The sequence below is a fragment of the Rattus norvegicus genome, chromosome 1 (genome assembly GCF_021556685.1).
Source record: "Rattus norvegicus strain SHRSP/BbbUtx chromosome 1, alternate assembly SHRSP_T2T, whole genome shotgun sequence".
In the NCBI taxonomy this organism is placed as follows: domain Eukaryota; kingdom Metazoa; phylum Chordata; class Mammalia; order Rodentia; family Muridae; genus Rattus; species Rattus norvegicus.
The window spans coordinates 58,992,505-59,047,133 of NC_141534.1; the positions used below are offsets into that span (position 1 = coordinate 58,992,505).

General features: G+C 43.3%; 2 long non-coding RNA genes across 2 annotated transcripts; one reads left to right on the forward strand and one right to left on the reverse strand.

The window, feature by feature from the left end:
- Positions 1-13,951: 13,951 nt before the first annotated feature.
- LOC148007027 (uncharacterized) lies at positions 13,952-22,085 on the forward strand. The gene is made up of 3 exons (XR_015646107.1): positions 13,952-14,571; positions 17,095-20,024; positions 21,098-22,085. It is a non-coding gene; the product is annotated as an uncharacterized LOC148007027 (long non-coding RNA).
- A 6,042-nt stretch (positions 22,086-28,127) lies between these two features.
- LOC134482832 (uncharacterized) lies at positions 28,128-43,439 on the reverse strand. Its single transcript, XR_015646109.1, has 3 exons — positions 43,341-43,439; positions 41,298-41,420; positions 28,128-32,030 (listed from the first exon to the last, which is right to left on the reverse strand). It is a non-coding gene; the product is annotated as an uncharacterized LOC134482832 (long non-coding RNA).
- Between the last annotated feature and the right edge of the window lie 11,190 nt (positions 43,440-54,629).

The window sequence follows — 54,629 nt, forward strand, 5'->3', positions numbered from 1 at the left end:
CTTCCCAACTCCATCATTACATTTCACCCAAACCCTGAGATTTGGACACTGTCCTGCTCCCCGTGCTAAAGCACAGTAGTCATGAGGGTGAGGGGACACAACATCCCACTGACCCTTCAGCCTGCTGGAACGGATCAGTGTATCCTGTGCCATGATAATAAAACATACCTTCCTTCCATCAGTACTGAGTGGCCACTTACATTTGAAACGTGAATGACCAGAAGACCTTTAAGGCAATGGGCTTATCAGTGAGTAGTTTGGGGAGTCCAGGCCTTAGGAAAACATTTCCCAACAGTAGTGTACGCTATTCAATGTGCTCTTGCAACACTTATTCACATCTGACCTCACTGTCCAGGGATGGCCAAGTCTACTTCACTACAGGTCTCACAAACACACATGCAGTGTTTTCAGATGCTTGCAGGTTCTTGAGTGCATCTGTCTTCCCATGCACTAGGGACAGCAGGTACCTGCTCTTCTTTGGGAGGTATCAAAGGCTTCTTTTTATGCTATCAAAGGCTCCCTATGTGCTGCAGACACAAGGAGAATGCACGTCCTGGGCCAGACAAGTGTGCAAATCCTTCATCAGCTCTCTGGGACATTCTATTCTCTTACAGAGGAAAAAACAAAGACACGCTTTCAAATAGGAAACTCGATAAACGTAAAAAATACTAATGGTTGTATTTCAACAATTGATCGTACAGCTCTTATTAAAAAGAATTTTTGGGTTTCAAACGCTTCCGTTTTATTTAAAATTGTGATTATTTCCCTGATGCACAGATTTCTATGGAACAGAAAGTTCTTCTGAAACCATATTAGAGATTCTGAAAAAGAAAATGTGTTGAAATCATAAAGTCACCTTTCACACAAAATAAGCAAACAGGCCTTTCTCCCATAGCTCAACTGAGGAGTGAGGATGCAAAATTCAGGAATTAAAATTAAATAAATCTGTTACGCTGAGAAGGAGATGCAGACTCAACTGACACAAGTTTTCTTATAGCACTTAAGTCACAGGGGGCACAGCAACACGCTTCTTCCTTTCCTGACAGTGTTTATAAATCTCTTTACTAAATTTACAACTTCTGAGATAGCTGTGTTTGACCGCCACACATGAGCTCCCATTCGTCTCGGACGTCTTTGCTCCTGCTTGCAAGAATGCTGTGTAATGCTGTGAGAGCTCTACAGCCTTTGGAAACACTGAAGTATTAGATAACTCTAATAGAACTGTCACCTTTGCTTTCCACTAATGATTAGTATTCTGGTGATTTGAATTGATAAAAATAAAATCCCTAGCATCAAATCTGAAACCTTTCTCTAGAATTTTGGAAATTAAATTATGAATTAGATATTCAATCTCAAACATTTACATTGGATCAGGAGGCTCACATTTTAGATGAATGATGTGTTGTGCGCCTTACATTAACAACTCCTTGCAGCCAACTCATGCAAATTAAAGAACGTACAGGCAACATTTCACCTGCCCTAAGAGACCTGTCTCCTGTATACAGGGTCCCCAATGACACAGGAATGCCCTAGGCTGAGAGGCCTGTCTCCTGCAGAAAAGAGCAATTCTCAAATTCATCTAGAATGACAAAAAACACAGGATAGGGAAAATATTCTCAACAATAAAAGAAATTCTGGGAGAATCAGCATTCCAGAGACACAGTAGTGCTCTGAAATTTTCGGCGATCACTGTCTGGTAGGAAAATGGAGGTTTTAGAAAGAACAGAAAGATAATGTCTAGGCCTACTGCCCTTGGAATGACAATGGAAAAGGTAGGGTAGAGGAAACACCCTGTCATCTTTAAAGCCCTTCATTCTGCCTTCTGGGTCCAAGATTGCCAATGCTAACAAGAACGGGTAACTTCACCTTTGTCAGATCTCTAAGAACTAGGCAGGATTTTTCTTGGTAAAGTAAGACAAAATTTCTTGGATGTGGAACATCTCTCAATTGCAACCATTTCAGAAAAAGAAATTAAACATCACTTAGAAGGACATTTGTTCCTTCCTCTTCAGGCCCACCCCACAAATCGACTGCCAAGGTCAGACCTGCTTGAGTACAGGTGACCTCTCTCTTCTCACTTAGTGTTCAGTTCATTCTCAAGCTCTGTTACTTTACGAGAAGCTTCCACTTTGTCAGACACATCATGACTTTTTGAGAAGATGTGTGGACGCTCTTTAAAAATCAGGTTTTCATGATCTCCAGAACTGCCAGATAAGTGTGCATCTTGGCTGGACAAGAGGAGAACACAAAAGATTATGCATAAAAATACAACTAACTAGCCTAACTAAATTTTCATCTAAATTTTAATGTTTCAGTGAGAGCTGTTCATTTTTGCACATTATTTCAGTTATTCTATGTATTGTGGCTCAAACAAACTATACCTACTCTACGGTCTGAGCAGAACTTTAAAATCCAATCTTTGCTCATCAACTAAATGTCAGTTCAAAGAAAAGGGCAGGATTTGTGGCATAACCCTATAAGCAACCTGGCCAAAAAGGTATGAGTACAACTTAAAATATATCAAAAGAGTAATAAACCAAGAAAGAATTCCATGCAGAAAAGGGGCAAAATAAACTCTTGACTTTGACTTTCAAAAATAAATATGTGCAGTACTGATGGCTCAGTGATCAACTGAAGATTACATAAATGCTAGGAAGAACAGGGAGCCAGCTTAGCCATTGAGAGACTCTCTTTCTTTGAGCAAGGGAGAGTAATTAGAGGATAATTTCTGTCAACATCAGGGCAAGCCTCCACATGCACCTATATACACAGATGTATATGGTGGTACAACATACCCACACTTATAAGGAAGAAAGAAAATAACAAACCAAGGGTGCTCAATTTCATTAAGCATCAGAATTTAAATGTTTTGGCCATGTAAACAAGCTTAACTATGGGGGTAGTTTAAAAGTACACCATTTCCACAAACTTTCCCCCATATAATATTGAGAACCAGAACAACCCTGATTACTGTAATTCAGTGTTACAAGGGCAGAGGACATATAAACTGAATATATATATATATATATATATATATATGTTTATATATATTTGTTCATACACATTTATACTTACGTAAATATGTAACCATATACAACCAACAGCCAATACCAAACAAAATGTAGAGAAAATTGAAGCAATCCCAATAAAATCAGGAACAAGGCAAGCCTGCCCACTCTGCCCCTTTCTATACAATATATTACGAGAATTTATAGACAGAGCAATTAGATAACAAAAAGAGAGCAAAGGGATAGAAATTGGGAAGGAGGAAGTTAAGATATCACTATTTGTGGATGAAATGATAGTATAAACATGTGACCAGAAAAAACTGTACCAGAACTCCTCCAGCTGATAAACAACTTAAGCAAAGTAGCTGGATAGAAAATTCACTCTACCAAATCAGCAGTATTCCCCTACTCAAAGAAATAATGGGCTGAGAAAAATTAGGGAAACAGCACCCTTCACATTAGACACATATACTATGAAATACGTCAGCGTGACTCTAACCAAGCAAGTGAAAGATCTGTACAACAGGGACAAGTCTCAGATGAAAGAAATTGGAGAAGACCGCAGAAGATGGAAAGATCTTTCATGCTCTTGGATCAGCAGGATAAACATAGTAAAATGGCCATCTTACCAAAGGCAGTCTATAGATTCAATGCAATCCCCATCAAAATTCCAACTCAATTCATCATAGAATTAGAGCAATTCTCAAATTCATGTAGAATGACAAAAAACACAGGATAGGGAAAATATTCTCAACCATAAAAGAAATCTGGGAGAATCAGCATGCCTGACTTCAACCTGTACTACAGAGAAATGATTTTAAAAAACGCAGTTATTTATACAGGGACAGGAATGTAGATCATGGTAATACAATGTACAACCCAGAAAATAACCCTACACACAGATGGGCAATTAATCTGTGACAAAGAAGCCAAATCCATCCAGCATAACAAAACAGCATTTTCAACCAAAGGTGTTGGTTGAACTGTCGGTGAGCATGAAAAGAGTGCAAATTTACCTATTCTCCACGCCTTGTACAATGTTCAATTCCAAGTTGATGAAGAACCTCCATACAAAACCAGATACACTGAATATACCATGGGGAAGAGACTCAAACACATTGGCACAGGGGAAATATCTTGATTAGAATGCCAATGGCTTATGTTCTAAAATCACCATTCGACAAATGGGACCTCATAAAATTGAAAAGTATCTGTAAGGCAAAGGTCTTAGTCATTAGGAGAAAATGGCAATCCCGAGATTGGAAAAAGGTCTCTATTGATCCTACATTTGATAGAGAGCTAATATAAAAAATAGACAAAAATTCAGAAGTTAGTCTCCAAAAATCCAAAAACAATATTTTTCAAATGGTGTACAGAGCTAAACAAAGAATTCTCAACTAAGGAGCCTTGAAAGGATGAGAGGCACTTAAAGAAGTGTTCAACATCCTTCCTCATCAGGGATGTGTAAGTCAAAATGACCCTCACAATCCACAGCACACCAATGACTAAGATCAAAACCACAGGCGACAGGAGATGCTGGCAAAGATGTGGAGAAAGAGCAACACTCCTCTACTGCTGGTAGAACTGCAAGCTGGTAAAATCACTTTAGAAATCAATGCAGTGCTTCCTCGGAAAATTAAAAATAGTTCTACATGAACAACTAGCTATAACACTACTAGACATAAATCCTCAAAGATGCTCCAACATATAACAAGGCCCCATGCTCCCTTATGTTTATATAAATCTTATTTATAATATCCACACGTTGTAACTAAGCCACATGTACCTCAATGGAAGAATGGATATAGAAATTGAGATGCATTTGCACATTAGAGTATACCAAGTTATTATAAACAATGACTTCACAAAATTTCAGGGAAATGAATAGATCTAGAATCTATCAACTTGAGAGAGGTAACCCAGACACAAAAGAACACACAAGCTGTGTACAAACTGATAAGTTGTTATTACCCCCAAAAGCTCAATATGCCACAATAAAGCTCACAAACCATATGGAGCTTAAGAAGAAGGAAGACCAAAGTGTGGATGTTCATTCACACATAGTCAGGGAACAAAATAATCACAGGAGGTAGAAAAGGTAGGGACCTGGGAGCAAGAGAGAAGGGGAAGATAAATAAATATGCAGAGTTGTGGGGAGGACAGGATCAGGTGATAGAAAAGACATGAGAGAATTAGAGTTTCAGGAAATTGATTAAAAGTATGTAGCAGTGGGGAATGATGAACAGGGTGTAGCCACTACAAAGTCCCAGATGTTAGGGAAGTGAGAGTCCCCCAGGATGCAAACGGTTGACTTTATCTGAAGTATGCAACAAGGGGGACCTACAACCTGTATAGACACCTCCACTAGATAGACACAGCCCCAAATCGGCGATGGGGCCACAGAATCATCTCAAAATTTTTACCTAGATATGTTCAAGTCCAAAGTAAAGACAGCAATAAAAAATGGAACAGACACTAAAGGAAAGGCCATACAGAAACTACTCCACCTAGGATTCCATCCCATGAGCAGATACCAAACTGAGACACTGTTACTGATGTCAAGATGTGCTTACTGACAGAAGCCTGCTATTGCTATTCCCTGAGAGGTTGTACCAGCACTTGACCCATACAGCTGTAGATACAGCCAACAATCAGACTGTGCCTGGGGACCCCACTGGAAGAGCTAGGTGAAGGACTGAAGGACCTGAGGGAATTCAGCCCCATAAGAAAAACATTATCAGTTTACTGGACACCCAGGGCTCTGAAGAACAAAGCAAAAACTAAAGAATACACATGGAGGGAACCATGGCTCCAGATACATGGCTTTCACTGACATCAATGGGAGAGGAGGCCCCTGGTCCTGTGGAGGTTTGATGTGCCAGCATAGGTGGTTGTTAGAGTGGTCAGGCGGGAGTAGGGGAGAGAGAGGAGGAGCTCCCTCATAGACGCCAAGCTGAGGGGCATGGGGAGGATGGAATGGCTGATTGCGGAGGGGCAACAAGGAAGGGGGATATCATTTGAAATTAAATGAATAAATTGATTAATTATATGCATTGGAAGGGAAGAAGATATCATATTGGCATTTGTGATTATATCATAGTATGTACAAAAGCCCCCAAAAATTCTATCACAGAACTCCTACATTTGATAAATACCTTCAGTAAAGTGGGTGGATACAACATTAACTAAAAAAAATCAGTACCATTCTTTTAAACAAACAATAAAGGGGCTGACAAATAAATTAGGGAAACATTGCTCTTTTACAATAGCAACAAATAATATAAATGTATTAGTGTAACTCTAAGAAAGTGAAAGATCTGTATGACAAAAATTTTAAATCTATGAAAAAAGCAATTGAAAGATATCAGAAAGTGAATGCAATACCCATTAAAATTACCAAAACAAGTCTTTACAGACCTTAACAGTGAAATTCTCAACTTCAAGTGAAAGATTTAATAAACCCAGGATAGCTAAAACATTCCTGAACAAGAACAGAATTTCGGGAGGAATCACCATCTCTCATTTACTGCTGTCCTACAGAGCTATAGCAATAAAACTACAGTATTGGTATAGGAACAGGCAGGCAGATCAATAAAATGAAATCCAAGACCCTGAAATAAACCCACACAAGTATGGATGCTTATTGTCAATAAAGTGGGCAAAATCATATGACAAAAAAATAAGAAAGCATCTTGAACAGGTGGTGATGGTCTAATTGGATATAGGCATAGGGAAGAATGCAATGAGCCTTATCTATAAACCTGTGCAAAACACATGTCCAAGTGGATCAAAGACCTCAAAATAAAACCTTATACATCAAAACTGATACAAGAAAAAGTGAGAAATAGGCTTGAGCACATTGGTACAGGAGACAACTTCCTGAGCAGAACACCAATGGCGCTCAGATATTGAGATCAACAATTAAAAAAAATGAAACTTGATGAAACTGAAAAGCTTATGTAAGTAAAACAAAACACTTAATAGAAATGTCTGCATACAGGTTGGAAGAGGATCTTCACCAACCCTATAGTGCATAAAAGGCTAATATTAAAATTACATAAATAACAAGTGAAACTACAAGAGAGCAAATATCCTAATCTAATAATGTGGTGCAGAGATAAATTCATCAGCAGAACTTTGAAGGGCCAAGAGCCACTTAAAGAACTGGTCACCATCCGTGGTCACCAGGTATATCCAAATCAAAAGCACCCTGGGATTCCAAATTATGTGCATCAGTATGGATAAAATAAAAATCTAAAGTGACATCCAGCACATGCTGATGAGGATGTGCAATAGTGGGAACACTCCTCCATTGCTGTTTGGATTGAAAACTTGTACATCCATTTTCGAAATCATATTGGCAGTTTCTCAGAAAACTGGGGATCAGTTTTCATCTGGACTTAGCAAAACAACCCTGGGACATATAATCAAATGGTGACCCACCATCCCACAAGGATGCTTGATGAACTATGTTAATAGTGGTTTTATCTGTAATGTCCAAGAACTGAAAACAACCTGTATGTCCACCTACTGAAGAATGGATACAGGAAATATTGTATATCTACACAATGGAATACTCGTCAGCTATTAAGAATAAATACATTATGAATTTTGTAGGCAAATGGATGAACTTGAGAATGTTATCCTGAGTGAGGTAACCCAGAACCACAGAAAAATGTATGTCATTTATAAGTGGACATTAACCATAAAGTGCAGGATAACAGGTTGATAGGCATGAAGGAAGAAGGAGGGCCTGAGTGAGGAGGTGTGAATCTCATAAGAAGGAGAAACAAAATAGTCTAAGAAGGATGATGGAACAGGGTAAGAGAAGAGGCAGGAAAGGAGATGGAAATGCTGATCAGGTCTAGGGAGAGGGGTTTGGAAGAGGGCTAGGAGTGAGATTACAAATTGTCTGGGCAGGAGTGTCCAGGGATCTCTGGTGACTTGCTGGATGCCTGGTAAGTGAGAGGATGGGGGAGTCTATGGGGGTGACTCTAGCTTAGATTCCTACCGGAGCAGAAGATGGAAATGGCCACCTCCTGTAGCAAGAAAGAACTTCTAGAAGAGGAAGAGGACATCAATGCACTCACAACACCTTCAACTCAAAATCTGTTTTGCCAATAAGTGTGCAGGGATAAAGATATAGCAGATATTGAGGGAACAACCAAACAATGACTGCCCCAAAGTGAGATCCATCTCATGTGACAGAGACAACCTCTGACAGTACTTATGTTACTCTGATTTACTTGCAGACAGAAAAGTAGCACACCTGTCTCTGGAGAGGCTTCACTCAGCAGCTGAAAGCCACAGTCAGTCCTCAGATGGAGCTTTGGGAAGTCTTGTGGAAGAGTGGGGGAGAGTGGTGAGCAGACTAGAGGGGTTAAAAACACTACAAGAAGTCCCCTATAGTCAGATACCTTGGAACATGGAATATGCTAGAGCCTGGGCAACCAACCCAGGGCCAGGTGTAGCTATCTGCAGTTGGTCTCCATGTGGGTCATTTGACAAGTAGATCCAGGACTGTCTCAGTCTCTCTTGCCTGCCATGGGAACCCTTCCCCATACCTGGGCAGCCTGATTGTAAATCTGTGGGACAGGGGGTGCCTCATACTGTTGGGAGTAGATGCCCCAGGGCGGGGTGGTACCTAGGGAGTCTGCCCTTCTACAAAGAGAAGGGAGAGCATTATGGTGAGAAGGATTTTAAGGTGGCACTGGGAAAGGAGGAGGGAGAGTGGCTGGGATCAGGATGTAACCTAAATAAAGAATACAGTACTGGAATTAAGAAAGTTAGACTGGAAATTGGAAAGATTGCTCAGTGTTAAGAGAACTGATTGCTCTTCCAGAAGTCCTGAGTTCAAATGCCAGCAACCACATTGTGGCTCACAAATATCTCTGATGAGATTTGATGCCCTCTCTGGTATTTCTAAAGACAGCGACATTGTATATATGTATACAGACACACACACACATACACACACACACACACACACACACACACACATATCAAATGAATGAATAAATAAATAAATAAATAAATAAACAAACGTAGGAATTACCTGGTCTTAGATTCAGAGCAGGGAATAAAGTGCAATGAGATTATATTCAAACCCATGTCATGTACTGCCTGGATCTTTCAGATCTGCAGGAACCATCACAAGGAAGAACAAGAGAGGCTGGAAAAGGGGTCTGATCCCTGCAGCTCCTCAGTGTCCACTAGCACAGCACTTGCCCTTGGGAGATGATGTCATTCATTCTTCCCGATGCTGCATCAATCAAAATTACATGCTCTGTGGATGAACCTGTAAAAGAGGACAGTTGCTTTTGGGCCAATATGGAGGCTCCTTGCCCCTCAGCAAGCTCACTGCTGCCTTTTGAGGTCTCTGGAGGGTGAGCAAAGTGAAGACACACAGAGTAGCCTCAGGTTGAGTCAGCCAGGCCCAGGGGGCTCAGTGGTATCTCTCAGATTCCCAGGCCCTCCCTGAGATTGAACACTCTACACAGTGTAAGAGGATTAGGGGATAACCAGGAAATGCAGTTGCTCAGGTGTCTGGCTCTGTAGGAGGGAAATAAATCACAGTGGGAAGCTTCAGGACAGTCAGGTGACCTGAGCCCTCCACAGAGTCTAAGTCCAGACTCACAGACATTCATTCTATCCGCAAGTCTCCTAAACACAGGCATTGACTGATCTGCAGTACAGAGTATTGTACGATACAGTGTCCCTTAGAGATAGGACAAACTTTCCAGTTAGTCCTCTTCTGTGTCACACTGAGACTGGGTCTGTAGCACAGTGGATGCTGATGGGGACAGGCCACAACTGGCATTCTATCCCAGCTCATGCAATAAACAAAGAAATAAACAAACAAACAAACAATCCATCTCACTACTTGCAATCCTCATTGTCATCACAAGGGAGCGCCGCTGTGACCTTCTTCTTACACATAAAAGAGACTTGTCTCAGGGAAATGGATGGATGGATGGATGGATGGATGGATGGATGGATGGATGGATGGATGGATGGATGGATGGTTGGATAGATGGGTGAATAGATAGATAGATAGATAGATAGATAGATAGATGGATGGATGGATGGATGGATGGATGGATGGATGGATGGATGGTTGGATAGATGGGTGAATAGATAGATAGATAGATAGATAGATAGATAGATAGATAGATAGATAGATAGATAGATAGATAGATAGATAGATAGATGGATGGATGGATGGATGGATGGTTGGGTGGGTGGGTGTGTGGATGGATGGATGGATGGGTGGGTGGGTGGGTGGGTGGGTGGGTGGATGGATGGATGGATGGATGGATGGTTGGATAGAAGGGTGAATAGAGAGATAGATAGATAGATAGATAGATAGATAGATAGATAGATAGATAGATAGATAGATAGATAAGTAATTTGACTTAATCAGTTTCTTCCAGTCCTATTTTTCTGAGCAAAACATCATGGACGTGGCTGGTGCAATTCCTTGTTGTTCATTTCTGCTTTCTTTGGCTGTTCATTCAAGGCAGCCCTCTTAGAATCTGCTCATCTCAATAAAGGCCCCTCTGTGGAATGTACAGCTTCTCAGTTAGGAGCTAAGGGATTCTTGGAAGGAGCCCCCAAAATCCCCTTTGGGGCAGTTTCCAGTGTTCTCTACTTCAGACAGCAGCTGCATGAAGCAAACACACACCTGTCTGAACATTCCAGCTTGGGTGCACATCACAGTGCACCTGCCCCAGGGTCCCTGTCAGTTGCACATGCCACAGGGCCACTACCATGAGGTCCCCACCCTAGGGCTCCTGTCCCATTGCATCTCCCCCAGGGTCCCTGCTCCACTGCACCTGCAACAGGTTCACTGCACTGTTGCACCTGCCCAGAGTTCCCACTCAGTTTTACTGTCCCAAAATCCCTGGCCAACTGCACCAGCCTCAGGGATCCAGTCCCATTGTTCCCACCCTGGAGCAGCTTCCTGAAAGTGCCAACTAACTGTCCCGAGGTGGCATATTTGAAAATCTAACTCAAAGATCTCGCCAGTCAGAACCCATTTTCTTTGCTGGCACCAAGTAGATATTAGCAGGGCTTCATCACCTTCCCTTTCTCAATCCCTTCTCACAGTTGGCCATGTGGAAGCAAAGAAACTGGCAGCAGAACTTGGGATAGTCACCCAGGGTATCAGCACTCCTAGAATTTTCATGAGATGGACTGCTCTGACATGTGATAAAGGGGTGGCAGGTAGGCTTTGACATTGAAGAAGCCCAGGCTGCTGCCTCTGCTCACATGGGTGCCAGCACCTTAGCCTGACTCTAGATGTCCTATACTCTGAGAGGAGGAAGGAGATCTTCCTACATAGAGGCTGTCCTCTGAATCTGTGCTGGCCAAGGTCAAGCCAGAGTGTTTGAACATGCCAGTTCCAGCCCCTGAGGGTTCTCTGACTGCCTGGTGTTTTGCTGTGCTTTACGTCTGGCAAGGTGAAGATGTGGTCCATACTAGGAATATCTTTGAAGGCAGCTGCCCTGGGTTTCCATGCTAACATATAACTATGGACTGGCATGGACCTAAATACCAACAACAGTGCCAGGAATGTGAATTCCATAAAGAAGAGCAAATGGGGCCTTGATGCCATCTTGTGCAGATCTGACAGGAGTCAGTACACACAATTCCCCGTACATCCAACGTCCAGTGGGAAAATCCTCTGTCAAGGGCAGGTGATGCCTCATGAGAGTGAACTGTCAGGGTAGGACAAGACACTTGGGACTACTGTCCTGAAATCACCAGTCTCAGATGAATGGGCTTTGAAAAGTTTTCAGAACACAGAATAGGGATGTGTAAGCAAGTGCAGGTAATCCTTGGGAAACACATAGTTCCTGAGGAGGTTCTGAGAGCTGTTGGATCCACTCCTGGGGAAGACTGTATTGTTTCAGGGAGTACAAAGCAGAAGCCTGCTGATGCTATTCACAGTATTGCAATGGAGCAGTAACAATTCCCTTAGGAGCAGGATATCCTAGCACTCTCAGATCAAGCAGACAGCCTACAGCCTCTTAGCCTCATAGTTCCAAGAGAATGCCGCTCATGTGTGAAGCTTCTAAAGTCTGGAAGCTGGGGAAGGGAAGATGGACATTGTCTCAGTTAGGGGTTTACTGCTGTAAAGAGACATAACACAACCCATGGAGCTCTTATGAGGACAACATTAATGAACACAGGATAGCAGGTTCAGAGACTCAGTCCAGTATCATCAAGCTGGGAGCATGGCAGCAATCAGGCAGGCATGGTGCCAGAGAGAGTGAGAGTTCAACATTTTTATCTGAAGGCTGCTTGGGGGAGATTGGCTTGCATGTGGATAGGAACAGGTTCTTAAAGCCCATGACCAATGTCACACACCTACTTAACAAGAACATGCCTCCTAATAGTGCCAAGCCCTGAGCTAAGCTTATACAAACCATCACAGACATCTTCAAGGAGGGTGGTACTGTTTTATCAGAGAGAAGTCTCAGCTCCCATTAATATGCTGAGGTCAACCCTAGATAGGGCATAGAGCAATCCACACATCATGGGATTCAACGGGGCGTTTTATGAAAGAGCTTTTTCCCAGGAGCACACCTGTGTGTCAAGGCCTCCCTTCCAGCTAGGCCTTTGGAATCTCCAGTGTCTCTTCCTTTGCAGAAGTAAAACATAATAAAAATTCACACTTCACAATACAGTGAATAGCAGGTGTAAATAGAACCGATTAGTACCAGAGTATGTGGATTGATGTTATATGAAATGTGTGTGGATGCAGTGCAGTGTCCTCTTCCATGTACCTACATACTGAGCAACTACCCTGTACAATTTCTCTCTAGACAGAACCATCTGCAATTCACTCACTGAGGGACTTATGCCCTGGAGTGGCAGCTACAGGTAGGACTTGTGCAGCCATGTCACGAAGCGAAGAGACAGAGATGCATGGGTTAAATGGAGAGAAGCAGATTGGAATGGTGGAGAGGTTAACCTGCCAACAACTCCAAACCCCCAGCAGGATGACAATTGTGAACAGCGAGCCGTTTCCCAGCCAGCCTCACTCTCCATAGACAGACTTCTTCCAGTCCTTCCATTTTTCCAAGGAAGAAAAGTTCAAAAAGGAGGGACAGGGAAAGAAAAACTGCTCTACTCCCAGGAGCCAAGAACAAACCCCGTGGCACCTCCCTGTCTGAGCCCATAACCAGCCACAGCCCAGTCCTGGGATCATCTCTAGAGGCACAGGACCCAGGCAGATGAGTCCTTGAATCACAAAGGGCTCCTCTACAGCATTCTATGGGTGTCAGTCCAGAGTCCCTGAGCCTGAGGTGCTCTGCACAGCTATTCAGAGAAGCCTTCTCTTGATCTCTGTACAAAGATCTCTGTGTTGGATGTCAGAGGAGAGTGTCCACCCAGCATGGGTTGGGGCTCTGGCCCTCTAATCTGTTGGTCCATGTTAAGTTCTCCACAGAGAAAGCTTATGAGCTTTGCTGATGCATCCAATAGGTGTTTTGGGGATTCAAACTCAAGTCTCTGCCTAGTCCTGCAGCTTTGTCTCAGGTGTTTGATGATAACCTAGAGCCTTTCTGAGGACTTATGAGAACAGTGTCCTCTTGGTGGGTCAGTTTAGAAACAGCTTTGTCTTTAAAAAAAGAAAACTATACCATCAGTTTGAGGCTGATCCTTCAGAATTCAAAGAAAACGTGACACCCTGAGTGTAGACATGAGGACATTAAAGCAGGAGGCAGAGTAAACATTCAAAACAGAGAACTATGGACAGCTAAGCATCTTACAGGGTTTTATTTCTAACAGCCTAAAGTCTTTCCATAGCCCATAGAAGCCACAGTCTCAGAGTCCTTCCCAACATGTCATGACAGTTCCTACTGTGACCTCATGAGGAGCGATTGTGAGGCGGCCCAGCAAACAGATATTAAGGTGTTGCCAGGCCTGGAATTCTTTGAGTGCTTTGAGAGGAGGTGTGGAGTGGAGCCCTCTGCGACTTGGTTGTATCTAGTGAGCTGTGTGTGGTTGTATCGGAGTTTACTGTACTGTGTATATGTTTATGTATCAGTGTGTGTAAGAGAGTGTGTGTTGACAGATTTGCCTGTGTGTGAGTGTGTGTACACTTTTGCCTGTGTGTTTGTCAGTATATGTAGGAGTGGGTGAGTTTACAGGTTTGTATGTGTGTATGTGTTTGTATGTGTGTACTTCTTCTTGTGCGTGAGTGTGTGTCCCTGTGTGTGTGTGTGTCTGATGTGTGTTTTTCCACGTTTGCTTGTGTGTAAGTATGTGTGTTTTGTGTGAATCTGGGTGTTTGTAAGAGTTTGTGTGAGTATAAGTTCACTTCTGCGTATTTCTGGGTGAGTGCCTCTGTGTGTGCCTGTGGTGTGTGTGTGTGTGTGTGTGTGTGTGTGTGTGTTTGTGTGTGTGTGTGTGTGTCTGTGTGCCTGTGTGTGTCTGGTTGTGTCTGTATGTGCACGTGCCCATCTCCTTTTGCCCCTTGTATCTATATTACCTGCACCTCAGTGCAAGAGAATGTAGAGGCAGGCCAGAAGTCACCCCGGCTGCTGTTCCTGAGGTAGGTCCTCAACCTTATTTTCAAGACAGGCTCTCTCACTGACCTGCAGCTGCCCAAGTATCTGGGCTGGCTGACCAGTCGCTCCCAGGCATTTGGTATGCCAACCCCATAATATCAGTTTAAAGGCCTATGTAGATGACTGGCTGCCTATTTCTTGATTGATTTTGGATGACTTCAAGAGAAAGAATTAGGTCACATATTGGCAAAGGCACTGGCTGTTTCCTTATTATGGTTTTGATTTTTATTTATGCTTTCTTTCTTTCTTTCTCTCTTCCTTCCTTTCTTTCTTTCTTTCTTTCTTTCTTTCTTCCTTTCTCTCTTTCTTTCTTTCTTTCTTTCTTCCTTCCTTCCTTTCTTTCTTTCTTTCCTTTTTTCTTTCTTTCTTTCTTTCTTTATTATGCATTGCTGGATTCATTTTGTTGGTGGATTTTATGTTTTCACAGGGTATATTATTGCTTTGATTATATACATTTCTGCAGTCAGATTATTCACTCTATCTCCATTTTCTTTTTTTTTTTTTCGGAGCTGGGGACCGAACCCAGGGCCTTGCGCTCGCTAGGCAAGCGCTCTACCGCTGAGCTAAATCCCCAACCCTCTATCTCCATTTTCAATGTCCTGCGGTTACCTTCCTGAGAGTACCTACTAACTTTTCCTAGGTGGCATTTTTCAAAATCTAATTCAAAGATCTTGCCAGTCAGAACCCATTGTCTTTGGTAACACCAAGTAGATATTTGCAGGGCTTCCTCAACTACACTTAATCAATCCCTTCTCTCAGTTGTCCATGTGGAAGCAAAGAAACTAGCAGCAGAACATGGATTATTCATCCAGGATATCAGCAGCCCTAGAATTCTCATGAGATGGGCTGCTGTGACTGTGATACAGGGGTGGCAGGGAGACTTTGACACTGAACAAGCCCAGAGTGCTGCCTCTGCTCACATTGTGCCAGCACCTTAGCCTAACTCTAGATGTCCTAAACTCTGAGAGGAGGAAGGAGATCTTCCTACAGAGAAGCTGTTCTCTGAATCTGTGCTAAGGCCAAGGTCAATTCAGAGTGTTTGAACATGCCAGTTCCAGCCCCTGAGGGTTCTCTGCCTGCCTGGTGTTTTGTTGTGCTTTATGTCTGGCACAGTGAAGATGTGGTCCATACTAGGAATATCTTTGTAGACAACTGCCCTGGGTTCCCATGCTAAAATTCAATTAGGGACTGACAGGGACCTAAATACCAACAAGACAGTGCCAGGACCATGAGTTCCAAAATCAAGAGCAAATGGGGCCTTGATGCCATCTAGTGCAGATCTGACAAGAGTCAGCACACACAATTCTCCTTCACATCCAATGCCCCTTGGGAAAATCCTGTGTCAAGGGCAGGTGATGCCTCATGAGAATGAACTGTCAGGGTAGGACAAGACACTTGGGACTACTGTCCTGAACTCACCAGTCTCAGATGAATGGGCTTTGAAAAGTTTTCAGAACACAGGATAGGGGTGTGTAAGCAAGTGCAGGTAATCCTTGGGAAACACATAGTTCCTGAGGAGGTTCTGAGAGCTGTTGGATCCACTCCTGGAGAAGGCAGCATTGTGTTCAGGGGGGTAACAAAGCAGGAGCCTGCTGATGCTATTCACACTATTGCATGGGAACAGTAACAATGCCCTTAGGAGCAGGATATCCTAGCACTCTCAGATCAAGCAGACAGCCTAGAGCCTATTAGGCCCATATCCCAAGAGAATGCCACTCATGTGTGAAGCTTCTATAGCCAGGAAGCTGAAGCAGGGAACATCGACATTGTCTCAGTTAGGGGTTTACTGTTGAGAAGAGACACACCATGACCAATGCAGTTCTTATGAGGACACCATTAATGAACACAGGATTTCAGGTTCAGAGACTCAGTCCAGTATCATCAAGCTGGGAGCATGGCAGCATCCAGGCAGTCATGGTGCCAGAGTAAGTGAGATGTCTACATGTTCATGTGAAGGCTGCTTGGGGAAGATTGGCTTGCATGTGGATAGGAAAAGGGTCTTAAAGCCCATGACCAATGTGACACACCTACTTTAACAAGACCACGCCTCCTAATATTGCCACTCCCTGAGCTAAGCATATACAAACCATCGTAGACATCTTGTAGGAGGGTGGTACTGTTCTATCAGAGAGTAGCCTCAGCTCCAGTTAATATATTGAGGTCAACCCTGGATAGGGCACAGAGCCCTCCATACATCCTGGGACTCAGGGAGGCATCCTATGAAAGAGCTTTTTCCTAGAAGGACACATGGGTGTTAAGGCCTCCCTTCCAGCCATGCCGTAGGGAGTCTCCAATGCTAAACTCTGTCTCTTTGCAGAAGTGAAACAATAAAAATTCACCCTTCACAGTACAGTGAATAGCAAAAATGGTGAAAGGTGTAAATAGAACCAATTAGTACCTGAGCATGAGGATTGGTTTTATATGAAATGTGGGTAGGTGCAGTGCAGTATCCTCCTCCATGTCCATACATGTTCAGTAACTACCCTGTTCGATGCTGCGTTCCACAGAACCATCTGGAATCCATTCACTGAGGGACTCCATCCCTGGACTGGAAGCTACAGGTGGGACTTATGTATCGAGGTCTCCCAGCCCAGGGACAGGGATGCATGGATAAAGTGGAGAGAAGCAGACTGGATTGGTGCAGAGGTTATCCTGCCAACAACCCCAAGCCCCAAGCAGCATGACAATGTAGAACAGCAAGCAGTTTCCCAGCCAGCCTCACTCCCCATAGACAGACTTCTTCCAGTCCCTCCTTATGTCATGGGAAAGGAAAGCAAAAAAAAGCAGGAGCAGGGAAAGAAAAATTGCTCTACTCCCAGTAGCCAAGGACCAGTCCCTCCCACCCTCCTATCTGAGCCCATAACCAGCTACAGCCCAGTCCTGGGCTCATATCTAGAGGCACATGGACCCAGGCAGATGAGCCCTTGAATACAATCGGCTCCTCTACAGCATTCTATGTGTGTCAGTCCTGAGTCTGTGATCTGAGGTGCTCTGCACAGCTATTCAGAGAAGCCTTCTATTGATCTCTGTCAAAGATCTCTCTGTTGGATGTCAGAGGAGAGTGTCCACCCAGTATCAGTCCTGGGACTGTGGCCCTCTAATGTGTTAGCCCATGTGAACCTCCCCACAGAGCCCCACCTGTCCTTGTGCAACTCCTCCTTGATCGCCTTTTATAGGAAGATATTTAGAGTCCCTTGCAGAAGGCAGGGAAAATGGCACACAGCTGAGGGTGGTAGACAAAGCTGGGAAGACATCAAATATTGAGTTGGTGTGAGGCTCCCTAAGCCATGCTTGGGCAGGTCTGTGCCAGCGATCCCATAAGACACTTTGATTCTCACCATGTACACAGCAGGAACCAATTGCCATGTCTACCTTCTGCCCAGAGCAAAGGGAGATTGGAACTTGGATTCCAACCCTAGCCCATTCCTGTAATACATGACCTTGTAACCCTTGCTCCCTTTGGGGCTCAACAGTCCCCCTCAAATGTAGACAACAATGTCTAGATGGTGTTCACAGCTTTTCTTGCCTGAAACTGTGCTGTGGTTGATACTACAAACCAGTAAGTAGGGACTTGAACTTGAGATCACTGACTCAGGCTAGGGAGGACTCCAGAGCACCTGAGCTCAGCTGCAAAGGCAGAAGCTGAACCAGAGTGAGCAGAGGTGGCACATTTTGCTGTTTCTTTCCTTTTCTGCAATCAGTCCTTTCAATGAACACTACAGATGAGGATCTTTCCTCCCAGGCTTAGTGTCTGCAGTTATGAGGGTCCTCTCCAGGGGATTCAAAACCCCAGAAGAGTCTTCAGAAGAAAAGGGCTACACACTGCACTGCCCCCAGCACTCTGAAAAACAGAGACCCTTTCTGTGCTTGGGCCAGTCAGTGCTCAATAGTTAGCTTCTGGCTGCACTGGCTGCTCACAAATAACACAGCTGCCTGGGTCCTGTGGCCTGGCTGTCACAGACTGTGATTGAGAATTTATTTCAACGGTGTCAGCATAGCCACTCTGTTCCTTCTGGTCCCAGGTTGCACAGAGCTCCTTGTCCTCATACACGCCTGTTCCATCATTGGACCTTAATATTTGAAGTGAGCCCTACACTCAGGATGGACTTGGTTTTCTATACATCATGCCAACCGCTGTGTGAGAGGAAGTGTCTGCATGTATATGGATACCCCCTTATGTGCCTAGGTGTCCATGTATACCACTACCCCATGTCCTGTCAGAGGCCATCCTCTGGACAGGTCCTCATGCCTGCATGTCAGACCACCTGTCTTCAAGCCCCAACCCCTCCCCACTCCATGGATGCAGAGCTTGTGGGCTTTGCTGATGCATCCAACATTGATGGGGGTTTTGGGGATTCAAACTCAAGTCCTCACCCGTGGGAGGCAAGTGCTCTGCCTATCCCTGCAGCTTTGTCTCAGGTGTTTGATGATATCCTAGAGCCTTTCTGAGGGCTTATGAGAACAGTGTCCTCTGGATGGTCAGTTTAGAAACACAGCTTTGTCGTTTTTTATTTTTATAACACTGTACCATCAGTTTGAGGCTAATCATTCAGAATTCAAAGAAAAGGTGACACAGCGAGCATAGACATGAGGACTTTAAAGCAGGAGGCACAGCAAACATTCAAAACAGAGAACTAAGGAGAGTAAACATCTTACAGGCTTTGATTTCTAAAAGCCTAAAATCTCTCCATAGCCCACAGAAGCCAGAGCCTTGAAGCCCTTCCCAACCATGTCATGACAGGTCCTATTGTGACCTCATGAGGAGCGACTGTGAGGAGGTCCAGCCAACAGACGTTAAGCTGTTGCCAGGCCTGGACCTCTTTGAGTGCTTTGAGAGGAGGTGTGGAGTGGAGCCCTCTGCGACTTGGTTGTATCTAGTGAGCTGTGTGTGGTTGTATCGGATTTTACTGTACTGTGCATATGTGTATGTATCAGTGTGTGTAGGATGATGTGTGTTGACAGATTTGCTTGTGTGTGAGTGTGTGTACACTTTCGCCTGTGTGTTTTTCAGTATATGTAGGAGTGTGTGAGTTTACAGGTTTGTGTGTATGTGTTTGTATGTGTGTACCTCTTCGTGTGTGTGTGTGTGTGTCCCTGTGTGTGTGTGTGTGTGTGTGTGTCTGTGATGTGCGTTTTTCCAGGTTTGCTTGTGTGTAAGTATGTGTGTGCCTGTTCCTATGTGATTGTGTTTTGTGTGAATCTGGGTGTTTGTAAGAGTTTGTCTGTGTGAGTGTAAGTACACTTTTGTGTATTTCTGTGTGTGCCTGTGTGTGCTTCTGTGTGTGCCTGTGTGTGTGCCTGTGTGCCTGTGTGTGTGTGTGTGTGTGTGTGTGTGTGTGTGTGTGTTGTGTGTGCACACGTCCCCATCCCGTTTTACCTGCACCTCAATGCAAGAGAGTGTAGAGGCCAGAAGTCAGCCCGGGCTCCTGTTCCTGAGGTAGGTCATCAACCTCATTTTCAAGACAGGCTCTCTCACTGGCCTACAGCTGCCCAAGTACCTGTGTTGGCGGAGCAGTGGCTCCCAGGATTTTGACATGCCAACCCCATAATATCAGATTAAAGGCCTATGTAGACGGCTGGCTGCTTATTTATGGATTGATTCTTTTTTCTATTTGTTTAAGAGATAGAATTAGGCCATATATTCGCAAGACCACTGGCTATTTCCTTATTGTGGTTTTGATTTTTAGTTATGCTTTATTTATTTATTTATTTATTTATTTATTTATTTATTTATTATGGATTTCTGGATTCTGTTTGGTGGTGGTTTTTATGTTCTCACATGGTATATTATTGCTTTGATTATATACATTTCTGCAGTCGGATGATTCACTCTATCTCGACTTTCAATGTCCTGCGGTTTCATCCTTTTACATTATTCCTGTTTCTGTATTTATTGAGTACAAGCAATCATTGGCTTAGACTTGATACAAATTTGCCCTTTGTGACACTTTGACTTTTCGGCCTCGGTTTTAGGTTTACTATTCACTGGTATTTAACTGCCTTATTCCTTGTGGTTGGTTAATTTTGATTTTCAATATTTTGCTCTGGAGAGTTGTGGATTTTTGTGGATCTCTAGGTCCTGAAATTCAATGGAGTTTCCCCTTAAGTGTTGGCTTTTTATATTTGTTTGTTTTCTCTTACACTAATTCTTTTTCCTCTCATTTCTTTCATCATACCTTTTTCTTCAAACAACATCCATTCACAGTATTGACCATCTTTGGCCGCCCAATCCTATTGTAATATGACGATTTTTATTTTCATCATTGCATTTAGTATGTGTGTGCTCTTGGCTTTCTCTTTTGGGGTTGGTTATTTGGGTGGCTTTTACTTATGATTCTTCATATTTTCCCCCTTTTCATAATTTTACTCTATTTTTCTAGTCTAGTCTTTTCTTGTTTTTATTTTTTTCTTTTTGTTTCCTTTGTTTCTTTTAGGGACCGCATGTGTAATTTTAGTTCCTGAATTGCTCCATCTTTTTCATTACCTGATTCCATTTTTTGTTATTTTTAGGTAGCATTAGTACTGATAAAATGCCTACAGAGACTGAGGAGGAGTTACCACCTCCTAGCCCCGATCCCAGTATCTCTGAGGAGTGAACCTTTCATTCCCAATATAAAGTATTGAAGACTATTGGAAAAGGAAGCCATGCGAAGGTCCTCCTGGCCCACCGCCGGCTCACAGGAACCCGAGTGGCGGTCAAAGTTCTCCGAAAGGACAAGCAGTGGTTCTGGCCAGCCATGACAGAAGCAAACATAATGAGAAAGATCAACCACCCCAACATTGTTTCTCTCTTACAAGTCATTGAAAATAAAACGAGAATATACCTCATAATGGAGCTGGTGGAAGGCCAAGAACTCTACCAGTACATCAGAGAGTCAGGGCACATAGAGGAGGATGAGGCCCGGCAAATATTTGAACAGATATTGTCAGCAGTGAGCTACTGCCATGGAAAGGGGATTGTTCACCGAGACCTCAAACTGGACAATATAATGATTGATAAAAACAGAAAGGTCAAAGTCATCGACTTTGGGCTTAGCACCGAAACACAACCTGGACAAATGCTAAACCAGCAGTGCGGTGCATACTCTTTTGGTTCCCTGGAACTCTTCCTTGGACTTCTGTATGACGGGATGAAGAATGACATGTGGAAAATAGGAGTGGTCTTGTACTATATGGTAGTGGGAAAGCTCCCATTTGATTCAGTGATCTCCCAAATATTACAAAAACAACTTGTTGCAGGGGTGTATCCTGCCCCCTGTGGGGTTTCAGAAGAACTGTAGAACCTCCTTAGTCAATTTCTAACAGTAAATCCAATGTATAGACCAACAGCCAGCGAGGTGATGAAACATGCCTGGTTCAAAGAACACGGGAAGGGGTTCACAGGTCGTTATGAAGAACTGCTTGCCCTCAGGCCAGACCCTGAAATTTTGGCCGCAATGAAATGTGAGGGATTTCAAGCCTCTGTAATAAAATACTCTCTAATGAAAAGAAAATATAATGAGGAAATGGCAACTTATTGCTTTCTACAACAGCAGGCTCTCCAGGGTGATGGCTGCACAGCCCAGGCACAGCAGGTGAGTCCCATTGCAGCCCCATTCCCTAGCCTTGATCCTGCTGCTGCTTTTAGATTAGAACAAAAGAGGAGTGGAAGCCTGCCAGTCCTTGGGACCTTGCGGGTGTCATCCTCCCATGGTCAAGTATCTCACTATGGCCAGAAGGCTCATCCAAAAGGAGGAAGAAGGTCCACTGTGGCTGGTTGTCTCAGGCCACTACCGATGACACCTACACACAACCACTATCACAAATGTGCCGTGAGTGTCCCATGCATTCAAACAACAAGCATCTTCAGTGAGAAGAGTAGCAATAAGGAAATCAAAGAAGACAACCCACTCTCCCACAGAGCCCCGTTAGAGGATAAGCCCATCCCCAGCAGGGTCCGGCACAGAGGTTTTAAGGGGTGGACCAGGAATATAGCAAATGCTCTGATAAAGCTGTGTTGCTGCTTGCCAAGGAGAAAGAAACCTCGCCTGGGGCAGAACAGCATCTCCCCCCAGAAATGAGCCACAGGGAGAGTCCAGAGAACATGCAGCAAGCATAGCCCAGGTACCTTTGTGCTTTGTCCTTTTCAGTTTGCTCTATGCTGGTCCTTCCTCTGTCTCTGGTTTCCATTTTCCCCACAATTCTTACCTTGTATCTTCTCTAAGTTCTTTATGAGGTTTACCCAACACCAAGCCTTCTCCGTCTTCTTGATTTCTCCTCTTCCCAGCAGGGACCCAATAGGATTGATGAGTTCCCCACTCTACAGAGTTTTCTTGTTGACCCATCCCTTCAGATGGACTCCAGCTCCCCCTTAAGCCAATAGCTCCCACAGGGTGAGGACTAGAGGTTTATGGGCTCATGGACTCCTCCATGGGCTACTGATCTTTTCACATGTGGTCATCAATCACAAGTGCCTCAGAACAGAGTCTTATGTTTTCAAATGTAACATCCCATTTCATTAAGCCTCAAAACTAATTAACAAGGTTTGTCATTGAATAAGTATCAACAACCTAGTTTGCTGGTTATTGTTGATGGTCAGAATCATGCATAGTTTTTTGCATGCTGATTTTTTCGTTCCTAAGACCTAGTGATATATATATATATATATATATATATATATATATGTATATATATATATATATATATGTATATATATATATGTATATATATGTGTGTGTGTGTGTGTGTGTGTGTGTGTGTGTGTATGTAACCTTTATAAATGATTTCTTTCAAAAATCTTAACAGAAGTAGAAGAGAAGATGTAATAAAATAATAAGGCAATCAAAGCTCCAAATGGTAATCTAAGTATTCTACCTCATAAGATTTTTGCTTAGAATAATTTTTTTCTTTCAAAGTGCCATCTTGAAATTGTCATGTCCTGAGTATAAAAAGGAGGTGATTTCAGACACATGGCCAAGGAAAAGACACCAGCAGAAGCTACAGCACCAACAGGAGTAACAGCAATAGCACCAGCAGCATTAGCAGTAGCAGAAGGAGAAGGAAGAGGAGGAGAAAAAGCTGGAGGAGGAGGAGAAGGAGGAGGAGGAGGAGGAGGAGAAAAATCTGGAGGAGGAGGAGGAAGAATAGGAGGAGGAGAAAGAGGATGGTGGTGATGATGATGATGATGATGATGATGGTGGTGATGATGGTGATGATGATGGTGATGATGATGATGATGATGATTTTGCCTCCCTGTTGTGGGAGAATTGCTGAATGACTTCTTATGGAGACAGACACCATGCTGAGCAATGTTTATGAAGTGAATTATCAGAATAATATTAACCATTCATAGAACACATGTCAATACTCCTGAGGGGGATCACCCCTGGAAGATAGAGTTAGATGGCAGTGCAAGCTGTGTGGAATGCTCTTAATGAGGACAACCTTCTCAAAGAGGATGATGTAATAAGTCTGAAGAAGCGTTTTGTGGGAGTCAGGGTCCCATCTACCTCTGTCAGGGCGCACAGAGCTCCTGTCCTTGCAGCCTGCCAGGGAGGTGACCAGGATTATTGGCTTCCCTGTTCCCCACAGGGTCCTGGATTGCTTGGTTCCCCCTCAGTCATGGTCCTTCCTGTGCCTCATGGGGTCCGCACCTTCTATGGGCTGAATTTAATCAGTGATTCACTGGATCTGGATCTGAACCCAAACCACAGGGAAGCCCTGGGCACTGAGGACAATAAGAGCAGCAGACAACATCTCCTCCACTGCTTCTGACTCTGCTCCACAAGCCAAGGCAGCTCCCACACAGCAGGCATCCAGCCTAACTCCCAGCAGGGAGAGTGTGAGATGTCTGTGGATGAGCCCACAGGGACTACAGGATTCTGTGGGGAGACATCTGGTAGCTTCTGGTGCAGCTGCAGCAGCCAGGACACATGGAACTGCAGTGGAGGTGAGCTATAGGACCAGGTAGCAAAGAGTCTGATCTGGCCAATGCTGATTTGAATCCCTGGGTGCAGGCAGGAACGGTCAGTCAGGACTACACTGAAGGCCAGTCAAGGGCATGCAAGGTGTCACTAACACTGTGTGTGACCACATTCTCGAAGTCTTGTCCAGAAAAAAACAAGTGGTCTTGAGCACTGAGGTTCAGTCCCGACTCATGGGGTACAGGATAGCAGATTGACCTGAGTATGAAATTGCATGAATATGCCCTCTGGCTGCTCCCTGGGCTCAGGATAGATGGGCCCTGAGAAGGCACCATTCATGGGTCTGCAGGAGTAGGGGAGAGCTTGGCACTCATGAGGCATTCCTAACCCTTAGTTGAGCCACTCTGGGGAGGAGATGGCATCATTTGTGATATGGACTTATGTGGGACACTATGCTTTGATGTATGGCACAGACAGCTCCTGTCCTCCTTGCTGACAGTTCAGACCCACAGCTGGCCTCATCTCAGACAGTCCCATGAGGAGTGGTGTTTGGTTCCTGCTTCACAGTTAGGGCAGGAAAACACCTAGGATACGATGGGCCACTGCAGTGAGTACAGGCCATGTGCCTGTCTTGTCCTTACTTGTTTTTTCCTCCTCTTCCCCTTTTTCCTCCTCTTCATCTTCCTCCTCCTCTTCTTCCTCCTCCTCTTCTTCCTCCTCTTCCTCCTCCTCCTCTTTGTCCACCTAATTTCAGGAGCCACCCAGAGACCTTCACAGGAGTGTAGTTCATGCTAATCAGAATGCAGGGCTGGATATCAAATTCTGGGTAAGGTCTCCATCCAGTCCTGTTTACTCCTCCACACACACTGCCTACCTGAGATTTCCAAATTGAATGTCCTCCTCACAGCTTCTTGGTAGTTGAGCCCAATAGTGGATGTATTGTTGTGAGTCATATCTGCACCTCCTCCTAACATGTTAGAGTAGATGAAGTCTGTCTGTCTGGGAGGGGCAGTACCTCCTCATCTAGGCCTTCTTGTGTGCATCTTGTCCTCGGCCAGAACATATAGAGTTGGGACAACCATTCAGGATGTCAGCTGATGCAGTGCCTCACACAGAGGTGCTGGCAGAACTCAGGGTTCTATTCCCTGGACATTGTGACACGAAACAGACTGGGAACAGTGGGAAGAGGAGGGTCTACAAGGCTAGCTCAGGCAAGAACCCATAAAGATCATATTTCATCTTTCGTACAAAATCTGGTGAACTAGCCCTGTACGAGGCACATATTACTTTCCATTAGAAAACCTTTGGGAACAAAAACGCTAGTGTAAAGTGGGGTCTGTGCCAACTGTGGGTGCCTGGCATCGGTCAGGTCTGGTGTCAGGATAGACCCATCCACAGACATACACAGGCACACACACACACACATCATTTCAGTCAAGTACACACACACACACACACACACACACACACACACACAAACACTCACACACACAGACACACACACACAACCACCTGCTATCTTGGGATGTGTCCCAGCTGCCTCAACTTAGTTTCTTCCCACCACATATGTCCCTAAATTATGTGAGCCAAGGGTGGTCACTCTCCTTGCTGGGTTCCCTATTCCTCAAGTTCAGGTGAGGTCACTCTGCTCCTCCTGATCCTTTCCTGGTCTAGAGCTTGTCACCTGACCCTGTGGTTCATAAGTGGTCCCAAGGAAGAAAGTAATCCATGTCTCCATGTTTACGTGGTTGCCCATACTGCTGATTCCTGGCAGGAGTCAAGTGTGGATGGGTACTTGACAGCGTCTTGGTCCTTAGTTTGTCAGTGTCTCCATCACCACAGCATTCCTGTGAGACCAAAGCACTCCAGACACAGAGTGGGATATGCTGAGTGGCATGGCAGAGTATGCCCCTGAAGAGCAGGCAGGCCCAGCATGGCCACAGTACAGCCTTGGATGTGCCTGTCTGCCTTTCCCAACAGAGCATGGCCTGTTGTAACAGGTGCTTGTCATTATCTTGGGGAACACAGCAGTGAGAACCCTGCTGGGGCTTCTGGTATTCAGGGAGCAGGCAGGGGCCTTGTGCTCACTTGTCCCTCACTAGTCCCCTTGGCCCAGGGATTGTGGTTTTCAGGACTCCCAGAAGCAGCAGAGGACAGCACAAGTCATCCTTAGTGTGTGCAGCAAATACAGGTGCATGGAGGTCAGGACCTGTGCCCTGTGTCCTCAGAGATAAGAATGAGCCAAGAGCATTGGCTGAACCTGAGAAGCCACTTGGGTCTCATAATGATTCTATTTATGTCCTTCCTCTGGGCCTGTGGAGACATTGTGGGGAACTATGCCAAGTTTCTTTGGATGCCAGGCTGTGCAGAACTGCAGACTGGTCACAATCCATAGGGAATGGACAGGAAAATTACAGGCCACGCTCTGCGATGCTTCTGAGAAAAAGTGTGCAATGGGGTCAAGGTGTGGTCATAAGGAGGAGCCCATGCAGATCCCAGAGTCTCCTTCCAATATTCATCTGTGGGCTGGGTAAAGAAAGCCAGCACAAAATCACTGTAAGTTTATATGACTACCTTTTAAAAGAAACATCAAAGAAAACATGTGTAAATCATGAAAATGGCATCTGTGTGTGCGTAGACAGCTGTTTGCATGGAGAGTGTGTACCCACACTCCAAGCAGGGACTACAGGCATGGGGAGTGTCTGTCTACATTTGGAGCAGAGCATACATGCTACCAAACACACAATAAAAGCCATCATGCACAAGCCCTGGGTCTATAAGACACTGAAAGTCTCTCACTCCTCAGTGGGGTCTGATGTCCAATACCTTAGAGACATCTGCAGACTGTGCTGTCAGAACATGAAGAGCCATGAGAGTCTCCCCCGGGAAATCTGTAGTCTTGCTGGAAATGCAAGAGGAAAGCCCAGCCTCTAGGTCAATGTGTAGCATAGTTCATACAAGTATCACTGACACACAAAGATTTTGAAGACAACATGGCAGGGCCTGGCAGAGCTGTAACTTGGCCAAAGGTGGAGTGGCTGGGACAAAAGAACAATCATGGCTGTGGTAGCTCCCTAAAGCCTGGATTTCTTCCCCCTCTATTATGGGGTCTCTGAGGAAGCAAACTGATGGACTCCCAGAGCATCCTGTTGATTAGCTTGCTGTTCAGATGTGGGATGTGGTCACAGTGCTCTGACAAGGCCACAAGAGCATCCATGGGAGTGAAAACTAGCCTAGGTGTGTCCTACTGTGCCCAGGGATCTGCACTCTGGCTTATGGTGTGGAGGCCCAGGGTGCAACGGGGTCAAGGTATGGCATAAGGAGGAGCCCACGCAGCATAGCATGTGAGTCCTTGAACTCACTGCATTTAGGTCCTGGGGTGAGTCTCATGTTGTCAAACTCTGCATGACTCAGGTGGCTGACATCCACATAGAAGCAGGGGCAGGGGGTTGGGAGAGCATGGGAAGGGGATAACGTTTGAAATGTGCATACATAAATTATCCAAGAAAAATAAAACTCATAAAAACTTCACTCTGTGCTCTGGGTTTACCTGAGCCATAACGATCTGAAACTGAAACCAAAGCCAACTCATTCATTCTCTCTCCCTCATTCTTTCTAAGATGAAGAGCTTCAAAGGATGCATCTATAATTCTTATATTTAATAACTGCTCTTGGTATAATAGGGTGATCTTATATATACATTTTTGACTAGCCTAAAAATGCAAACACGAGCAAGCAATCAGAACAAAACGGAGCCCAGGGACTCACTATATATTTGAGGCTGATCTGGAATTCACTACACAGGCGAGGGGACCGGAAACTAACAATAATCTGCCTCTTTCTGCATTCTTAGAGCTGGCATTAAATGCACATGCCACCACAAATAGCTTTATATGAACATTTTCACAAGCTTTTACATATATTGTGTCTAGAAAAACATTTTATTTACTTAGTATCTAGGGGGGAAACTGACCTTATTTATTTTCTCAACACCTGAATTGTAATTTGTAAATAACAAAGTAACCTTTTTTAGAAGAATTTTTAAAAAGTACTACAACATTGGAGAGCTGGCATTAGTGAATGCCCTGAGACAATGGAGATCCTGCAGGAGTTGGTTTGCTTGGACAGTGAAGGTGCTACAAAAGTGGAAGTCTTGCGTCAGTGGAGGGGCTTGGAAAAAATGGATGTGCTGCCACACTACTGGTCCAGCAACAGTGAATATCATGAGACAGTGCATTTGCAGTGACAGTGGAGCTCCAGCAACTGTGGAATTTGTGTGCCAGTAGAGGTCCTGCAAATTCTAGCTGCTGAGAGTGTCTATGTCCTGCAACCTTGTTGGTCCTGCAACAGTTGAGGTACAGCAACAGTGTAAGTCCAGCTACAGTGGATATCCTGTTATAGTAGAGGTCCTTTAAATTGGCCTTGGTGAGACAGTGGACGTCCTGTGATAGTGGAGGTCCTATGACACTGGAGGGGCTGGAACACTGGAGGTCATGCCAAAATTGCAGTTCTTGTAATGGTTGTGGTGTTGTGACAGTGGAAATCTAGCGACAGTGGACATTCTGTAGGACAGTAGAGGTCCTACAATATAAAAGTCCTTGGACAGTGGAGGTACTGACGCACTGGAGGTCCTGTGAGAATGGAGGTTCTTATAACAGCTGTGACACTGGAAGTACAGCAAATGTAAATGTCCTCTGATAGGAGAGCTCCAACAAACTAAAGTTGCTGAGAGACAGGAGGTCTTCCAACAGCAGTGGTCCTAAGACAGTAGAGATCCTGTAACAGTGGAGAGGCTGAGACCCTGGAGGTCCTTTGACAGTGGACTACTTTGTAACAATAGACGTGCTATGACAAGGGGATTGTACAATAGTAGAGGTCCTTGTTATAGTTGAGGTACTCCAACAGTGGAAGTTTAGGGACAGTGACTTCCAGTGCCCGTAAAGGTCTTGCAATTTGGAGGGTCTGAGACAGAGGAGTTGCCTGACCACAGACGCCCTACCACAATATTGGTCCTTTGACTGTGGAGGTCTTGGGATAGTTCAGGTGCTGGGACAGAGGAAGTTCTGCTACAGGGGTTATCAAAGTGCATGCAAAGAAGAAGCAATGGTGCCAGCCAAACATGACCATGGCAAATATAATGAAGTTTTTCATCCACCCCAACATCATCTTGCTTCTCCAATTGAGTCTGAGACAATTCTAATAACTTATTGTGAAACTGGTTGAAATTTTACAGCTTTACAAATACATCTGAAAGTCTTTCCACCGAGAGGAGGAAGGAGCCAAGGAAATATTTAGGCAAATATTAGCAGGCTTTATCTATGGCTATGGGCACTGTATAAGTTCACAGTGACCTGAAACCAGATTATATTTTGTTAAAGAAGAACAGAAAAGTCAAAAGCAACGACTTTGGCCTTCAACTCAAGACAAATCTGGGCAAATGCTGAACTGGCAGCATGGTGCTTACCCTATTGGTGCACCTGATCTCTTCCTAGGACAACTTTATGGTGGTGCAAAAAAAAAACCAACATATGGATCTTAGGAGTAGGCTTATATTTCACTGTTGTATTTGACTCTGTTGACATACAACAGTTCAGAAGACAGGTTGTAGCAGGTGTGTACCCTGCTCACTGTGGGTTGTCAGAAGAGACAGCTTAGCCTATTACTGAAAGTAAATCCAAACTATGGGCTGACAGTCACAGAGGTGATGATGTACCCCTGGTCAATGAAAACTGGAAGAGGTTCACAAATCCTTATGAAGAAGTGATCCCTCTCATGCCAGATTCTCCAAAAGAGGAAGAAACGTAATATATTGAGGTTTGAGGTAAAATATTATAGATTCATTGCATCAAAAAGGTATAAACAGAACATGGCATCCTATTGCTTAATGTAACATCAAGTTATACACAGGAATTGCTGCACAACACAGGCTCAGCAGCTTTGTCCAGTTACGGTCCCCTTCTCTACCCTTGCTGATTTCCCTCTAGGACTAAATAGGAATAGAAGTGAACACAACATAGACACATTGTTCTCCTCATCTTCCAATGGCCTAGTGTATCCCTATGATCATAAGGCTAGTCAAAGAGGAAGCAAAGAGCCATTGGCCATGCCCTTCTTCTTTTCAGGACACTACCGACAACACCCACAGCGAACAAAGCATACATACACACCAGAAGTGTCCTGTGTCTTCACTCGCCAATAAGCCACATTTGGAAGAGCTGTAGCAACGAGAAAACAGAGGACAACCTACTTTCCAGCTGTCCTTCAGCAGAGAGCAGGACATTCCCCATCTGGGGATTTCCCAGAGGCATTAAAGGATGAACCAATTCCAATGGGGAAATTCACTGATGAAGTTGTGTTGCTGCTTTCCTTCAAGAATGAAACCTTACAAGGGGGTGGAGGAAGAGTTTTCTCCCAGAAATGAGGCCAAGGGAGATTTTCCAGAGAACATGCAGATGGCAAAACCCAAGTGCCTTTGTACTTTGTCCTTCCCAGTTTGCTCTGTGCTCATTCTTCCTCTGGCTCTGTTTTCCAGTTCCCCATAATTCTTACCTTCTTATATCTTCTAAGTATTTTATGATACTTCCCCCAACCCAAGCCTTCTCCCTCCTCTGGATTTCTTCTCTTCCCAGCAAGGACTCAATATGACGGCTGTGTAGCCCACTCTAGAACGTGGTGCAGCTGAATGCATCCATTCACCTGAAGTTTATCACACTCTAAAAACACCAGCTTCCACAAAGTGAGGTGGAGAGTGGTATGAGCTCATGAAGTCTTCCATAGTTTACTGGTCCAAGCACACACGGCATTTATCACAAGAGCTATAGAACAAATTTTTATGCTTTCAAAAGTAGCATCACATTTCATTCAGCCTCAAATATAAACAGCAATGACTTTGAAAAATTGAAATTACAGTTGCTGCAACAGTGCAGATCCTGTCAAGAGGTAGGTCCTGCGACAGTGGAGGCACTGAAATAGCGCCGGTTCTGTGACAGTGAAGGTCCTTTGAAAATCGATGCACTGAGATCAAGGAGGTCAATCTACCTACAGGGGAGCTGCTGCACAATTGAAGGTTCTGCTACTGTGGAGGTCCTGCAAAATTGGAATTGATGATACAGGGGTATTCCTGTCACTGTAGAGATCCTGTGGCAGTGAAGTTGCAGAATCATGGGAGATCTTGCTTCAGTTGATGTCCTGAAACACTTTAGTTGCTAGGGGTGGTGCTACGACAGTGGAATTCCTGGGATAGTGGAGGTTATAGGACAGTGGGTGTCCTGAGACAGTTGTAGTGCTCCGACAGTGGAAGTCCTGTGACAGTGGAGGTCCCGCAATAGTAGTGTTGCTTGGACAGTCCAGTTCTTGGACAAAGGAGGTCCTGTGACACTTGAGATGCTGAGACTCTTGAGCTCCTGAACAGTAGAAGTGCTGTGATAGTTGAAGTGCTGAGACACTTATGGTCCTGTAACAGTGTAGTTGACACACAGACAGTGGACTTCCTGAGGTAGTGGTGGTGCTTAAACAGTGGATGTCCTGTGACAGAGGAGGTCCTGCAATAGAGGAAGAACAATATATGCTGGCTGATGACCCATAGCTTCTAGAAAATAGACCACCAACCAATATATATCAGAGGATGGCATTATTTGAAACCAATGGGATGGAAGACCCTTGGTCCTGTGGAGATGTGATGCTCGAACATAGGAGGAGGCTGGAGTGGTGGGTTTCGAAAAGTTGGGTGAGTTTTGTAGCAGCATCATAGTGGCAAAATGGAGGGAGGAGGGAGAAGATGTAGGAGTGGGCATTTGTGGATTGGCACCTAGAACGTGGGACATCATTTGAGATTTTAAAAACAGTGGAAATGATAAGGTTTACATTGTCTGACCCAAACCTAAGGGATACTACATTAGGAACACAAAAACCCACAGGTGCTCACCAACAATCAGATAAAATTTGGCCTTTGGCGGTCTACTCCAAAGAAACTCTTCCAAGAACACTGTTTAGTTTTTTCAAACAAAGTTTAAAACTCTTAAGTGTACTCTCAAATCTGCCTTAATTCGCATAAATCGGTCAAAACTGTTGGCTTTGTAAATACTTCTATCTTGTCCCAATAGTCACATGCTGGTCATACCAACAACAAGATACTTGTCAAGGTGGGGGTCAATCAACATGGGATCCTTGTTCCAACTGGGCATGCAGACCTTGAGCTCACCTTCAGTTTGTCACACACACACACACACACACACACACACACACAAACATGCACACACACAGAGAGAAAGAGAGAGACAGACAGACAGACAGACAGACAGACACAGATTCATAAACACATGCACACACACACACACAGAGACACACACACCCATGAGAGAGTGAGAGATCGAAAGTTAGGTAGAGAGAGAAAGAGAGAGAGGGGGGAGAGAGAGAGAGAAGAGAGAGAGAGAGAGTTCTTATCATCTACTTTCTAATGCATATTGTGTGCTCTTGGAGCTGAGCACAGAGACATGCACATGTAAACCAGTCATGTACACCTAGGAACATTTTCTGATCAGTATTTTCTCTTCTTTATGCAGTTCTTAAATTATCTTTAAGAGAAAGTAGCGCATTGACCTACCATGAAATCTTGGACCTAAAGGTACATTTTAATACAAAGCTTATATATGACTTACAGATGACTCCAGTAGGAAATACATTAAGTTCAGAATCATTCAATCAGAAACCCTTAATGTATATACACCATTCTCACTGCCTTCACTTAACCTCATGTTTGGACCACTGTTCCTAGCTGGAGACTCCTGTTTATCTCCCAGAATAAAAGGGAGGCTCCATGCTCAAGTGGAACAGGAGATTCAAGGTGGGACTGTTGGGTGACATTACAGTGAACACCAGGGACTGCCCCACAGAGGCAGGTAGTGGCCCTTTCTTTCCTCCTGGGGAAGCAGTATCTACATTGTCCTGAGCAGAGAAGGATCCTCTCATTCTAGCAGATATTCTGGATGATACAGGAATGTGAATAGATTATGAGATCACTTTACCACATTTCTTTCTGAGGCAGAGACCCTTGAGACCCTTGGCTCAGGAGTAACAGTTCCAGATAGCAAGGTGAGGTCAGTGAGGGCCCTGTGTTCACCTATGAATAGTAATTTATGTTAATCACCGAATCTTTAAAACTTACAGCATGTGGGAGAAAAGTCTCCCAGGAGTCTCAGCTAAAACTAATCAGTGAGTTTTTAAGAAAAAGCACAAGTAGGAATTTTAAATTCATGTGATTGCTACAAACAAAGCAAGACACTGTCACTAGATCACCTTTGTGTAAGGGCCCTGACGACATACACAACTTAAGATGTGAAGTGCTCAGCTAGCACGCTTCGTGGCATGAACCCAAGACACAGTTTCTCTGTGTCTCATCCCCTCAAGCATGGTCCACAAACAATGGCAACAAACCTTCTCTTCCTCAGAGTTCAAAGTTACCTTTACTGTTAGTGATAGTTTCCACAGTTAACTAACCTCTACTGGATAGACAGGTTTGACTAACCTTCTCTGAGCTTCTCCCAACCATGTACAGATGGGACATCCCTCTGCACATGAGGCCTGTTCCTCTCAGGCCTGCTGTTCTCCTTCCCAGATTAGAAACTGGATACTTTCAAGCCTACATTCTTTAGTCATCTATCAGATGATGATGTAGAGCACCCAGCTCCTCCTGTACCATATCTGCCTAGATGCTGCCATGCTCCCACCTTGATGATAATGAAGCAAACTGCTGAACTTGTAAGCCAAACCAAAAGCAGTGTTCTTATAAGATTTGCATTGGTCATGGTGTCTGTTAATAGCAGGAAAACACTAAGTAAGTCACTTTCTACCTCAGATTACAAGGTCAATTGAGTGATGTCATCACCTGAGGAGACATGGCCTTATATTAAGGTTCTAATCTCCTAAGTAATTGCAGGCTCTCTTCTGGCCTAGGCATTGGCTATAATATTAATCTTCCCAGTGTCCTTTTCTCTGTAAACTATACATTTTGCATTTCAATTTGCCCCATTTGCTCTTTTTCATTGAAGTCCTATAACCTCAGTATAACAGAGGCCATACTGGGCTCTCTTCAAATTTTCATCGAAGAAATTTGTTTATTACTTTTTAATTCAGCCTCAGGTAGGTTTTTACGAAGTGGTCGGAAAGAAGCCACATTTTGTAAAACCATCATACAAATTATCCCAGACCAGTTACAAATATTATTGCCTTCTGAATCCCCTTGTCCTGGGCTTCCACATTCTGGATAGGTCTTGGCACTCCTGACTCCCAAGCTCCTGCCAGTATACCCCATTAAACTCTTCTTAGAGCACTGGGCCACTTCTAGATCAAAGTTCTGAATTCTTGCATATTTTCCAAAACAAATAATAAGCACAAAGTGGCATGGTCAGGTATCACAGAGCAAGAGTCCACTCTATTACATCCCCTTCTGCATTAGTTACCTTAGTATTTCTGTGACAGAAATGCCATGAGCACAGCAAACTATAAAACATGTAGGCGATTAGTGATCCTATTTCACAGACCACCTGTTACCATAGGTTAAGTTCCATGACTACAGTGCACAGTGGAAGGAGCAGGAAGCAGAGGACTCACATCTGGAATCACAAGTACAAAGCAGACAGTGCACAGAGAGTGGTGCAGAGCACTAAAACCTCAAAGCCCAGCCCCACTGGCATTCTTTCTCCAGCAAGAGCACACCTCCTGAGTCTTCCCAAACAGAGTCACCAACTGGGAAAGGAGTACTCAAATGCCCGAGACAGTGGAGGATAGCTCATGCAAAATGTCATGATGATTCAGGAATTCGAATCAGTAACATAGAGAACCTTCACTCTGGGTCAATGTGTGTTGCTGCAGAGCCAGCAAGCTGCTCTCTCTCCACTTGAACATAAGATGTGGATTAAGTAAAAATGTAAACAAGCATCTCCATGGAAAATCAACAGCCCTGTTAATCTGGTAATACTTATAGGATAAGTCCAGAGGTGCTGGATACTGAAATCACAGAAGAAGCCAACACAAACTCAAACCCTTTAGTCTATAGGAATAAATATACGACAGAAGTCAAAATGGATAACGATATGGAGCAAACACTCACTCAGCAGATAAAATTACACCTAGCCCTTACTCACAGACCTACTTCATAAACAGTGTACATTCTGCTGGTACCTACTCAACACAATCCTAAATGCTGCAATCAAACCAAATGGTTTCTTACTTTGTTGAGTATGACTTAAAAACACTGAAGTACTCTGAAGGAGGTTAATGGAATCTTCTCAGGGCCTGGGGAAGATGGCTAAGGGAGTACAGATTAACAAAGCAACACAACCCAATTTCCCCACCAGCAAGCAGAAACCGGCCTGATGTCAGTTGCCAATTCCGGAGGGTTTAAGAGAAGCCTGCAGACTGGAAGGACTGAGGTAGGAGAGATTAAAGTACAGTTACACTGAATGCTCACTTGAGGAATGGGAAGGGTAGAAACTGGAAAGTGCTCTGTGTGTGTGTGTGTGTGTGTGTGTGTGTGTGTGTGTGTGTTCCATGCATGTGTTTCTGTGTGAGTGTGGTTGGGTTGTTGCTGTTGTGTGCTTAATTTGAGACAGAGTGTTACCACAAACTGAAGCTGTCCTAAAACTCACCCTGTACACAAGGGTGGTTTGGACAGTAAAGAGACCTTCTCTCTCATGAAAGGGGGATTAATGATGTGTAGCACAAGCTATGTGTGAATGTAAATTTCAAAATCTTAAGATTGTATAAATCTCCTTTGGCTTGCTTTAACAATACTGGTGATTATAGCAATATATGGTACACTGAGGACAGAACGGAATATATAGTGTGAGCTTTTGAGAAGGTTCAGAGGTAAAAGGAATAGCTGATAATCTGAGTTTAGTTCCAGAGGCACTGTTAATAATCAAACACAAATGTAGCCGAGTTTTATCCCGTGTAAAAATCATTCAGGGCATCCAGTCAGAGATTAAAGTATTTTTGGTGTTGTGATGCTACACAATCATAAGACTGATTCCTGTGTAACAGGCTAGTGGAGCAGACAGTAATCAACAGGACACGAGAAAACATACAGAGCAGGAACTAGAGAGAAAGCTCAGGATTTCAGAGCACTGGCTGCCTTTCAGAGGACCTTCACTTGTTTTCAACATTTCCAAGTCAGCTCACAGTCATGTGCAACTCCAAGATCTAGAATATCTTACCCTCTTCAGGTTTTGTGGGCACTACATAATACACACAGTGCACGTATACTCATGTACACCCTTGTTGGATGACCATAATCCAACCACAGCAGGGACAGAGCTTGCCACCCTCAAGCTTGCCAATTTTAAGGAGGAAGCCTTCTTGTTAAAAGCACTGGAGAACAGCAGGCACAAGGACACCTGACTCACACATTCGACCCGAGGTCTTGAGATGGAAGACACACATAACTCTGGCCTTCTCACTGAAGAGAGGTCATCCTTGGGTAAGGAGCTTTCATCTGATCCTGTTTTCCTCTTGGATCCCATTACAGAAAAGCATTTGTGTTTGTCCAAGTCTGCACAGGTTCCCAGCACCCTTCCTAGTCATGTCAGACAAATCCATATGGAAACCACTGTGTAACTGGAGTCCTAGTCTATAGCATCTCTCTCCTTCATGCTACCCTCCTTTTATACTGCAGATTTCATAGGAAATCATATTCTTTGTGTACTTACAAATCCCATGTTGTTTACATGTGGCTAATGTTTCGTCCTCAGCATGCTTGCCTGGAGACAGGGCTGGATGCAGGTATTCTGTAGACAAGGCAAGATGCAGCTCCTCTGGAAGCCATAGGACACCAGCGTCACAGCTGTAGTGCAGTGCATGCATGGCATGCATTCACAAAGAAGACTGTAGCCCCAAGGTCAGGTACATCCACAGGGTACTAAGGAGAGGGACCTGATTGCTACTGTTGATGCTGCATTTCCTCTTTGTTCTGACTGTTTTAACTGGAATTGCCCCCACACGCAAAATTCCTAAGATATCTGACAGCCACACACAGATGCACATGCAGGTAAAACACAAATGCATGTGAAATAAAAATAAATAATTTTAAACTGGAGAGAGAGAGAGAGAGAGAGAGAGAGAGAGAGAGAGAGAGAGAGAGAGAGAGAGAATGGTGTTTATAAAAGAAAAACTTACCCTCAAAACCTATTTACTGTCCTGAAACTTCTTTCTCATGGGCAGAGGAACATAGACATGAAATTCTTTCTCTCTATACTTCTCAGTGTGTGCTGGGGTACTCTAGAATACTGGTTATTTGGTGAAATGTTGAGGGGTTTAGAAAGATGAACATCATGTTGCAAGTCAGTGGTCTTTAGTCCCTCGTGAGTTCCGTGATTTCAGCTGAGGATCTCTTGCAATGGGTTCTGTATCCAGAGTTATAATCATGAGCTGTGGAACTTCATTTGCTACATGGATACAGGGGCCCCAGTGTAGTCATCTGTTACTTCCCCAACCCATGAGCATGACCCAGGCCCAGTCACAAGTCAGAATTTGGTCCTCAGAGACGCCACTAGGAATGTATGTAGACAAAAGAAAGAAGTCTGGGAAGGGTAAGGAAGAAGAGTGTCAGGTTGAAGCCTGTTTCAAATTCAGAATAGCAGTGTATGTATTTCAGTTAACTGCTTTCATAATTCCCTCATCTGTGAAATCTTAAGACTTGTTAGATTAGATCTTATAGCCAGAGAGCTAACACCACTGAAGCCAAAACTTTATACAGATAGGCTATCAGGAGTGTCACCCATGTTTACTATCTCTGCTTCCAGAAGAGGTGCAGACAAATATTTCCTCACTCATGGTGAGTACAACACAAAGGAAACCAGTGCATGCTCCTTACACCCCTGAGGACTTCCCAGGGTAGGGGTTCCCAGCACACTGGGATCTGACAGTGAAAGTGTCTGTGATTTGATTAGGGCACTAGGTACTACTTACATCACTTTTCCAGTGATGGCACTGCAGAGATCAGACAGTAGTTAAACTTGAAAGCTCATCACATTCAACTTCTTCCTGTGCTCCTAACACACCTGATCCCCACACCCTAAGAACTGGCAGCCCCTTTAAGATGCTGCTGTATTCACACCCTGCCTCCCTAGACTCTGGACTCTTCCTCATGATGCTCTGCTCCTATCTCCCTTGCACCCAGCTTTTTACTCCTTTATTTTTATTTCATGTTCCCACCTCCTGCATGTGTTCTGAGTGGGTCAGCTATGGGTAGGATCATGAAATATGTGGCTGTACACACACACACACACACACACACACACACACAGACACACACACAGACACACACACAGGTACCAATTTAAGACAAGGCAGACTGTTTATATGCAGGGGATACAATGCCTTCAAGAATTGGGATCCTGAAAAAAGAGCAGTACACTTCAAACCAAAAATCCAAGGAAAATAAACAACTGGAGTGTCAGTGGAGGTTGTGTAAGAAGAGTGTCAGAAGAGCCTGTGAGAAGGTGAAGGGTACACTGAACACTCAGCCAAACAGGAAACATCTGCATCTGAACTGTGCAGCATCCACCCTGCAGTGTGGCATGCTGTGGGGGTGTCTGAGAAACCATATCTCATCACCTGAGTTTGCACGTATTTATACCAAGTCTTTGGGTGTAGGAGGTGACTACTATATCTATAGATTAATTAAAATTAATATGGATGAATTTATCATGCATAAACAGTACAACAAAGTTGTCCAGACCCAACTGATGGATGTATCATTAATGGATTATTCCTTAAATACTTCTGATCACGAGGATGAAATATTTAGGATTAATCTCTGTTCCACTAGTGGATGACTCACCAAATGTGCACCACACTGGAGCAGACCAACCATCAAAGGAAAGCTACCGTTCTTTTAATCTTTTGCAACTGCAGTAGACTATGCAAAGCAAACACTCACATGTGTCTCATCAGTCAATCAGTCTACAGGACAGAGATTACCTATGCCAGTCTCAGGGACAGAACAGCATTTTCTGTTTCCAATTCAACTACCTTTTTTCTTTAACCTGCAGCCAGGCTTTGTGGGAGAAGCTGAGATGGTGGGCAATGAAAGGTGGATGTTGGAAGGAAGCTAGAGCATGGTGGGATTTTATAAGCCAAAGAAGTGAAATTCGTATTTAATTCCCTTAGACAACTGGTCCAGGTGCAGTGTTCCTGATGGTGGCTCGGTGCTCCAGCTGTGGATTCAGGGAACTCAGAACATCATACTGAAAATAATCTCTCAGACTGCAGAGTCAAATTCCTGCTGGTGCTCCAGTCCCATCAGAGAAGAAATTAAGTCCCTCCTCCTATGGATCCTCTCATTTTTGTCATTCTCTCCTGCAGGAGATTCAGTCCTTCCTCTGAGGGGGCTACTCATACCTGCAAGTGATTTAGACCTTCTTGAAGGGAATTCTGTCTCCAGATTGGGATGCAGACCCTCCTGTTAGAGAATTAACTCTCTGAATCTTCTCACAGAGTATGTGTGACTACCTGGAGACAGCATTATCTGCACTTCTAAACTCTGATTGGTAAAGAAAACCCACGGTATGAGTTTGAAAACCTGTGAGTTATATACTGAGTAATGAAAACCTATGAGTTCTATACTGTTGATTTCTAAATGTATTCAGTTGATTATGAATTATTCTGCATTATTTTGATGAAATTTACTTACTTCCTAGATTTCAAACAAAAATAGAAGCTATAGTTAAAAGTTTAGGGTGTGTTTGGCCAAATATTTACAAAATATTTTTGATTTTTATAAAAGTTGGTGTACGACATAGAAATTTTCCCCTATTTTGTTTTGTTTACTGCTAGGATATAGAAATGCTTTATTTCTGCTGACAGAGCTTATATTCATTGGTCTTGTATAACTCACTGTTGTGTGTTCAACTTTAGCAGATTCCTTAGGGTCTCTGCCATTTATAACAGGATTCCATCTAAAAGTCGACTGCCTTGTTCTTCCTTTCTGAGGAGATGCCTTTTGTTCAGTTTTCCCCCGTAAATGACAGAGCTATACTGTGAGAACAATGATGGACAGCAGTGCCAGAAAGACCTGGGACACATTTACAAAGTCTGGTCCAATTAGAATGGGGCATGGTGAGATAGTTCTGTCAGGTTTGCTCTGACCCTATGAGTCTCTCTTCACTACCTTCACTTGGACAAGTTGTAACCCAATTAATATGGTGAAGGATGAAGTCCCTGACACTTAGTAGGTGACACTTAAAGACAGTGCCTTCCACGTGATCCATTCAAGGAAACCTGAAAGGTGGTCTCTCTTGTAATGACATTGGTGTCCTTATGAAAGGGACCCTAAAGTCACAGACACTTGAAGAGGCAGAGAGAGACCACAGGGCACCAAGAGGAACCAGCTACCTACAAACGGAGGAGAACTGGAGCCAACTCTTGGACCCCAGTCCTCCAAACAGAAGCCAACAGAAACCTCTGCTCAGTTCTGCCTGCAGCCCACAAACACTGCAGTGTGCATTCTTGGTGTGCTCCAGAGCCTGAAAGTCGCTGCTCTAACCCCAGCTCTGCCGTGGGGTTGATGGAAGTCTTGTCTATCTTGGGGTGGATGGAAGTCTATCTCTCAAGGTGAGGTAAAGTGGTCCTGAGTTAGGTGCCAAGGTCCAGTCTCAGGGGGAAGCTTCCCGATAGCTAAGCTTGAGCTTGAAGCAGGCAGAGCTGTGCTCTCCCTAAGGAATGTAGCACTAGTTGCCAGAATAGAGGTTTCTTCTTTCAATGTACACTTAGGCAAATTTGCAAAGATCCAAAATGCTGGCTGTGGTTCTCACCAGATTCCTTGGAGTATGCCCACAGAGTTCCTTGTCTGCTCCTGGGAATCCAAGCCTTGTCCTTGAAGGGGCTGCTCATGCACTCATCTGACTTCTTTGGTCAGGAAGCACACCTGCTAAAAACTGAATTTTAAGAGGCAGTAAGATCAGAGTAAGGACTAAAAGAGCTCGAAGGGGCTCGAGACCCCATGTGAACAACAATGCCAAGCAACCAGAGCTTCCAGGGACTAAGCCACTTCCCAAAGACTATACATGGACTGACCCTGGGCTCCAACCTCATAGGTAGCAATGAATAGCCTAGTAAGAGCACCAGTGGAAAGGGAAGCCCTTGGTCCTGCCAAGACTGAACCCCCAGTGAATGTGATTGTTGGGGGGAGGGTGGTAATGGTGGAGGATGGGGAGGGGAACACCCATAAAGAAGGGGAGTGGGAGGGGTTAGGGGGATGTTGGCTCAGAAACCTGGAAAGGGAATAACAATCGAAATGTAAATAAGAAATACTTAAGTTAATAAAAAAAAAAAAAAAGGACATAGAGACAGGAGGAACTGCATCCTGAACTTTTGTGTAGGAAGTTTGGCTTGGACTGATCAAGTATCAGAAGGACCATGAATTCCCTATGGCCAAATTAGCTAGGGCTAAGTTTATACCAAGAGAGCTCCTTGAAATACCTGATCTGCAGTTTGCGCTCCCTTCTACAAGCAACTACTCAGTGAATATAAGTGACTACATCCAGGTTACTTAGTTGGCTGCTAAGTGTAAATCTCCTTTTACTTGTATTTAAACATATGGTTCACATAACCATTAAATGGAAAAGCCCCAGTGGTATTAGTTATAAAGGTGCTCACATAATAAGTTTTTGCCAAGAAATTTTCAGTAATTCATGTAAAAATCTATATGGAGAATGCAGTATAGTACAGTCAAATCACAGGCTTTATAATCCCATATTTAAAATTTGATATGATTACAAATATTAAAGCAGGACTATTTTAAATAGTCTAATATATTTAATTTAGAATTAATCTGTTTTGCAATGCACCAATCAGCCATAATGTAGGTTAGCTTGTTTCCTAAGTCATGTGTTTTAAGAGGCGTACCAGTCTACCAGCTAAATTTGAAACACCTTTTACAGGATTGTATTATTTAGGTACCAGGAATATTAAAGAAGATGAAAAGAATAGGAAAGTTAAAATGATTTAGTAAGCATTAAGTTTTATGGATGCATAACAGCTTAAATCTTGATGAGATATGTGTCAGAAAACTAGTAGGGGGAGCATAAGTAAAGGAATGATCCTATCAGTGCCTCTAAACCATAAAATGCATTCCTACAGTTATCTGAACTCCATTGACTACGGAAGTCAAGGTAAAACACACACACACACACACACACACACACACACACACACACACACACACACAAAAGAGGCAGATAAGATCATCTTTCTGATTATGTTCACAGCATAGACCTCTTTGTCTTTTTTTGTTTTTTAATTTTTTATTAGATACATTTCTTTACTTACACTTCAAATGTCATTCCCCTTCCCGGTTTCCTGTTCATAAATCTTAGGTGGGGCTGCTGTAAGGTTCAGATTCTTTGCTTGGGAGCCATTACCACACATGATGTTCATATTTTTGTTCACTTTTATCAATCTATTTTTCTGCGGCGTGCTCTAAGAGGGCATCGAGTAGGGTTACATAATTATTGGTATTAACAGCTGTACTCCCAAATCCTACTCAGTATGGAGTCTGCTGATGTTCAGCATAAGGAGGTGCCAAGTCAGGGAACCTTCATGTGCTGATGCAGCAAATGAGAGTCCACAGAGGCCCCAAGTGGGAGATGGAGGAAGGAGCCATAAGGACAGTTGGGAGAAAACGGGTCAACTTCCCTAAGATTCGGAAAGAAGCAGTTGGTCTCCATCCCGAGGGAACTAAAGCTAAGACTCACAAAATAGTGCTACTAAGCCAACCCAAATTCTCTTATTTTTTCTCACATCCCTGAGAGAAGAAAGGAGTCATTTCAAACTCCATGGGCTCCCCTCATACTCACTGGAATTGGATAGTGAAACTGCCATAACCTCTGTTCTGAAAAATCCCCTCAGGAACTAATGAAGGGCGTGGCTAAGTCCGAGAGAGGAGGGGCGGGTATCGTTCATTGGCCACTCATGCGCGCGCATGAGCTCTATGCCTATACACTGAAGTTTTCCAGGCTACCTTTCAGGATCCTTCGCATTTACAGTGCTTGTAAAATACAAATCAATTTACTGTGGCATTGAATACCCATCTCAGCTTTTTAAACCCTCAAACATGCTTCCCCTTTCTTAAAGTTCCTTTGCATTATTTATAGGACACTGCTGAGTGTCATAGGCTACAGGTAACAGTACTCAAAGTCATTCCCTGTTCATCTGAACTTTACATCCTTTCACCAGCAACTTCCCAACTCCATCCTTACATTTCACCCAAACCCTGAGATTTGGACACTGTCCTGCTCCCCGTGCTAAAGCACAGTAGTCATGAGGGTGAGGGGACACAACATCCCACTGACCCTTCAGCCGGCTGGAACGAATCAGTGTATCTTGTGCCATGATAATAAAACATACCTTCCTTCCATCAGTACTGAGTGGCCACTTACATTTGAAACGTGAATGGCCAGAAGACCTTTAAGGCAATGGCTTATCTGTGCGTAGTTTGGGGAGTCCAGGCCTTAGGAAAACATTTCCCAACAGTAGTGTATGCTATTCAATGTGATCTTGCAACACTTATTCACATCTGACCTCACTGTCCAGGGATGGCCAAGTCTACTTCACTACAGGTCTCACAAACACACATGCAGTGTTTTTAGATGCTTGCAAGTTCTTGAGTGCATCTGTCTTCCCATGCACTAGGGACAGCAGGTACCTGCTCTTATTTGGGAGGTATTTTTATGCTATCAAAGGCTGCCCATGTGCTGCAGACACAAGGAGAATGCACTTCCTGGGCAAGACAAGTGTGCAAATCCTTCATCAGCTCTCTGGGACACTCTATTCTCTTACAGAGGAAAAAAACAAAGACACGCTTTCAAATAGGAAACTCGATAAACGTAAAAAGTACTAATGGTTGTATTTCAACAATTGATCGTACAGCTCTTATTAAAAAGAATTTTTGGGTTTCAAATGCTTCCGTTTTATTTAAAATTGTGATTATTTCCCTGATGCACAGATTTCTATGGAGCAGAAAGTTCTTCTGAAACCATATTAGAGATTCTGAAAAAGAAAATGTGTTGAAATCATAAAGTCACCTTTCACACAAAATAAGCAAACTGAGGCCTTTCTCCCATAGCTCAACTGAGGAATGAGGATGCAAAATTCAGGAATTAAAATTAAATAAATCTGTTAGGCTGAGAAAGAGATGCAGACTCAACTGACACAAGTTTTCTTATAGCACTTATGTCACAGCAGGCACAGCAACACGCTTCTTCCTTTCCTGACAGTTTTTATAAATCTCTTTACTAAATTTACAACTTCTGAGATAGCTGTGTTTGAAAGCCACCCATGAGCTCCCATTTATCTCAGACGTCTTTGTTCCTACCTGCAAGAATGCTGTGTAATGCTGTGAGAGTTCTAGTCTTTGGAACCTCTGAAGTATTAGTTAACTCTAATAGAACTGTCACCTTTGCTTTCCACCAATGACTAGTGTTCTGGTGATTTGAAGTGATAAAAATAAAATCCCTAGCATCAAATCTGAAACCTTTCTCTAGAATTTTGGAAATTAAATTATGAATTAGATATTCAATCTCAAACATTTACATTGGATCAGGAGGCTCACATTTTAGACGAATGATGTGTTGTGCGCCTTACATTAACAACTCCTTGCAGCCAACTAATGCAAATTAAAGAACGTACAGGCAACATTTCACCTGCCCTAAGAGACCTGTCTCCTGCATACAGGGTCCCCAATGACACAGGAATGCCCTAGGCTGAGAGGCCTGTCTCCTGCAGACAAGAGCAATTCTCAAATTCATCTAGAATGACAAAAAACACAGGATAGGGAAAATATTCTCAACAATAAAAGAAATTCTGGGAGAATCAGCATGCCAGAGACACAGTAGTGCTCTGAAATTTTCGGCGACCACTGTCTGGTAGGAAAATGGAGTTTTTAGAAAAAACTGAAAGATAATGTCTAGGCCTACTGCCCTTGGAATGACAATGGAAAAGGTAGGGTAGAGGAAACACCCTGTCATCTTTAAAGCCCTTCATTCTGCCTTCTGGGTCCAAGATTGCCAATGCTAACAAGAACGGGTAACTTCACCTTTGTCAGATCTCTAAGAACTAGGCAGGATTTTTCTTGGTAAAGTAAGACAAAATTTCTTGGATGTGGAACATCTCTCAATTGCAACCATTTCAGAAAAAGAAATTAAACATCACTTAGAAGGACATTTGTTCCTTCCTCTTCAGGCCCACCCCACAAATCGACTGCCAAGGTCAGACCTGCTTGAGTACAGGTGACCTCTCTCTTCTCACTTACTGTTCAGTTCATTCTCAAGCTCTGTTACTTTACGAGAAGCTTCCACTTTGTCAGACACATCATGACTTTTTGAGAAGTTTTGGGGATGCTCTTTAAAAATCAGGTTTTCATGGTCTCCAGAACTGCCAGATAAGTGTGCATCTTGGCTGGACAAGAGGAGAACACAAAAGATTATGCATAAAAATACAACTAACTAGCCTAACTAAATTTTCATCTAAATGTTCATGTTTCACTGAGAGCTGTTCATTTTTGCACATTATTTCAGTTATTTTATGTATTGTGGCTGAAACAAACTATACCTACTCTACGGTCTGAGCAGAACTTTAAAATCCAATCTTTGCTCATCAACTAAATGTCAGTTCAAAGAAAAGGCAGGATTTGTGGCATAACCCTATAAGCAACCTGGCCAAAAAGGTATGAGTACAACTTAAAATATATCAAAAGTGTAATAAACCAAGAAAGAATTCCATGCAGAAAAGGGGCAAAATAAACTCTTGACTGTGACTTTCAAAAATAAATATGTGCACTATAGATGGCTCAGTGATCAACTGATGATTACATAAATGCTAGGAAGAACAGGCAGCCAGCTTAGCCATTGAGAGACTCTCTTTCATTGAGCAGGGAGAGTAAATAGAGGATAATTTCCGTCAACCTCAGGGCAAGCCTCCACACGCAACTATGTACACAGATGTATATGGTGGTCCAACATAGCCACACTTAAAAGGGAGAAAGAAAATAACAAAGCAAGGGTGCTCAATTTCATTAAGCATCAGAATTTAAATATTTTGGCCATGTAAACCTGCTTAACTATGGGGGTAGTTTAAAAGTACACCATTTTCACAAACTTTTCCCCTTTATATTACTGAGAGCTAGAACAACCCTGATTAATGTAATTCAGTGTTACAAGGGCAGAAGACATATAACCTTAATGAATGTCCATACACACACACACACACACACACACACACACACACACACACACACATATATATATATATATATATGTATTTGGTCATACACATTCATACTTACGTAAATATATAACCATATACAACAAACAGCCAATACCAAACAAAATGTAGAGAAACTTGAAGCAATCCCACTAAAATCAGGAAAAAGGCAAGCTTGCCCACCCTGCCCCTCTCTATACAATATATTACGAGAGTTTATAGACAGAGCAATAGGAGGACAAAAAGAGATCAAAGGGATACACATTGGGAAGGAGGAAGTTAAGATATCACTATTGGTGGAGGAAATGGTAGTATAAACATGTGACCAGAAAAAATTGTACCAGAACTCCTCCAGCTGATAAACAACTTAAGCAAACTGGCTGGATAGAAAATTCACTCTACCAAATCAGCTGTCTTCCCCTACTCAAAAAAAATAATGGGCTGAGAAAAATTAGGGAAACAGCACCCTTCACATTAGTCACATATAATATAAAATACCTCAGCGTGACTCTAACTAAGCAAGTGAAAGATCTGTACAACAGGGACAAGTCTCCGATGAAAGAAATTGGAGAAGACCGTAGAAGATGGAACGATCTCCCATGCTCTTGGATCAGCAGGATAAACATAGTAAAATGGCTGTTTTACCAAAAGCAGTCTATAGATTCAATGCAATCCCCATCAAAATTCCAACTGACTTCCTCATAGAGTTAGAGCAATTCTCAAATTCATCTAGAATGACAAAAAAACACAGGATAGGGCAAATTTTCTCAACAATAAAATAAATTCTGGGAGAATCAGCATTTCTGACTTCAACCTGTACTACAGAGTAATACTTTTAAAAAACAAACAGTTATTGGTACAGGGACAGGAAAGTAGATCAAAGTAATACAATGTACAACCCAGAAAATAACCCTACACACGGGTGGGAACTTAATCTGTGACAAAGAAGCCAAATCCATCCGGCATAAAAAAAACAGCATTTTCAACCAAAGGTGTTGGTTGAACTGTCGGTGAGCATGAAAAGAGTGCAAAATTACCTATTCTCAACTCCTTGTACAATGTTCAAGTCCAAGTGGATCCAGAACCTCCATATAAACCAGACATGCTGAATATAATAGAAGAGACCGTGGGGAAAAGCCTCAAACACATTGGCATAGGGGGAAATTTCTGACTAGAATGCCAATGGCTTATGTTCTAAAATCACCATTCGACAAATGGGACCTCATAAAATTGAAAATATCTGTAAGGGAAAGGTCTTAGTCATTAGGAGAAAATGGCAATCCAGAGATTGGGAAAAGATCTCTATTGATCCTACATTTGATAGAGAGCTAGTATAAAAAATACACAAAAATTCAGAAGTTAGGCACCAAAAATCAAAAAACAATATTTTTCAAATGGTGTACAGAGCTAAACAAAGAATTCTCAACTAAGGAGCCTTGAAAGGATGAGAAGCACTTAAAGAAGCGTTCAACATCCTTCCTCATCAGGGAAGTGTAAATCAAAATGACCCTCACAATCCACAGCACAGCAATGACTAAGATCAAAACCACAGGTGACAGGAAATGCTGGCAAGAATGTGGAGAAAGAGCAACATTCTTCTACTGCTGGTAGAACTGCAAGCTCGTAAAATCACTTTAGAAATCAATTCAGTGCTTCCTCAGAAAATTAAAAATAGTTCTACATGAACAACTAGCTATAACACTACTAGACATAAATCCTCAAAGATGTTCCAACATATAACAAGGCCCCATGCTCCCTTATGTTTATGTAAGCCTTATTTATAATATCTAGACATTGTAACCGATCCACATGTACCTCAATGGAAGCATGGATATAGAAATTGAGATGCATTTGCACATTAGAGTACTACCAAGTTAGTATAAACAATGACTTCATGAAATTACAGGGAAATGAATAGATCTAGAATATATAAACTTGAGAGAGGTAACCCAGACACAAGCTGTGTAAAAACTCATAAGTTGTTATTACCCCCAAAAGCTCAATATGCCACAATAAACCTCACAAACCATATGGAGCTTAAGAAGAAGGAAGACCAAAGTGTGGATGTTCATTCCCACATAGTACAGGGAACAAAATAATCACAGGAGGTAGAGCAAGGCAGGGACCTGTGAGCAAGAGAGTAGTGGTAGATATATATGCAGGGTTGTGGCGAGGACAGGATCGGGTGATAGAAAAGACATGAGAGAATTAGAGTTTCAGTAAATTGATTAAAAGTATGTAGCAGTGGGGAATGATGAACTGGGTGTAGCCACTACAAAGTCCCAGATGTTAGGGAAGTAAGAGTCCCCCAGGATGCAAACGGTTGACTTTATCTGACGTATGCAACAAGGGGGACCTGCAATCTGTATAGACACCTCCACTAGATAGACACAGCCCCAAATAGGCAAAGGGGCCACACAATCATCCTAATTTTTTTTTCTTTTTCTTTTTTTTCAGAGCTGGGGACCGAACTCAGGGCCTTGCACTTGCTAGGCAAGCGCTCTACCACAGTGCTAAATCCCAAACTCATTTCAAATTTTTACCTAGGTATGTTCAAGTCCAAAGTAAAGACAGCAATAAAAAATAGAACAACACTGAAGGAAAGGCCATACCTTTCCTTCAGTGCTCCACCTAGGATTCCATCCCATGAGCACATACCAAACTGAGACACTATTACTGATGTCAAGATGCGCTTACTGACAGAAGCCTGCTATTGCTATTCCCTGAGAGGTTGTACCAGCACTTGACCCATACAGCTGTAGATACTTACAGCCAACAATCAGACTGTGCCTGGGGACCCACTGGAAGAGCTAGGTGAAGGACTGAAGGACCTGAGGGAATTCAGCCCCATAAGAAAAACATTATCAGTATACTGGACACCCAGAGCTCCGAAGAACAAAGCAAAAACTAAAGAATACACATGGAGGTAACCATGGCTCCAGATACATGGCTTTCACTGACATCAATGGGAGAGGAGGCCCCTGGTCCTGTGGAGGTTTGGTGTGCCAGCATAGGGGGATGTTAGAGTGGTCAGGCGGGAGTAGGGGAGAGAGTGGAGGACCTCCCTCATAGACGCCAAGCTGAGGGGCATGGGGAGGATGGAATGGCTGATTGCGGAGGGGCAACAAGGAAGGGGGATATCATTTGAAATTAAATGAATAAATTGATTAATTATATGCATTGGAAGGGAAGAAGATATCATTTTGGCATTTGTGATGATATCATAGTATGTACAAGAGCCCCCAAAAATTCTATCACAGAACTCCTACATTTGATAAATACCTTCAGTAAAGTGGGTGGATACAACATTAACTAAAAAAAAATCAGTACCATTCTTTTAAACAAACAATGAAGGGGCTGACAAATAAATTAGGGAAACATTGCTCTTTACAATAGCAACAAATAATATAAATGTATTAGTGTAAATCTAAGAAAGTAAAAGATCTGTTTTACCAAAAATTTAAAATCTATGAAAAATTTTGAAAGATATCAGAAAGTGAATGCAATACCCATTAAAATGCCAAAACAAGTCTTACAAACCTTAACGTGAAATTCTCAACTTCAAGTGAAAGATTTACTAAACCCAAGAAAGCTAAAACATTCCTGAACAATAACAGAATATCGGGAGGAATCACCATCTCTGATTTACTGATGTCCTACAGAGCTATAGCAATAAAACTACAGTATTGGTATAGGAACAGGCAGGCTGATCAATACAATGAAATCCAAGTCCCTGAAAAAAACCCACACAAGTATGGATGCTTATTGTCAATAAAGTGGGCAAAATCATATGACAAAAAATAAGAAAGCATCTTGAACAGGTGGTTCTGGTCTAATTGGATATAGGCATAGGGAAGAATGAAATGAGCCTTATTTATAAACCTGTGCAAAACACATGTCCAAGTGGATCAAAGACCTCAAAATAAAACCTTATACATCAAATCTGATACAAGAAAAAGTGAGAAATAGGCTTGAGCACATTGGTACAGGAGACAACTTCCTGAGCAGAACACCAATGGTGCTCAGATATTGAGATCAACAATTAATAAATGAAACTTGATGAAATTAAAAAGCTTTTGTAAGTAAAACAAAACATTTAATAGAAATGTCTGCATACAGGTTGGAAGAGGATCTTCACCAACCCTATAGTGCACAAAAGGCTAATAATCAAATTACATAAATAACAAGTGAAACTACAAGAGACCAAATATCCTAATCTAATAATGTGGTGCAGAGATAAATTCATCAGCAGAATTTTGAAGGGCCAAGAGCCACTTAAAGAACTGGTCACCATCCTTGGTCACCAGGTATATCCAAATCAAAAGCACCCTGGGATTCCAACTTATGTGCATCAGTATGGATAAAATAAAAATCTAAAGTGACTTCCAGCACATGCTGATGAGGATGTGGAATAGTGGGAACACTCCTCCATTGCTGTTTGGATTGAAAACTTGTACATCCATTTTCGAAATCATATTGGCAGTTTCTCAGAAAACTGGGGATCAGTTTTCATCTGGACTTAGCAAAACAACCCTGGGACATATACTCAAATGGTGACCCACCATCCCACAAGGATGCTTGATGAACTATGTTAACAGTGTTTTTATCTGTAATGTCCAAGAACTGAAAACGACCTGTATGTCCCCCTACTGAAGAATGGATACAGGAAATATTGTATATCTACACAATGGAATACTCATCAGCTATTAAGAATAAATACATTATGAATTTTGTAGGCAAATGGATGAACTTGAGAATGTTATCCCGAGTGACGTAACCCAGAACCACAGAAAAATGTATGTCATTTATAAGTGGACATTAACCATAAAGTGCAGGATAACAGGTTGATAGGCATGAAGGAAGAAGGAGGGCCTAAGTGAGGAGGCATGAATCTCATAAGAAGGAGAAACAAAATAGTCTAAGAAGGATGATGGAACAGGGTAAGAGAAAAGGCAGGAAAGGAGATGGAAATGCTGATCAGGTCTAGGGAGAGGGGTTTGGAAGAGGGCTAGGAGTGAGATTACAAATTGTCTGGGCAGGAGTGTCCAGGGATCTCTGGTGACTTGCTGGATGCCTGGTAAGTGAGAGGATATGGGGAGTCTATGGGGGGTGACTCTAGCTTAGATTCCTACCGGAGCAGAAGATGGAAATGGCCACCTCCTTTAGCAAGAAAGAACTTCTAGAAGAGGAAGAGGACATCAATGCACTCACAACACCTTCAACTCAAAATCTGTTTTGCCAATAAGTGTGCAGGGATAAAGATATAGCAGATATTGAGGGAACAACCAAACAATGACTGCCCCAAAGTGAGATCCATCTCATGTGACAGAGACAACCTCTGACAGTACTTATGTTACTCTGATTTACTTGCAGACAGAAAAGTAGCACACCTGTCTCTGGAGAGGCTTCACTCAGCAGCTGAAAGCCACAGTCAGTCCTCAGATGGAGCTCGGGAAGTCTTGTGGAAGAGTGGGGGAGAGTGGTGAGCAGACTAGAGGGGTTAAAAACACTACAAGAAGTCCCCTATAGTTAGATACCTTGGACCATGGAGTATGCTAGAGCCTGGGCAACCAACCCCAGGGCCAGGTGTAGCTATCTGCAGTTGGTCTCCATGTGGGTCATCTGATAAGTAGATCCAGGACTGTCTCAGTCTCTCTTGCCTGCCATGGGAACCCTTCCCCATACCTGGGCAGCCTGATTGTAAATCTGTGGGACAGGGGGTGCCTCATACTGTTGGGAGTAGATGCCCCAGGGCGGGGTGGTACCTAGGGAGTCTGCCCTTCTACAAAGAGAAGGGAGAGCATTATGGTGAGAAGGATTTGTAAGGTGGCACTGGGAAAGGAGGAGGGAGAGTGGCTGGGATCAGGATGTAACCTAAATAAAGAATACAGTACTGGAATTAAGAAAGTTAGACTGGAAATTGGAAAGATTGCTCAGTGTTAAGAGAACTGATTGCTCTTCCAGAAGTCCTGAGTTCAAATGCCAGCAACCACATTGTGGCTCACAAATATCTCTGATGAGATTTGATGCCCTCTCTGGTATTTCTAAAGACAGCGACATTGTATATATGTATACAGACAGACAGACAGACACACACACACACACACACACACACACACACACACTCACACACACACACTCACACACACACACACACATATATATATGAAATGAATAAATAAATAAATAAATAAATAAATAAATAAATAAATAAACAAACAAACGTAGGAATTACCGGGTCTTAGATTCAGAGCAGGGAATAAAGTGTAATGAGATTATATTCAAACCCATGTCATGTACTCCCTGGATCTTTCAGATATGCAGGAACCATCACAAGGAAGAAGAAGAGAGGCTTGAAAAGGGGTCTGATCCCTGCAGCTCCTCAGTGTCCACTAGCACAGCACTTGCCCTTGGGAGATGATGTCATTCATTCTTCCCGATGTTGCATCAATCAAAATTACATGCTCTGTGGATGAACCTGTAAAAGAGGACAGTTGCTTTTGGGCCAATATGGAGGCTCCTTGCCTCTCAGCAAGCTCACTGCTGCCTTTTGAGTTCTCTGGAGGGTGAGCAAAATGAAGACACACAGAGTAGCCTCAGGTTGAGTCAGCCAGGCCCAGGGGGCTCAGTGGTATCTCTCAGATTCCCAGGCCCTCCCTGAGATTGAACACTCTACACAGTGTAAGAGGATTAGGGGATAACCAGGAAATGCAGTTGCTCAGGTGTCTGGCTCTGTAGGAGGGAAATAAATCACAGTGGGAAGCTTCAGGACAGTCAGGAGACCTGAGCCCTCCACAGAGTCTAAGTCCAGACTCACAGACATTCATTTTATCTGCAAGTCTCCTAAACACAGGCATTGACTGATCTGCAGTACAGAGTATTGTACGATACAGTGTCCCTTAGAGATAGGACAAACTTTCCAGTTAGTCCTCTTCTGTGTCACACTGAGACTGGGTCTGTAGCACAGTGGATGCTGATGGGGACAGGCCACAACTGGCATTCTATCCCAGCTCATGCAATAAACAAACAAACAAATAAATAAACAAACAATCCATCTCACTACTTGCAATCCTCATTGTCATCACAAGGGAGCGCCGCTGTGACCTTCTTCTTACACATAAAAGCTGACTTATCTCAGGGAAATGGATGGATGGATGGATAGATAGATAGATAGATAGATAGATAGATAGATAGATAGATAGATAGATAGATAGATAGATAGATAAAGTAATTTGACTTAATCAGTTTCTTCCAGTCCTATTTTTCTGAGCAAAACACCATGGACATGGCTGGTGCAATTCCTTGTTGTTCATTTCTGCTTTCTTTGGCTGTTCATTCAAGGCAGCCCCCTTAGAATCTGCTCATCTCAATAAAGGCCCATCTGTGGAATGTACAGCTTCTCAGTTAGGAGCTAAGGGATTCTTGGAAGGAGCCCCCAAAATCCCCTTTGGGGCAGTTTCCAGTGTTCTCTACTTCAGACAGCAGCTGCATGAAGCAAACACACACCTGTCTGAATATTCCAGCTTGGGTGCACATCACAGTGCACCTGCCCCAGGGTCCCTGTCAGTTGCACATGCCACAGGGCCACTACCATGAGGTCCCCTCCCTAGGGCTCCTGTCCCATTGCATCTCCCCCAGGGTCCCTGCTCCACTGCACCTGCAACAGGTTCACTGCACTGTTGCACCTGGCCCAGGGTTCCCACTCAGTTTTACTGTCCCAAAATCCCTGGCCAACTGCACCAGCCTCTGGGATCCAGTCCCATTGTTCCCACCATGGAGCAGCTTCCTGAAAGTGCCAACTAACTGTCCCGAGGTGGCATATTTGAAAATTTAACTCAAATACCTCGCCAGTCAGAACCCATTTTCTTTGCTGGCACCAAGTAGAT